Source organism: Pholis gunnellus (genome assembly GCF_910591455.1).
Source record: "Pholis gunnellus genome assembly, chromosome: 7".
NCBI classification, from domain to species: Eukaryota; Metazoa; Chordata; class Actinopteri; order Perciformes; family Pholidae; genus Pholis; species Pholis gunnellus.
In genome coordinates this window covers 27,271,617-27,332,564 of record NC_136533.1, presented here as the reverse complement: position 1 = coordinate 27,332,564, position 60,948 = coordinate 27,271,617, and the positions used below count along the sequence as shown (strand labels likewise).

Genomic DNA, 60,948 nt, shown 5'->3' with positions numbered 1-60,948 from the left:
GGACTTGGAGAAGGCTTTCGACCGGGTCCCTCGGGGGTTCTTGTATGGGGTGCGGGACCCGTCGCAACGGGCGATCCGGTCTCTGTACGACTGCAGTAGGAGCTGTGTCCGCATTCTCGGCAATAAGTCAGACACGTGCTGTTCACTTAAAGACAAATTCCATCCTTCTTTTTCGACAAAGAGTTTAATCTCATGGTTAAATCCCAACTCACAAATCCCTTTCTCCTCCTTCAGCCATTGAGTATTAAAAAAACAAAGCTAGGTAAAAAAAAATTAGAATCTACACCAAGCAAAATGCTAAAAATGCTCACCCACTGACCAATCACAGCACACGCTGCACCTCACTGCAGAGCTGCACTTGGAAAGTGAGCTGCACGTAATGCTGACGTAGTTATAGGCCAGCTAGAAGGCTCTGGCACGTCAAAGAATACGCCCAACATGTCAAACTAAAGATCTGATTGGTTGAAGTCTATGACAATCAACAATATCGTCCCCATTCACTTAAAATGCACATGGATTCACTTGTGAGTCTGCAGGCCTCGAGCCTCTCTTCTTACCTAGAGACACAGAGGTGAAATCTGATTGGATAAAAGCTCTACTTAAAACAAGCTGCACTGGAAGCAGAGCAACTGAGGAAGACAGTAGCTGTGCAATGAGAAAATAAGAAAATATTTTTATAAATTATAATATATGTAGTGTATTTAAGAAAAATTATTAAATTATAAAATAGCTATAACTTTGTGATTCTGTTTACGCCAGCAGAGAAGGCCTTGCTGGCCCTGACGGACCACCACTGGTAGTACGGAGACTTCTGGTTTCGTAAGCCTTACTCAATTAGCTTTTTAGCCTGACTTGTTGTTGTTGGCGAGCTAACGTTAGTTCAACACGGCGACTCTACAAAGGACCCTTAAAGAACATTAGCTATATACTGAAACATTTCCCACAATAACCGTTGTTTATAGTAGAGAGACAATCTCCATAAAATGTCCTTGAAAGCATACTGCATACAATGGAAGTTCATGGAAGTGCAGCTGGGGTCTGTGTCCCAGCTGATAGTAATCACTGATTCAGTTAGAGAGCAAACACACCTGTGTGAAATTACTGAAATACTAAAACTTTGTCTCACAACTAGGGGGAGTGTGACAGTGGAGCTTAGTGATTATAGTGTAATTTCCCCAAGTGGCCTCTTGTGAGTGGTATTTACCAAAGAAACCTTAAGATGAAAAGCACATTACACTTTTTCCACATCAGGAAATTCCAACGGTGATTGATTTTGATCTCAGTGGATTTTCCTGGCACCCGTGCAGGCTGGAGGACTTTTGTGCGAATCCTCTCTGGAATGGAGCATGTCTAAAGCCTGGACTGCTGCATGTGTAGAAGTATAGCATTTCCTTCTAGAGTCCACGTTCACAACATCATACAGTCTAAAACACAACAGTTGTAGTTCAAAATAGCAGCTACATTGCATGCATTTTACAGTACATGTGCATTATTTATGCTCCCTGTTTACATTATCGTAATTATATAGGTTTCTGATTGACCGCAGATGTGACATTCAATTCTGTGCTGACTGAGTTACCTCAGCAGGAGGATACACCCAATTTAAAGGAATTCTTCACCCCCCAAAATGACCATTTGTATATCAGTTTCTCACCCCGTGTAACCTTGAATTCTTGAAGAAAACGTTTTTCTCGAATGCCTCCACGGGTGAACGGAAAATGAAGAAAAGTCTTGGCGAATGTATGTAAATGGAGGCTGTGTTTAACAACAGCATAACTAAACATAGCACAAAAAGTAAGGGAATTTGTGTTTGGTAGATTATTTCTTTGTTGTAACAATGCTTCTTGGCAATAAATCTTATACCGTTGGAAAGCCTGTTTATTTCCCTTTTAAATGGTGCCACAATTGTAAGGAACATGCATTTGTGGGATGAGCAGCAGAGCTGAGTATGTGGGTTGCGCCGATGAAAAATGTTTATATCATGAGTCACTCTATGAAGGCCAGTATGGGCAATGATGACTCTCAACACAATAACATGCATATGGCCTTTAATGAACTCTAGGGTGCATACGTTTTACAATTATAAAAAGCCCTGGAGTGGTTGACACAGCGACTGCTACCAGGGGATTGTGTTGCCCTCCCAGTCCAGAAGCATCCCGCAGTCTTTGTTGCTGAGTGACGACATCATGGCGAGCATGCCCTGCACGCTATCCTGGGTGGATAAAGTGGCCTGTGGGGGACAAACAAACACAAAAAAGAGGGAAGTCAAAGGGAATGAAGGTTACTTAAAGAATCACGTGAAGCCGGGGCCTGAATACATGGATATCATAGTGGTGCGGATGGTGGAACTCACTACCAAGCGGGAAATCAAAAGGCTGGTGTTTACCTGCAATTGTACAATTTTACATATTTATCAGTATGGATACATATGATTATTTGTTGAATTATGGCTTGCCAATCTTTTGGTTTTTTTCTAAAACAATATTGTAACAGGAGATTGGGAAAAAAAACTGGATTTGTCTCTGGATGTGGTTATGGCACTGAATATTTGTTTAGAATGTGGTATAAAAAAGGTCAAAGGTGCACTTTGCAAACATTTCCAAAATATAAACAAAAGTAACTCCTCAGAACAGTCTGAAAATAATGGGGTTTTTTCTGGTTTGCGGCTTTGTTCTCACTAACGCTGCTCGCTCTCTTCATTCACTCTCTATTTAGCTTGAGGGGGATGGGCCAACTTTGAATCTTTGTTTTTATAAACAGTAAGCGAGAATTGCTGCATAGTATACCTTTAATTAGCGATTACTCTAACCTCTACAGATACATGTGTTTAGTTGTTGATGATTCAGATGCTTTCACATGTGTAGATACTGTAGCTGTATTAATAAAGGCGGGGGGGGGGCCCACTGGGATATGCACAGGGCCTTTATTTGTGCGCTACACCCTTCCCCGTCATAGTTCTTTCATTTCTAATTTGTTCACATTACTTTCTGTACTAGTGGTGGCTGTGTTTTTTTACTGTGACCTAGCACTGTTGACTGTAACTACAGGACATACTTGCCAAGTTTGTAACAGAGAAAAAGTGAATCATCACAGCAAACAATGCAGTTTATTAACCCTGTCTGCTCTCTGACTCCACTTTTCAGTGGGCTGGGGCGGCCGTGGCTCATTGGGTAGAGAGGGTCCTGCTACGAGTCCTGTGCCGAAGTGTCCCTAAGCAAGACACTAAACCTCTAACTGCTCCCCGGGGGCTTCTCAGCAGCCCACTGCTCCCAATATGCTAGGGATGGGTTAATTAAATGCAGAGGTCAAATTTCATGTATATGTAAAAAATGTATAATGACGACTCTAAGGAAGTTTAATAACGTTTTTAGAAAACACCTGTATGACTGGTTGTTAAGAGGGCAATCAGAGGACTTTCATGCTCCTAAAAACTACAAAGATTATCTAGCAAGATTAAGACTAAAGGCAAGCCCGAATTTAATGTCCGAAATTGTCAAAAATGTTTTTGAAATATCAATCCCTAAAGTAAATGCAAGCATCAGATCCATTTTGCGGAGTAAGAGTACCCTTGTACTTATTTAAGTGAATATACTTAGATTGATACAGGGAGCCACCATGTAAAGAGTTGGGCCAGTTCAACCAGTAAGCGTGTTCACATAAAGGAATCTCAAGCAGAGAACAGACGTAGTTTGTCAAAGCAAGTGTGCTTTTTTTTTTGGTTCATACAAACCTGCTGAAAGGATCATTATGTATTAAAAAGGTGTGCAGTGCCTCTCATTAAGCTCTCCATCGCCTCACCTCTTTTCCTCCCATCTCAGTGCGGACCCAGCCAGGGTGGATTGCTGTCACCAGTATGTTGTGTCTCTTGAAGTCCTCCGATTGACAGCGAGTCACCATGTTCAGTGCTGCCTGGCAACCAACAGCAGAGGACAGAAGCTTTGTTGTTGAAAATGACACTAAATACTTCACTCTTCAGGGTAATTTACACAAGGGTACAGGTTTGTGAAGACAGATTAAAATGTCTGGTCTGGATCAGGTCTCCCAACAGACACCAAGATACAGATTGCCTGTCATGTTTTCACTGTAGCCTCCCTCCTAACCACCCCAAGGATCTAGAGTTGGTCCCTGCTGGAAATTCCTGAGCTTCTTTTTTATTTTTTTAAAGAAACCATATTACCTATTGTGAGTTTCTTTTTAAAGATTTACGTCTTAAGAAGGACCCAATGGGCTTGGAGCTGAGTGACACAGACAAAGTAGGGAAGTCAGGAGGTTTTGAGAGATGGACTAACACGATTTGGGTTTTGCTCCTTTCATGAGATTTGTTGACAAAAAGAAATTTCAGTGTTACCATTTAAATTAATGAGAGCACACAAAGTAAATATATGAAACTATATGAGAGAAAGGTTGTAATATAGGGTCAATTGCCTCGGTTTTGGGGATGATCTTATCTCATGAAAAAGAAAAAAAGAATCTTCCAGATTAAAAAACAACAAAAACAAGTTAGGATAAAGTGCTATTATTTTGTATTGTTTTATTTAAAAAATCAAATTCAGATTTTGTGATAGTCAGCAGTACCTTGCTGGCCCTATAAGGGTACATCTGCGCCCTAGCAAAGTTCTCCGGACATATCTTTATGGATCCGGCGAGCGAGGAGATGTTGATGATGGCCGACCTCCTGCAGGACATTTCATCACCTGAGACACATTGAGAGACAAATAGACTAGCATCATGACATATGAATGATAATACTAATACTACTGCTAATAACAATAATCATTTTAATTTTAATAAAAATGTATTACTGGTAATTTGCAATGAGATATAATGCATGTCTCATATGTTTCCACTTCATTACCCTCGTCCTTTACAGTTGAGTCCATCTCTGCTGCTCTCTGGAGGAGTGGAAGAAACATCTGAAGAGAGAGACAGGTGATGTGGTGTGTGTGTCAGCACAATGCATTTCATGCTGTAACTACTACAACTACTTGTGTTAAAGGTGCAAGCAGTAAGATCTGGACACAAATTTTGTTCAAAACTTTAAAAAATCCACTAACATTATCCAAACAGAATGTGAAGAGGTCACAGTGTTGATGTTATGTCAAAGACGTCTGTGTGTTGTGTTGCAGAGATGTCTAAAGAAATTAGCATTCTAACCAGCTATCCCCGGCTCCTGTCTTGTAATACCACTTGTACCTGGAGAGCAAATAGTGAGTCGCTGCAGCGTCCAGTCTGTCCTCAGTCCAACATGACAGGACCAAGATATGTGCATAACACAGATTGGATTACATCCAATAAAGAAACTGAAACAACTTATATTTTTGCCTTGCCCTGAATTTACCGATTGAATTTTTAGACCATATGTATTAACTTTTCTATGATGCACACATGTACTTACTTCATATTTTGTGTATATTTTGTGTATTCCTTTTAAAACTTTGACGTTCTGGCAACTGGCTGTAGACCATCACCTTTTCCTGTCTTCATTTGTTTTGGCCTTGAATTGTTTTACATACTGTTGCTACAGTATGTAAAACAATTGTATGTAAATTAAAGAAAAAAACCTCAAACTCCACCATGACCTCATATTTGTCCCAAATTATGTTTTCATACTCCGCCATGTTGAGACGGAAGTGACACCTCACTCAGTGACACCTCAGCAGTGTCGTATACATGATGACTGCCAACACCAGACATGCGTGAGAGTGTTTTTCCATATTTAACAGTCAACCTTTGTGGTCAGATGTTGCAAGCGATGCTGATATTTGATTCTGTCTACGTCCCTGTGTCTGTGTGCTTCTGTGACTCATCTCTGGTGGGGATGACTCCACCTACAGGTTGGGAGATTGATACACTGATGACGTGATGCGGACAAAACAATTTAGCGCTCAAAGCTCTGACGACAGTGGAGATGGTTGTGGATTTCAGAAGGACCCAAAGCCCCACCCACCCCCATCACCCTGTGTGTGACATTCCACCAGTGTCCAGGACCCTATGGCGAGCAGGAAAGATCTTGACTTACCACTTCCACCCTGGACACAGACTCTTTGAATCATTCCCCCTCTGTCAGAAGCCTACAGGTCCATCAGTTCAAAAGCGTTACACCACAAAAACATTCAGGCTCAAAGCACGGAGTGGAGCAAGACGACACCAACCTTGGCAATGAGAAATGGTCCGACCACATTGATTTCGTACACCTCCATCATGTCCTTTTTCCCGCTGGCAGAGAGCGGTGCCGGTATGCCCGGTTTGTTAATGGCGGCGTTGTTGATGAGGAGGTTCAACCCACCGGCCCCGATCTGCTTGTTCACAGCCTGGACAGCAGCTGAGATGCTGTCCTCATCCGACGTGTCTGCAGAATGCAAAATGAATATTCAGTCCACAACAATCAGCATGGAGACAAATCATTTTCCATTTGAATTGTACCATAAATTACACATGTGATGTTTGCCAATTTAAAAGATAATGTGAAAGAAAGACTGTTAAAGAAAGTCACATTTTGTTGTAAAATTGTTGAAGTATAAGACATGAATACGTAAATACGTAACTAGAAAGACAAGATGCCCAAAAGTCGTGTAAGTGGTGTCTCTCTCTGAGACTACGATGAGTACCAGGATGTACTCACACCAACAACAGTATTTGCTCATTCGCTGGATGAAACACATCCGGTAACATAACATTATATTTGTGCATGGATATAGCTTACTTAGCAAGTGAGCTACTATGACAAATCTATGACACTCTTGCAACTTTTTGGATTCACCAAAGCCTCACAGAAAAAGTAAGAGGTTTAGGATAATGATTTACAAATGTTCTTGCATGAGGCCCAGCTTTGGTTGGTTGAGTCATGCAGTCGCATAGGCTACTTTACAAAAGGTGGACGTGCTGATATGCTGGGTAAACACAGGCGTGGCGATTCACAGGGTGTGCTGCAGAAGTGTAGACTTTTATGTCCATTTAACTGCTTTAATTTAACTGCATTTGGTACGACTGTCTAACTGAATTAGCAACAACAGTACATAACTGTCCATTTTTCTGTAGTTTTTCTGTATTCTATCCTTCATGTTTCTCTGCTGCCTTGATGGAAACCCATTTGTCGCATTTCAGTAATTGGATTAAAATTCATACAAAATGATTCTTGGATGCATTTACACTTACATTTTGAAATCAGATAGTAGGGTCTTAGTCACTTCATGTGTTTTGGGTGAATTGCATACATATCATATCGAAAAGTGTAAATGCAGCCAAGAAGCATTCAAGACAGACTGAAATCTGACTGTACCAATCAATTTCTTTGAAACACTTTGTTGGCAATGAGCGCGGGAAGTAAAATATTCACAGGATTTGTCCCCTTTGGTGATGGCAACTACCTACCAGAAAGAATGTTGGCATAGTAGCTACTTTTCTGCAAACCACAGTATACTTGAACGTCAACATTTCTGAACCCAAAATCTGTTTAATTTCATATCAGCCCCGTATTGTGCTAGCAGAAAAGTATAATGCCACACTGTTAATGTTGCAAAACCATTGGTTAGGTTTAAACAACAAAACTACTTGGTTAAAGTTTGAAAAAATATCATGGTTTGTGTTATAACGTTATAACAACATTAAATTAAATCAACCGTAGTTAAATAACAGCCATTCGTAGCTAACTTTCATACGTAACGTTACGCAACAAGTGTTGATGTGTTTGGTTTCTTGCTGGACACAAACTGCGATACCTTGGATGAAAGTCCGGTGTTTGTTTGACCTGGCCAGAGATAGTGGACATTCTGTTATAATCATCATTATACCACCCAATTTTCATACCAGGTAACTTCTACCAATGTTTTTCTACATCACTTGCTCTGACTGACTGCAAGAAACATAACCTATCCCTGGTTTGCAGAAATGTACAATGCAAAAATTTCTTCCTGAACATTTCTTCCTGGCTGCTAAAGTTATAATGAAATTACACAAGGGAACGTTTTCCCCAGTTTTTCCTTCTCAATGACACCTCCTGGGCTTTGTAATATATCAACTCTGTGTATGTACACAGATATATAAGGATGTGTTGTGTTTACCTAGTTGGATTATAGAGATCTTTCCAGGATATTGAGTTGTGAGGTCTCTCAGGGCCTGAAGGGAACACATATATGGAGGGAGACATGAAGAATGAAAGATAGATGAAAAGGCGAGATTGGCAGAGACAAAGAGAGTAAGTAGCCCAAACACAACATTGACAATCACTTGGTCTCGGATGAAAACACAACAGACATTTCCTTTTGCATTTTCTTTTAGAATATACTGATATAATGCAAGCAATGATATTCTGCACTCATACTGCACTATTACCCCATTCATACTGCACTATTACCCCATTCATACTGCACTATTACCTCCATTCTGCACTATCACCTTAATTCCATTGACACATAAGGCTATGTTCATATATTTATATATATATATACTTTTGGATTCATATTTATATTGTACATAGTACCTCTGTTTGACTTTCTTTTCTTTTTAGTTGCTGTCCTAGTTTTTTTTAAATATATATTTTTTTAAATTCCTGTTTATTTGCAAATTCTGTGTATGTACGTCGAGAGCAACGAAAAACCGGAGTGAAATTCCTTGTATGTGTACGCGTACATGGCCAATAAAGCTGATTCTGATTCTGATTCTGAGTTGCAGACAAGAAACATATGGCTATACAGAATACATACTACAGGAACAATTATATATAATACATACAACATGTATACAAATACACATATTACAGTAGAAAATTGTATAATACATATAATTTAAGTCCATGTTTCTTATGTGCAAGCTGTGGATATTTTGACCACTAGTGGCGCTATGGAGCAATGTTTGGTGAGTGGGTCCCTCTTTTGTTTGTATTTGCTGCTCTGCCACATTTCTGCCAATGGATTCACACTATTCTACATATCAACAATTGGTGTCAATAACACTGCAAGACAAAGAAACACAAAGAAAGGTGCACAATATGTTTTAGGGAAAAACAATAAATGTTAAACATATTATGTTTGTGTACAGAAATCACAGGGCACTTTTAGCTTTTTACAGACCAAGGCTTGCAGTTCACCCCTGCTTCCAGTCTTTAGCTAAGCTAGGTTAAACATGTCCTGGACCTAACTCTGTACTGAACGCACAGATGAAACTGGTAACTGCCAATCACCTGGATAAGATGTTGGACTGCTCCATTAAAGCTACAGTAAAGTTGCAGAGGTGAAAACATAGGCCGTATAAAAGAAGTGGACATATTCACCGTGACGTCACCCAATGGTTTGGGGACTACGGTTTTGAAGCCTCGAGGTTGCCATTTTAGCAGTCTCCATCTTGGATTTTAGCCATCACCATCTTGTTTTTTTGGAATCAAAAGTGACACGAGAAGGAAGAACTAAGTATAACCGAATTCTAATAAGGCATTTGAGGCGACCAAAAAGGTTACAATCGACATTCGTGAACGGAAGTTATAAGACGAATACTCTTTATTTTATTGTAAATGGGAGCATAATTTACTAAATGAACAGCATGCTGAATTAAAGAAGATTTGAAACTAGAGATTGAGACCATAAACTCATGTTTACAATGTTTACTGAGGGAATAAATCAAGAGAGAATTAGAGTCATTTTCTCATAGACTTTGTGTGACAGTGGTGGGCCGTCAGGGCCTGCAAAGCCTTCTCTGCTGGCCTAAACAGAATCACAAAGTTATAGCTATTTTATAATTTTATAATTTTTCATAAATACACTACATGTATTCTAAATATTTTTCCCATAATCTTATTTTCTCATTGCACAGCTACTGTCTTCCTCAGTTGCTCTGCTTCCAGTGCAGCTTGTTTTAAGTAGAGCTTTTATCCAATCAGATTTCACCTCTATTTCTCTAGGGAAGAAGAGAGGCCCGAGGCCCGCTAGGAAGCCTTTGCAGTTTAAGTAAATGGGGACGATATTGTTGATTGTCATAGTCTTCAACCAATCAGATTTTAAGTTTGACATGTTGGGTGTATTCTTTGACATGTCAGAGCTGTCTAGGTGGCCTACAAGTACGTCAGCATTAACGTGCGGCTCAGCATTAACGTGCGATGTGATTGGTCAGTGGGCTAGCGTCACTGTTGTGAAGCTGAAGCTAGCTTACAGAAGTTAGTAGTAGTAAGATTTCAAGTTGAAAGATATGGAAGAAGTTATGACATTGACATGACATTTTTTGCGTTTTGCTTGGTGTAGCTTTGTTTTTTTAACACTCAATGGCTGAAGGAGGAGAAACGGATTTGGGAGTTACTGGCAACGCCTTTCTGGAGAAGACATATCCAGAAAAGCCAGACATCGTAGGAAAGGGTCGGCCAACCCCACGGCTAGCAGCCCTGACCCAGCCAGGAAAAGGATTTGTATGAACGGTATTCCTGACTGACAGCGTTGGAGAAGCGTTGCACATTTTATGGCTAAGAATGCGTTTTATTTGCGACTGAGCGTCTTGGTGTTTGGAGCTACGCTAGATTTGCTACCAAGGCAGCAACAAGACATATAGCACGACAGGACACTTGCAAGCTACGGTGCTTTTGAAAACTTTTGCTGAGACCCGAGTGGATCTACAACTCAACGAACACGTTCACAGGAGGACCTCTGGCTGGAACTGAACTACAGCGATGTTCTGTACAACCGCGGTATTAAACTCTTTGTAATCAAAAGAAAGGAGGATGGACTTTGTCTTTAAGTGAACAGCAGCTTTGGTAAGTGAACTGCTTTGTTTGTACATCTGCAGTAGCGTTACTACTGTGTTCATTAGTCTATCGTGTCGTTTTTATGATATGCTTAATATTGATCCCTCTGATGTGAATAATATCTGAATGGCCTTTTGCTCTTCAGTGTGAGGTGGAATACATGTTTTAGCACCGCAGTTTTGCTGGATTGATGTGTCATGCTTTGTTGTCATATACATATATGTGACTGGTTCTTGTAAGTTTGTTCTTGTCATTGTGTTAATTACATTGATTTTGACAATATGCATTGTCCGTTAATGACGCAGCATCCCGTCATGCATGTATCTGTTTTCTTTTACAAAGCAAGAATTATGGTCTGGAGAAATGGGGATTGTGTGGCGATTGCTTTAGCCCTGTTTGAATCAGTAGGGAACAGCTGCTTAAACACCTGGGGAGTTTGTAGCGTGTGTGCTGCTGTTGTTTTCCTGCTAAGCTAGTTTAGCATAGCCTTCCAGAACACACGCGCCTCAGCAGAGTACAATGTTTTTCTTCCATGGTGGACGTGTCAGACAGCACGTTGGGTGGATTGCCATGTTGAGCACAGTGGCACCACCGAAAGAACATTATATTTCCCACAATTTAAGCTTCTGCATTTTCCAAATGCACTAGTATTATTCAAACGTATTGTTCGGTTCGTAAGCCTCATACCGAATGGTTTAAAACAAATATGTGTATTGTTACACCCCTAGAAACAAATAATAACCTGTAGCGTCATAATGAGGTTATTAGGAGGTGGTTCAACTGTAGATGGACAGCACTGAAGGCCCAGGTATAAAATGCACGGCCCGCTACTGTTCTATACAATCACACTTCTCTTTGCAACCAGAGGAGTTGGCCCCTGATGGCCATTGGAAAGAATCCAAATTTTGTTTTAAAAATAAAACGCGGTTTCTCAGAGTAAAATTTCACTAATCTACTTTTTACTTTTATTTAAGTATTTTTTCACTTTTACTTGAGAAAAATGTCTTTAATGTAACAACACTTTTAGTTCCTCCTCTGTTTGAAAACATGTCAAGTTGTTGGGGGTCACTGAGGGACCTCTTGTATTGTTTCTTACAGTTTTTAATATTCTTGAACCGTAAAACCATCCAAAACCACCCACAAGTTTAGTCTCTTGACTTGCTCAACAGGGACAATCAGGAGATTCAGATTTGGACTTCATTTGTTATCCCAACGACAGCATCAGTCACTTCAGCTCCAAAGCAATGTTTCTGTGACCTTAACAAAGTACTTATTTGAAACCAAATCATGATGATTCCCTAAACCTAACCAACCTTGTGTGGTTATTGACTCAAAGCACTTGGTTAAAAAAAATAAAAGTCAACAGTGTCTTGAAGAATGAGTTAGAGCTTGCTTACTTTGTCAATTATTAACCAAACCAGTGTGTTTTAACCGCGAACCCCTCCCTACAAGTTCTGTGCAGCTTAACAATGCAACCACTTTGTGGACAAAAAATAGCCCCTGATCACAAGCCACATAGAACTAACTTTGCCCCCAAAACATCCTAGTAAAATCATGTAGTAGTATAGAAACAGAATTTTGTGGAGAGAGGGTTCCCAGGGTAATTATTGGTACAGTTTGTCAATAATGATTATAACATAAGATTGACATAAGATGCAGCTGAAAACAAACACATTGATCAAACAAAGTCAATATACCTTTCAGAGTAAGCATCATACAGCCTTCAATATTTGGTGAAACAAAGAGAACTTTGTGTAGAATTTTATGTGATACAACTTTCGAACTTTGAGAAGCTTTGACACAATATTTTGGGGAAAAGTGTCTTACCACTTGGATAAGTTGTTTTTCCAAGTTGAGTCATTCCTATCCCTTCAACACCATAGAGATAGATTATGGTTATTAAATAATTGGGCGTATTAAAAAGTAATTTTCGTCTGTGTGGGTCCAGGGTCAATACCTCAAGGAGAAGATATAAATCAATTCCAATGCTCTTCTGTCAGTAGCAGCATGTGTGTGTGTGTGTGTGTGAGTGTCTTAACAGTGAATCCGAGCACTATGACAAGCATTTATATGTAAATGTCTCACCTCAGCCCCGCTTCCCTCAGGCGCTCTGCAGCAGGCATAGATGTGAGCCTCCTCTCCTGTCCTCTCTGCCAGCTGTTTAACCAGCTCCAAACCAATGCCTCTGTTGGCCCCGGTCACTAAAATGTTGCCCTTCAGCTTCTCTGACATGTTTGCCGATTAACTGTCACACCAGAGCTGTCTGACTCTCTCTCTCTCTGCTCTCTCTGCTCTCTCTCTCTGCTCTCTCTCTCTGCTCTCTCTCTCTGCTCTCTCTCTCTCTGCTCTCTCTCTCTGCTCTCTCTCTCTGCTCTCTCTCTCTCTGCTCTCTCTCTCTGCTCTCTCTCTCTCTGCTCTCTCTCTCTGCTCTCTCTCTCTCTGCTCTCTCTCTCTCTGCTCTCTCTCTCTCTCTCTCTCTGCTCTCTCTCTGCTCTCTCTCTGCTCTCTCTCTCTCTCTCTCTGCTCTCTCTCTCTCTCTCTCTCTCTCTCTCTCTCTCTCTCCACAGTAACTGAACATGTGTGAGAGCACAGTGCTGCTGTAATGCTAGTGCGTCATGTACTTCATATAGGTGTGTCCTGCACCAGGAGACAGGACTCTTACCCTTGTGTATACACACGTGCATTTTGTCACCTTTTTAAAAAGCTGCCAGCCTCTTCCACAACGTTGGTTTTGGCTTGGCCTTTCGACAGTGCCTGTTTAGTTAAGCAATCATTTAAAAAATGTGGTCATTCAAGTTGAGCACCTTGAAATTACCACATTTTTGTGGTCACCAGCGAGAGAGAATTGGATGATGTCAAGACGGAGAATATGTGAACAGTGTGGGGTTCACAGCAGCTGCAGAAACATGAAGTTACCACACTGCCAGAAGCTAAAGAATTCTGCCTCTTCCTGTCTAACTTAGGACAGACAGATGGACAGAATGACGCTTCCTCACACAACAATCCAGCAGAGGAAAGAGCAGCGATCTTATCAAACTAAATGCTTTGTTGTTGCAATTCATTTTTGACCTAGATCAGAAAATGAGTTGCATCTAAATGGACTATTATTTAAGCAGTTAAGCAGGCTGTAATTCACTTGTATTACTTTAATTTACTTTAATATACTTACTAAAGTTATTTAAAGCTGTAACTTTTTTCATTTCAACAACAGACAAATGAGTGTGTGGTAATGTTATTGCTCATAGTGACGAACCCAAAGAGAATCATCTCCAACTCTGCAGCTCCCCTCAACCCTATGGTGCCCTTTAGCCTCTTTTAGCTTGTTGGTTTGGTTTTACAGACCACAACAAAAAGCTTGAAAGCTCTGATAAACCCACTGTACACTACCTGCTTGGCAGCAGACAGCAGACAGATAAAGTTAGAGACCAGCTGGTGGACATAAGGGAGTATTTAGCTGCTAAAGAGACGGAGATGGTGGAGACCAAAAACAGAGCTAAAAGAGAGTGAATATTGGACTTATATTTGACAGGTGGACACAAACATGACTCTCTATAATGCTAGTGTCTGCTGGATGTGTAAAACAACAGCAACAGGTTGCAGTCTTATCAACTTTATGCGTTCAATCAAAATCTCAAGTTTTTCAAAAGCAATGACTCTGTTTCCCTTTTAAAAGAGGGTTTGATAACAATCATTATCACCCCAGGTTATTTTGCAATGGAAACGTTGTTCACTACTCCTGTAAAAGGGCCGAACCTTAGATACAACTTGGCAACGGGAGATATTTCTAGTCTGCTCAGCACATAGAACCCTTCGACTTGGAGCCAGAAAGAAGCCTGAAGCAGCGAATTGGATTTTAGATAACCGCTTATGTGATACAAAGTATCAGTAAGCTCAGAGGGACAGTGTACAGCTTGTGTGTTACATGTATTTGGTCATAACCTGTTACCACTCCTGTAAAATTAGCCTAACACGCCTATCCAAGGCATACCCAAAGTAAATTGAAAGCTGTTCTTGAACCATGTGGAGTACATGCATGGTTTTGGTCTCTTTTGAAAGGTAACACTCTGAAGTTTTTTCCCCAACAGTCAGAATCACTGTAAGTGCTACTGGCATTGAGTAACAGAAGTTGGAACACACTGAAATAGAAGGTTTTTATTTCCGCCTGGATGTTTTTTGCAAGCAGATGCCTGCAGATGACTATAGCTGGGACTTATTAGTTGGAAAACACAATGGGACCGCAGCATGAAGCCTTACCTAGTCCAATATAAAATTTTATAACAATACCACAGAAAATGAATATTTTACACATGTTTTACTAAGGGTATGTCTAGGCACTTTCCAAAAAAGGACGTTTGGAGACCCATGGTAACCATGGCAGCATACCTAGGCTGTGTAAAAATGTGTATTCATAATTAAAACTGAAGTTAATTTATGTCGATATATGGTTATCTATAAGTTATTTGACCATTATTTACTTTCACAAATTCTTCACAAAACAGTCACTTCCACATACTGACTCTACATCCACCCCCTGAATCTGCATATCGTTATTTTCATAATTTCATTGGCTATACGAAGCTTGAGTCAGCAGAACGATTGGTTGCAATTGGCTCGAGCTGTACACGAAAGACGAGGGTTGAGATATTTTAACTTTTTCCATCCCGTTTTCCATCTAAACATAATATAATTATTTTAAGACATTTATCTTGTTTGTAGTAAAGATAAGCATTCTAATAGCAATTCACTATCAAGGACCACGCCAATAATAGTATGAGTTTCGAGAGGTTTATTGCATAATGGAATGATTGTTAGATTTAGGAAGCGGACGGGGTCGAGGGATGAAGGGATGTAGGGTAGGGGTAGAGGGATGAAGGGATGTAGGGTAGGGGTAGAGGGATGAAGGGATGTAAGGTAGAGGTAGAGGGATGTAGGGTAGGGGTCGAGGGATGAAGGGATGTAGGGTAGGGGTAGAGGGATGAAGGGATGTAGGGTAGAGGTATAGGGATGTAGAGTAGGGGTAGAGGGATGAAGGGATGTAGGGTAGAGGTAGAGGGATGTAGAGTAGGGGTAGAGGGATGAAGGGATGTAAGGTAGAGGTAGAGGGATGTAGGGTAGGGGTCGAGGGATGAAGGGATGTAGGGTAGGGGTAGAGGGATGAAGGGATCTAGGGGTCGAGGTAGAGGGATGTAGGTTTAGGGATGAAGAAATGAAGGGATGCAAGGAAGAAGAAACAAGGGGGGTTGTAGAAAGGAGGTTAGGCGAGTGATCGGGAACCATTGATGTCCGGCGGCTGGCGGGAATGGAGACTGTAGGGTGTGGGCCGTCTCTTCGGAAGCTCTGGTGGTGCAGAGTCCCCCGTTGTTCCTGCAATCCTGCAAGAGTGAGAGAGATAGATAGAGAGAGAGAGAGAAAAAAACAGAAAGACAAAAACGGGGTTGGGGGAGGGATGTGAAAACAGAGTCGAAGAGGAAAGGGTTCGTTGTGCTTAAATACTTTGTGCAGAGGAAATGAGCTGTGTTCGGAGCGTGGTCCCTGTTCCTGAACTAAGTTTATAAAACTCAATTTAACAGTGCAAAGACAGCAGGTGTGTCCATATAATGCTTCTGTCTGCTCTCAAAGGCTATTCACATAATTTGATGAGACTGTCTAATGGTATCATATTTATCAGCTTGCTCTACCTCTTAATTGAAACTATCAAATGTTTATACCAAGGGAAATATTCAAACCCAAAACGGGATGTTTTTATGGCTGCACCATCTCATCAAATGGAAGTATCGTGCATCATTTTATACACATTTCCCCGAAATGTTGGTATTCGGAAAATAAATTGCTATCTTTGGCAACAGGGCTCTCCTCGAAATTTCCCCATCTTCCCATATCTCCCAAGGTTTGTCTGCAGAATGTGTGACTCAGCAGCAGTAGTATATGGGGTACCCCTATACTTATCTATATAGGTATTTACAATGATAGAAATGAATATTCTGTTCTAATTAAACTAGTCTTTAATGAGTACATACCTTTTGGTTTTTTGCCTTTTTTTCGCCTCAGCTTGTTTTTCAGTCCTCTTCTACTTTACCGATAATCGTCTGGGGCGCGGTGAATTGATATCTATAGGCATTTACAATGATAGAAATGAATATTCTCTAGGGGTAAAAAACAACAAGAGGATCTACACACAAGATGCAATGCTTACCAGTTTTCAATCGCTTGGCCTGCAGTACATATGGATTTTTATTATTATTTTATTTTAATTATTATTTTATATATTTTATTATATTAATATTAAATATTATTAGAATTTGCATAATTAAAATCTGAAAACTGAACTTTTTTGCGCATGCATGAGAATGCATGTGTCCATGGAGGTGTGAATAGGGGCTATGTATAGGGGTGTGAGTGTGTGTGTGGTGCTGAACTCATTTACGCATACGTGTTGTGACGTGATCGATAGGTGTTATATGAAGGAGGGTTTATTTGAATGGTACTGTATATAAAGGGCATTTGATCCCTTCATTAGTCCTTTTCCTGCTGAATATCTGTTCATGTATGCTCTGGCCGTACTCACCATCCCAACACCTGGCTGTTTTAGAACGAAACCCCTGTTCATTTCTTCCACATTTGTTGTTTTGCCCTACCATAGTCATGGTTCACGAACAAAGGTGAGTACTTCTTCTTCTTCTTCTATTTTATTTTCGGCGACATATGTTTGTTTTAAAATCAGGATTGTTTTCAAAGTTTCTCATCATCAGTTAGTATTCTGGGTATTATCAGCGATGACGATACTGAAAATCAAGCACCTAGTATGGTTAGTATTTTAGTTTTGGGTTTAAATACTTTTTACTCTATTTTATGACAGTATATTTATTTCAATACCTATACTTCCAGATTTCCAGTCGCCACAGAAACAAGGACATAGTTGTTGGGCATTGACCACTCCTAAAAATACATATGTACTGCAGGTCAAGTGATTGAAAACTGGTAAGCATGACATCTTGTGTGTAGATCCTCTTGTTGTTTTTTACCCCTTGAGAATATTCATTTCTATCATTGTAAATGCCTATAGATATCAATTCACCGCGCCCCGGACGATTGTCGGTAAAGTATAAGAGGACTGAAAAACTAGCTGAGGCGAAAAAAAGGCAAAAAACCAAAAGGTATGTACTCATTAAAGACTAGTTTAATTAGTAGAGATGTTTTATATATATATAAAAAAGGTGATTTATATATATTTTTTAAAAAAAATGCACGAGCCTCATGCACACTTTTCTCGCGGGTACGCGCAAACTTGTTCACCTAACGTGAACGCGCCGAGGGGTACCCATATACTACTAGGAGCACAATCAGTGAGGCTTTAGTAGTTAAAGTGTTAAAGTTCAACCAAGTTTTAAGAGTTCATTCAAGTCAATGTCACCATGTGTTTCCAATGTGATAAATACATTATCAGAATGTTGCGATAATGTTTCAACTTTCGAGACCAACCAGTTGATATGTTACATTACAATAGTCTTCGTGGTTTACAATCAATATTTTAATTATAATTAATTTATGAGAAGACATTTCTTTATGACAGTGTCATGCAGGTGTCTTGACAGTTTGACTTATTTCCCAGATAACTGCAGCCAGTGATTCAGAACTGTCCTTTCACAACTCACCACATACACCATGTCAGTCATTTCATTCATCTACAGTGTTTTACACTACTTTGACTTCACAATGAAAGTCAGACGGATCGCTTTTATTTACTACCACAGAATTCCAGACAGCTGAGATGTAAACTCTTTTTCTTTAAAGTGAAAAACAAACCTTGATTTCTATTTCTATTCTCTCTGACAAGAAGGAACAAAGTCCCTGTTTGTTCAAGGTTAGTGGCTATTGGTGAGTTGCGTCGTACCACTGTTTGCGTCATAAGCTAAAACAGTGCCTTGCTATCAGATTCTGAACAAAGACACAAATCAGAAGCCAAACATTCTTAATTCTAGCTTTTGATGAGACAACATCATATGATTGCTACGGTTATTATTGTTTTTCTATGATATTAGTACCTTGATGTCATTGTGACAGTGTGACTTGTTGCTTTCTTTGTTCGTCATTTCATTATGTGATGGAATAAAGTGTACTTCCAGTGTGTTGTCTAACCAGGTTTAGGTTTAATCCGTGTGTATTTTCTATTTCTGGTCTGGTGAAGATTCTATGAGGTCAAAACTAGTTATTCTTTTATATTCATTTGGGAAACAGCCACTTTATTTGTCTAAGTTAGACTGTGGATTACTTCTGCCATCTCTTTACTCAGTTTGAGTGATAGATCCAGTAGTTGGAATGTTTATCAGACAACAAAACACTGCAACAAGTCAAAATTTTGAGACTGTTCTCCCAAGAAAAAAGTCCAACCATTACGTCAAGGTTTAACAAAGATCTGTAATGACGTGGGAATCCTGCTAATTGGGGTGTCAGATACGCCTTATATGTGTAGTTCTAGAAGGCAGGAAAGTTGTAACAGTGATGATCAGTTTATCCTGTCCCCATGAGCACCAGTTTAACAAGAGAAATATTGTTTTAACGATACAAAGTAATCTGCCAGGGATGTCATCTGCACAAATTTGATTGCCCAAGACACTTTACTGGATGACAGCAGATTGCGTTGCAGCTAAAGTTACAAAAGTTGAGCCAGGTTTTTGTCAGATAACCCTGCATTTATTTTTATTTTTTTGCACAAATTGATATTTCTAGTCATGCATTAAGCTCTGAAATTGAATTTCATTGAACTTGGATTTCTGTTCCATCACCTGATTTTTCACCAAATTCCAATTGCAGTGTACAGGACTACATTATACTGCAAAGTATTACAATATTGATGAGAATATATTACTAATAGTTTAGCTTAGCCTTTGCTAACTGTAGCCATCAGCGCTGCTGCACCTCAACTGTGACCTTAATGGCAGTTCAATCAGGAGAGACAAGTGAATGATATGAAGCTAGCGTAAATTCATGCAGGACACGGAAGTTATACGCCCCAGCTGTAACCAGCTGTCAGCCAGCCGTTTGATCATAGCTTCCAATCAGCCACGCACCAATCACAGCCCACTCTCACTTCACGGAGGTTTATTTAAATATGGCTTCCTTCTCACTGATTCATTCTACATCTACGCTGCTACAGACCACTCTGCTGGTGAAGCTTCGCCTCCTCCACCCCAGCCTCCACCTCTTTGTTAGTTCATCTTCTGGCAAATGTTTGAAATGTATTTAAAAAATGCACCTCTGTCCTGTAAACCCAGGGGGGTTATTGCTCGTGCTCCCGGTCTTAGCTCAGTAGCCGCTGGCTAATCCGGGGAGCATTCAAAGAGCGGAGCCATTATCGCCAAGTTTAACTGTATTCCATTTGTTGCAATAAATGGTTAAAATCTATAACGAGAGTGTTCCTGACTGAATAGTAGTTAACATTTATTATGACAGATGCTGCGTTAATGAGTTACACAGAAATTCTTTGGCGCTTGAACTCAACGAGGAGATTTGTGATCGAGTTGTGATTGCCCTGAGCGGCAACAGTATAAACCCCCCTGTGGAGTCCAGACACTGGTGATGATGGTGGCTGATGAGGTTGATAGAATGATGAGTTGATGAAGCTGATGAATCTGCGAAGATTGGGCGGAGATGGGGAGCAGCAGCAACTTGAACGAACTGAAGGTAGAGAGACAATCATATTTAAAGAAAGACAGCAGCAAGATGATAGGCTAACGATGTCCTTGTGTCGTTGTGCTATTGGCTGGACAGACCAGCTGATCTAGACAGCTGATATGATTGACAGCCCCAAACAATAACAGAAAGGAAATAATGAGTGTGCCTGCATGAGGAGTGATGGCAGATGTATGGTAAATAAGCTATGGGTTTAGGCATGCAACAGTATAGTCTTCCTGTCTGAACTTACGCTAGAGCTTCATATGGCTAAACTATTACAGCGATGGAGAGGAAATGTTGCTAATAGTTTAGCTTAGCCTCTGTTAAACTGTAGCCGTCAGGGCTGCTGCACCACCGCTGTGAACTCACCGCTCACACGGAAGGCTAAACTATAAGAGAGATGGAGAGAAAAAGTTGCTATTAGTTTAGCCTTCTGCTAGCCATGAGCTTTTGGCTGCGGTTATCAAAAAGCTTAACTATTAGAAACACTTTCTCTCAGTCTCTGAAATGCTTTGCTGTTATTGCAAGACTCTTTTGAATAAGTCCGTCTTTGCAGTGTAGGCATTCAAAAACTGATAGGCCCCGAGTTTCTCTTTGCTATGCATGCATGGTTTCTTTACACATCAGGTGTGTAAATGTCTGGCCATTAAGTACTTATTCATAGAAACTCTTCAGCCATCGTTAAAAAACAAGCCAAGATAACTTGCTAGCCAGCGATGGCCGACGTGTCCACAAAAATTAAATTAAATGTATTTTGTATCGCCCAAAATCACACATTTCACTCTATTTATAGGGATTATAAATAATTGATATCTTTGGGTTGGTGAAATCATGTAAATATTTCTTGTACATATATTGTTGATATATATATATATATATATATATATATATACATACACATATACACACACACACATTTACCTGTAGACAGAGATGGGCAAAAATACATCAAAATGTATTTTGATACAAAATACCCCTCAAATAAATGTGTTAAAATAAAATACTGGTGCCAGAAAATGTAACAAAATACAATACATGTATTTTGTATTTAAAATATAGGAAATACTTTTTTCTGGATTTTCCGTTTTCTCACAATTTGGTATAGCAGAGCATTCAGGTTTGGGCTATAATGCACATATGTGAGGTCTATTGGGTAAAAATCACTGATATTAAGAAGTATGTTTTCTTAAGTGTATAATTCACTGAAAACAAATTGTGTTTTGTAACCTTCAGAGTGAAATTATAGAAACATCACCAACAGGTTGTGTCAGAGTGATCAGTTTTCCTTTAATTCATCTTTACACCAACAAAGCACCAACATGGGGCTTAACCTGATACAAGCTTTTCGTGAGCTTGCCCTTAATAAAAAAAAACTAAATAAATTCATCATACCATTATGTAGGAAAATCAATTAGTTGAGGCTTCCCTATTCAAGAATCAGAATATTTGTACCTTTAAGTAAATAAAGCAGCTGAATCCATAAACAGATTTTCTCTTTCAGAACAACTCAGCCTTTGCAGAGGCCAAGTGATATGTAATAATAAATAAAACAGCTGATCTCTTATTTTACAAAATGCAGATAGCTTTATCCTTTGAGCACAAAGACTTGTTTTGCATGGTTGAAAAATGTTGAGTTCTTTATTTTTTAAACCGGCGGTAACAATACACAGCTAAAAGATAGGAAAAAGCATTGCGTTTTTCCAACTTTTGCTGTGGGTGAAAAAGCACCTAGTTTGCTTCTGATGCACACGGTGAATGCAACGTGAAGTGTTGACATAAGCCCAATTATTATTGACATCAGACGGTCTTGCTCTTGGCCAGAAGATACTGCAGTTGGATGCCCCTTCGCTCCATTGACAACCCAAAAACAGAATATGATGTTTGGTGGCTACTGCATCCCAAATACCAGACTTCCCTCTAGTGGTGTAACATGTGCACTACATTGCATCCCATCTGAAGAGTGGTTTCAGTTTGGCAGTTTACAAACACTTTGTGCCAGATGATGTTATGCGATTTCTTACTTTACATGTTGACCGGAGCCAGTGTTAATCAAACTGCTAAAAGTGAAATGTACAAATACAAGCTATTTTTCAGTTAAAAATGCCCTGAGCCAATCTAAGAGACCGTTTGTGATTCGAGCCTCTTATGAGGCAATAACATGACTGTAGAATGCAGTAGAGGTATAACATGTCATGCAAAGGAAAGCATACAAAGAATAGTTTTAAACTGCTGCTTTTCAGTGATCGGTCCAAATGCACATTTAATAGGATGTTACACCATGTTCTGTTTCCATTTGATTTGATGCTCTTAAAGTGTGCTCCAACACTTAAGTAGAAGTGGTTCGCTGGATAAAATGTCATATTTTTCCACTTTAGCAAATTACTTTTTAAATTTGTACATGCAATTCTTTGATAAATACGGGCCAAGGAACATCTAAACGCACCAAGAAGTTTCAGTCTCAGATGCGTGGGGTTCAGGCAGGCCCTCTAGGCCCTGAACCAACCCCCTGGTTGCTTCTTACCCATTGCCCACAGGTAAGAAGCAACACTTAACAGACAGTATTCCTCTTTCAGCTGTTCTTTCGTTGTCGGCTGAATGCCAGTCTTAAGGTTGTCAATGTCCTGGACGCGCAATGGTGTCCGCATTTACTGGTCGCCACAGTTTACTCTGGACTTCATATGAACAGTTTCTGATACACTGTCGAGTCCAGTTACTTGTGAGCGCTCCAAGTTACGCAGCCCATCGTGTAAAAACACAGCCACGTGTGTATTTGTCAAAGGACGACCGTCCACTCTGTCCGTTCGCCCTGCGGCACTCAATCAGATGTTGATGTCCCGGACATCTGTGGGTGTAGTTGAGAGATCCTGCCCCTCGCTGATGTTCTTAGTTTCCATGGTAACCGAATGTTGCGGTTGTTGTGCCTGTCGGAGACTGGTTTCCAGCAGCGACTCGATTTGCTCCTGACATGCCCTGAGACAGTCCTGAAAGAACGAGACACAGAGAGGGTTCAGGTAAGTTTGTAAATCAGAGATTATGTATCCATGTGCAGCAACCATGGACAGGCACACCTACCGGGTCACTCCGGATGGTCTGTGCCAGCTGCTCCGTCAGCTTCTGAGACGTCGCGGCATTGCCCGCCATTCTGGTCTGCAGGCCCTCCACTGCTGCCACCATGCTGCCTGCTGCTACCATGGACGGAGGGCTTGCAATAAATTTCACATCTGCAGAGCATCGAGACGGAACACAATGTTAATATGGCGCACTATGAAAAGCAAGTGACTTTGCACATGTGTTACATGTTTCATTGCCACTTCAGGATGTCTTCCTGCCTTAACAGGTGACTCAGTTTAAGAGGCGCCGTCTTTATAAACAAACCTAGTGCGCGCACACACACACACACACACACACACACACACACACACACACACACACACACGCATACGCACGCGCACGCACACGCGCTTACCTGTGGCACACAGAGCCACGAAGGTCTGAGCGTGCTTCCTGAGTATGGGCCTGTTCTCTCTCCTGACAGGCAGCCGAGACAGAAAGTGGTCGATGAAGTCGAGGGGGGTCACCGAGGCCAGGTCCCACTTCAGCTTGTTCAAAACCAGCAGCTCCATTTGCTGCATGGACATAGAGAGGGGGGGGGGGGGACAGAAGAACAGGTTCATGTGTGATTGAACAGACAGATGCAGGGATTAAGATGGGGCTGGAGGGGTGTGTTTTTATCTATTTGTGGGGATTTGGGGCTTTAAACTGGCACTGCAGGAAAGGTCAGGGGGGTCATCAAAACCCATTAGGAAGCCTCCTCTTTTCAAGATACTTATAGCCCCAAACGCACTGAAACCGGAAAACAACATGCCTCAATTGATGCACGTAGGGTGCCCTGAAGGCATCAGATTTGAAGTCGTGGCGGAAATGGTCCAGAGATTACAAAAACTATTAAAAGGACTCCTCTGAGGACCATAAAATCCATACCATTACAGCCACTAACCAGAGATACCTTGATCCGAACAAAGGAGTCTCCTACTTATGAGCTCAGAATTGTTGCATCCCCGCTAAGACGACGCGACCTACCAGCAGCTGGGCGGGTGTGACGGAGTTGTCCGTGTAGATGCAGAGCTTCTCCGCGGTGAGTGGGATTGTCTCCTTCAGCTTGGACGCCAGGAACATGCAGGCGGCTCCCAGTACCTGCAGGTGGCTCTTCTTGGTGGGCTCCACGGACAGGAAGCGGTCCATGTAGTTCATGGCCAGGGGGAAGACCTCCTCCTCGCATTTCTGCTCCTCGCACACCTGCACGCACACAAACCAGATACCGATATGAAAATGCTGACTTTGCTTTTGAGACTAAGAAAAGACACACGCATAGCAAGATGGACAAGATGGATCAAGTATTTGTCAGAACAAGAAACTTGGCTGGTTTTTTGACTCCGTTTAGTGTTGATGCTCATTATCTCTTTAGAACAGGATGCTACTTCATCTGTGTAAATCTAGATCCAAGCATGAATAATGCTGTATAGAGAATCCTTCCAATATAATCTGATGTTGGGCTGAAATTATGGTTGACACAAGTGACGGACAACATTGTTGGCGTGTTGCATGGTTGTTTTGATGTATTTTTTTTCTCTTATTTATCTATTTATGTTTAATTTGTTTTTCTTCCTGGTCTTTCTTTGCCAGGTGCATGATTTATTTTTCTACTTGTTTGGGATTTGTTTTTCCTTTGCTGTAAAAAAAAAGAAAAAAAACTTTAGTTTAGCTTAAGTCACAGAGGGCGCCACAGATCTCTGGCCTTGGGTTACCCCATTTATAATGATGCCAATGAGTGAGCTGTACAGGTTTTAAATCTAGAGATTAGAGCACTAGTTTTGGCACATACCAAGAGTTCGGAATTGAGAGGGGGAAAAGAATTCATGCTATTAAATACATTTTTTGTTTTACTGCACATGAGGTCACAAGTCAGTGTGAACTCGGTTAAATATTTAAGGAATCCTGTTTTAAGGAGTTTTCATTAGTAGGCTATACTGCAAAAAACAAAGTCAGCTTTACAACCACGCCAAATGTGTAGGTAGAGCAAGGGTCATGAATCATGACAAATGGTGTGAGCAGTAAATACCGTGATGTCGACTGGGCAGAATATGGCAGACTATTTAAGTCATGACAATAAGAAATGTACATACAATATGTACTAACTAAATAACAGACACAATTTCATTGACATAATTAACAATTTGAGTCAATTACCAACTCAAATCGCTGGTTGCAGCTGCACTACTATCTGTTTTTATTAGTTTTGTGCCACTAACTGAAAACCTCTCAGCAAAAGAAAAAACAAGGCACAAGTCAAGATAGTTCCATTACATTTGATTTTATTCTATGCATTCCTTGTAGATAAATCCAGAAACCTAAAAAGGTGACATAGCCATTGTTCAGTAGTAGGAAGCAACATTACAGAAGCAGTCAGTCAGGAAAGCGTGTCACTCTCAGATTAGTGGTGTGGTTTTGTCATTACATCACTAACCTCTAGGCTGAACGGCCTCGTGCTAAAAAAGAACGCTCATAAACAGTAGATGTCCCAGTTATATGATATACAGTCTAAGAACATGTTTAATGCAGTTTAATTGGAAAGACACAGAGCCTTAATGGAGGTCTTTAAAAGTTCCTCAGTTTCAGTCCAGACACAAAGGCATCGCGTGGTCTGCATGCACTGCCAGCTGGCAACATTACAAATAATTGTTTAAAATATTGTCGTTAATATTGTATGTGGATGTTTTTCCTTCACATACAAGTTAAACTGGCACGTGGAAACAGGTATTTAATTGCAACGTAAAGTAAAAGAACGAGTTTGTTAAAGCCATTAGTACTTTTTTAACTCCATGAACTTCTTAAAAGCAGCGGCATTGTGCCACTCTAACAGGCTACACGTACTTAAACATACAGTATGGACCAGCATCATGCCATGGTGAACCTGTATAACGTTAATGTATTTCATAGCAACTCCAATACGTTACTCCAACGGACAACAGAAGTGAACACTGTTGTTTTTAGGCAAGACTACATTACATAACTTGTCGAGGCACTATTTCGAAATTAAATTCGACATCATTTTAAGTCACCTTTGGACAAAAAAAAAAGTATATACACTTTTCCTTTCTCTTCTTTTCCCTTCCACAGTATCTACAGTGGTGCTAGAGAGCAGTCTGAATGTACTCCTTTAGTTGATAATTGTTAGTAAAGTTACATTGTAGCATGAATGCCGAATTTGCCACAGTCCCTCAATGACTCACGAGAAAGAGCTTCCTGTACCAAGCAACATAGAACTTTACACTTAATCAGAGGAACTTTGAAATCTCCGTATTGTGGACGTGGTTCTCTCCGCACAACACGTAACATTATATCAGCGTTTAACTCACCTCCAACATCCAGGTAGCCACTATCCTCCTCATGTACGGAGCTATTTCTCTCTGGACACATTTGAAGTAGTTGGCAGCGGGGAGGTACTTGTCCTCTGCCCGCAACAGCGCATACAGGACTCGGTCATTCAACAGGTTGGAGTCCCGGTAGGCCCTCCGGATGACGGGCCTGTCCCCCTCGCAGCACAACAATCGGGGATCCATTTAGCCTGCCTGCAGCACTTTGTGTCTGTTTTCTAGCTATTTCCTTTGTGTCACAGTGGTGACGAACCTTAAAACTAGCTTATACTTAGCTAACAACAACGTATTGTTAGCCGCTCCACATTTTGCAGACAAAATCGTCTTACAACTGGCTTTTTAACTCGTGGGAGAATAATAGACTTTAGTTACAGGTTGGAATAGCTATTTATGTAAAATGTTGTCAATAAAAGGAGTCCTTATTTGTCTCCCTCGTCTCCGTTTATTCCTTTCCCGTCGGGCTTTGAGATACTTTCTTTTGTTTCACAGGACAGAACTACGGGACAGTACGGCGGTACAGCTCTCTTCCCACCGGCCATGTGGAACGAGTTTACCTGCTGCGCTGCTTTATTGCTGGACCTCGTCAAGTCAATTTGCATAAAAGGACGACATTTCCGGTCGAAAATGTCACAATAAAAGAACACAACATTTTCAGTTTTTCACCAATCGTTGAAGATCACATCATTCATACACCATATTTAAAAGGTCAGCTAACCCACCACACTAGTCCACAAAAACACATTCATTTCCAGTTACATTTCTTGTGAAATTTAGCCATGCAGAAGATTAATGTGCATTGAGATGATCCTTATAAAATATCCACTGTTAGAAATTACATTGAACAAGTTTGGACTATGTCATAAGGATCATACTGGTGACTGTCGATGATTAGATGTACCTGTTTACACTCACCTTGGTTTGATGAAGTTCAGTAGTATCATACTACTGTATGTGTGGCAAATGTGGATAAATAAGACGTGGATATGATATGAAGTAGGTTTGTCAAGAGTTAAACTATGGAATTTTTGAAATTATTATTGTAAACTAGCGAATGTTGTACTTTTAATTTAAAGCATTAATTTACCTCCGGTGTCAGAGTTAAGACTGGCTAGCTTGATTCTGAAACACACGCACAAACACGGAGAGAGAGAGAGAGAGAGAGGGGGGGGGGCAAAATACCAAAAGATGAAAATGAAAGCTCCAACAAACAAAAACCTTCTGAGATCAAAAAGGTTTAGGGGCAGAAAACAGCCTTTTTATTAATGGAGAACTCTCCGAATGGAATCTTTGACTGATACTCAAATATTCCATTATATAAGGCTTGACTATTTTAGCTATATGAATAAGTATAGTGTGGATGTACACTACTACACCCAGAGGTAGCATTACAAAAATCTTACATAAATAAAACATACAAGGTAGATCACTGATTTTACGGTTTCATTTAGTAAAAAAATGTTTTAACCCTTAAACATTGAGGTTGGTGAGACAATGTTGGTAAGTGAGCTTGTGTAAAGACAAATAATAATAAGGCCATGAAAGCTCTTTTGAGGAACTTCACCATCTGTGAACTTGGCTGCTGATGAAAGAATGAAATATATGTATAAAATATATATACAGATATTTCATTATTCATATATTTCATTATTCATATATATATTTGACTGCATGTGTCATTTAGCCGAGAAGCTCCTGGCCAGCTCTTTCAGTGTGTTTGCATGTTCTTCTTGTCTCTGTGTGGGTTTCCTCTGGTTATCTCCACAGTCCAAAGACTGAAAATAGTCTCAAGCAAATGCACAAAAACTACAAGTTTCTGAGCCAATCTAAAATGGAGCTGGGTAGTGTGAGGAGCCACTGTCTCTTGGGAGAGTGTTTCTCCATTCTGTCCGCCCGTTTCAATGTTTTCTCTAAAATATATCCTCAGTGTCAGTTAACATGAAAACACAGGACTCTCCCGGGTCCAATAAGTTACAGTATCATCATACTTTTTAATTCTGTCAAAGTCGTTTCTGAGAAATAATGTTTTGCCCATCATTTTGGCATGGGGGACAGGTCTACAAGACAAACTAGTTCGAGTCCTATGTATTCACAGTTGTTCTTGAGTAGAAGTACATAAGTAGTACCAGCAAACTGTGCTTGAAGTATAGTGTAGTAGAAGTATAACGTTGCATCAGTTGGAAATACTGCGGCCCCTGTGGACAAAAGCACCAGTCACTTTTAAAAAAGTCTAATTTTACTCCAGCAGGGGTCTGACAGTCTGCCCTCCTCAGTCCTGGTTCTGGTTCTCCAGGGCCTCCCTTCTCTCCATTGGGCCCAGCAATACGGCCAGCGTGGTGTCTGTGTTGGCGGAGCAGCGAGGCGAAGCTCTGTTCCTGGCTGGAGGATGAGCTTGGGCATTGAATGGTTCTTTCCAAAAGTTATTCTCGTTTTTACATACATAAGCTTGTACCTTTAACATTTTATCATCCAAGCTGTATGGTCATTGTCTACGGGACATTTAAATAACAAAATAATTTCTCCTACTTTTCAACTCCATTGGAACCAATAGGACTTAGAGGAGCTAGTTAGGGGAGTCAGTATGGAGAGATGGACTAACCCATTGTTGGTTATGGTCTTTTTATGGGATTTGTTGATAATAAATGAAAAAAATAATAATATCACAAGCCTTATCATGTAAACATTGGGTACACTAGGCAACGAAACAGTCAGGGGTGAAATTCTCTCAACCACGCAAGACAAATAATTATTTTTTGTGTTAAAACAGAACGCACCTCAAAAACGTGTTGAAATATATTGTCTGTCTGCGTCTGTTAGACTGGCAACCTCCCCAGGATGGACAATTCCTCTCACACAATGCATGCTGGGATATGCTCCAGCAACCCATGAGCCTAACACCGGTAGAAAAGGATAGAAAATTCACAGACTACTAGAAACAAGTGCAAACAAAATTTCACATGTCCTGTCTTGCACAGGTAGCTACAGTCTGAAGATCACAATCCAATCGAGGAGCAGCGTGTTGCTGGTCTTGCTAGACAGACGGAGACAGAATTCTACGTAGCCATGTTTCTCCCTGTGTGTGTGGCCTCTAACCTCAGTTCCTCAGGGTGGCCGAGTCCAGGGTCATACTCTGGACACCGCACACAATGGTGGCCTATAGGTTCTATTGATTCATCGTGATTGATCCCTCTTACAATGGAGACTGATCCGTGGTGATCAGCTTCGCTAGCCTTCTGGTACGTCGTCCACTAACGCTGCAGGACGGGCCTTTGGCCTGCAGAGCGTCAGAACAGGGCTCAGTGAAAATATTACAATGGTATCAATAGTTCTCGCTTCAGGCAATAAGCATCCAGGAATACACAGGTTTTAGTTTCTACCACACCGTGTATGCACACTTGCTGACAAGATTTGTATGAGTTAATGGTTATATTTACCATGCAAAATGCTTATTTGTTTCTTTGATCCAAAATATATAAATGTTCTGTATTCCTGTGTTCTTGCATTCCACTTATCATCCAAATAAACATGCATTCACAGCTTTACAAAGATGCAAACTAAGATCAGAGCAGGTGTGGAATGAAAGAGACAGGGCTGATGAATGTGGTGGCAGCTATAGAGAGCACACAGAGGTCTCCATGCTGAGGAATCTAACCTTACCATCCTTCACTGGAGATAAATGAAAAGAAATGGACCTGACAGAATTACTTCACAGAGGCAGAAAGGGAGAGTAATGGACGAAAATAGCAGCTCACTGGTGCTGGATCTTTTAAATTATAGCTGTTGACTAACAAATGAGCATTGCCATTAAATTGACATGAGTTACATGCAAACAAAGACAAGTATTAATTCTTCCTCCAACCTAGTTACTTAAATGAACACTAAAAGTCTTTTCAGCAAGGTGACCTGCCAAAACTATGTTGTGTCTGGAAACCTGGATATAGTCAGGCAGCAATCTCTAAAAAGTAAAGCCAATGCAGAAGTGCCTTCAATTTGCATTCTATCTAATGGCCACTCCTCTGGTTGCAAAAAGGAGTCTGGTTGTATAGAAGTCTATGAGAAAATGACTCTACTTCTCTCTTGATTTATTACCTCAGTAAACATTGTAAACATGAGTTTATGGTCTCAATCTCTAGTTTCAAGTCTTCTTCAATATAAGTAAATGATGGTCCATTTAGAGTCAAACAGACCATAAAGCAGAGTATGCTTTAGGGGCGGGGCTACATTGTGATTGACAGCTCACTACCATAGTGTTGTCCTGTCTGGGAGTTGTGTGCCTTATAATGTTATTGCCAGTGTTTGGTTGCACTGAGCTCCAACCTCTCCTGTCACTTCTGGTTCCAAAAAACCAAGATGGTGACCGACAAAAATGCTGAACTCGAGACGTCAAAATAGTAGTCCACAAACCAAATAGGTGACGTCACGGTGACTACGTCCACTTACACTTACGTATACAGTATATAGATATAATATATACATTGACAAATACATTTACAGTTATTAATTCTGGTAAAAATTAAACAGGTGACTGGAGTAAAACTGTAAAATGTCATTGTTATTGCTGGGAAAATGGAAGTCTCATGTTTCCTTCATGATAATTGTTTTGCTGGAGCATATCAAAGCAGATTAGAGCAAGGAAAATAATAGAAAACTGGAACATAATGCAAAAGGAGACAGTCCTCCTAAAAATGATAGAATCAGTCATTTCAGCAAGTGCCTCAAAATTACAAAAAATGTTGCAATCTAGTTGCAATTTTAATCATGACTCTTGTCCATCTGGAGCAAAGGAGGAAGTCAAGTGACTGATAGAGTCGGTAGAAGGAGGACGCTGGGTTGGATGAATTGGTCAACAAAACATTGTTCTTTTCAATTTGATTCTAGTTTCAGCGTTTCGTGTCAGCTTGGGCTTCTGTTAATTATGACCATGGTCTTTCCCTAAATCCTGATCAAACCTTAATAGCGTTGGCCAAATGGCTAAGCACAAAAGATTAGATCTGATAGTAGAATCAGCTGCTAATGAAGTAGAAGTGCTACACAACAGACAGCGTCCCACACCCCCTGTAATATATGTGTGTGTGTGTCAAGGGAAGGAAGGACGCTCCCAGTGGGTCCTCAAGTGCGTCAGCGCCTTTTAAGTCCATGAATGGTCTGGTATCACGGCTATCAATTCTGGACACCAGCACAGAGAACAGACCAGGGCTTCTCTCTCATTCATCCCCCACCACCAGCCCCCAACTCAATCCCTAACGAGGGGGGTGGGGGGGCTGTGCTGTGTTTCCACAGGGGGTTTAAAACCAAAGAATGTACTGCAACATGTTAGGGAGCAATTGATAGCACTAACATTCTCTCTTTTTTTTAAAGGGTGCTTTTTCAAGTGTGTCATGATTTAATTTGAAATAGGCAGTGTGATAGCTGTATTCTTATTGGTAGTAAAAATGTGTGTTGTAAAACCTTGTACAAAACCGTTTTTTCTTAATCTAAAAGTGTAAGACAATATGAGGAGAAACATTCTTAAGAATCTAAATCCATGGTGCCTTGGACCTATTTACCATGATGTTTATGCAGAGCCGTTCCCGATCCATTTGGTGCACTCTGCAAGATTTTAGCTGGTGCACCTTGAGTGGCAGCCGGATCCACCACCAATCATTGTGTTCACACACTCACACTGAAACTGCACGGCTTTATGTCTTTGAGATTAAGCTATGCAGATCACACCTAAAAGAAAACCTCTACTTCTCATAATTATATTGTAAGTTATCCCCCAAAAAACTGAGTAGGCTTTCCTACTTGCCCTAATGAATTTAAGGTGGGAGTTACTGACGTTAACTCTAGCCATTTATTAGCTATTAGGATGATGCTGTGGGAAACCCATAATATAGTCACTATTCAAAAGGGTACAAAGTTATGTTGTTGTGGGATTTTTTTGTAGTATTTCAAAATAAGAGTATTTAAATAGTATTAGTGAAAAATAGTAAAATCTGCATCATAGACTCATTCAGTCATTTCAGATTTTAAAAATGTTCAGGCTTGTTTTATGTATTTCAAGCTAGGAGGTAGATATACGTTTCTAAAACGTTATGTTTCTACTTGTACAAGTGCACAGTGGTTTCAAGGACACGCTCAAACAATGCTTTAATAATATGCTTTATTAAAAGTCAGTTGTTATTTTATTAGCATTTAGCATGTGTGTAGCCAGAAATTCCCAGTTTTTCACACTGATTTTAAACAATAGACTTGCAGTAGATACATTAACGCATTGTATCTTGATAGCAAGCTTTTTGTTGAGATGAAGCAGGAAGTCATTGCACCCTGATAAAGTGCAAACTCTAGCGCTAACTATGCCTAAAAACATTATATCAATTTTTTTTCATTTCTACATAACAAGAGATTGTTTAAAGTAGAACTCAAACTGCTTTGGAGTTTGTGGGAGATCCCTTTACCTTTAGCTAACACAGCATTTTGCCCTCTCTCCCACAGTCCTCAGTTTCAGTTTGCTCTGTTTTTAAGCTAAGCTTGTTAGCATGTTCTTAGCTGCAGCAACTGCTTTACTAAAGAAATGCTAACAATATATGGAAGATAAGAGTATACAATATTCATTTTGTCTCATATAAGGGTATAAAACTAGTACTTTCAAATCATTAAAGCCATGCCTTTAACACACTTCTAAATCTTGACAAGTCTGCTACTGACCCTGAACCTAAAGCAGTAGCATCACTGTTATACATGGGACAATGTGAATGTAGCCAAGAAGAAAGAGTTGAAAGAAGAGAAAGAGATGGTTTCCCCATAAAAGCTTTCTAAACCGAGGGTACAAACACAATGGACCACGATGAAAAGATGGATAGAGTAATTGTCCTGTTAAGTGATCCGAAAAGACAGGGCAGGGAGGGGGTGGAGTGGACGGCGGGGTGTGTGCAAGTGTATGTGTGTGTGTGTTTGTGTGACACAGCACACTGAGAGGCCAAGGGTGCTAACAAGAGGAAAACCCCAAGACAATACACCCCTCAGTGGGTGCCCCTCACTCTGTCTCTACCCACCCAAAAGACATAGAGAAGGAGGGTTTGGATACCAGGAAACCAGGATCTGTACTTATTCCTCATCTGCAGTCAGTGTGGTCTACCAAGTATACTGTGATCAGTTTCACTGATTAGCCTATGTTCAAGGAAAGATCAGCACTACATGTATTTCCTTTTTTGGTTGGACGGAATTTTGTCTCAATTGATTCTACACTCAGTGACCAGTTTATAAGGTACACATGCTGAGTCTAATGTGATCCAATACGACAGCTCAGCCATAAATTCTGCTTGAAGATGTTAATGTTCAATTTAATTGACACAGTTCAGGAAGGTATTGATTTACCAAATGTTATCAATATGTTTGTGGAGTTCTGCATGAATCAGGTCCTAAACCCGGATAATACGTTAATAGACATCTTGGAACATGGAAACCTCACTACAAAGTAGTCTGACAGGCCATACGCAGTCAGACAATCAGACAAAACAAATCCTCAGGTTAGTCTAACACACGAGTACAATGCAATGGCCGCAGTAACTGCAGTGAGGGAGACTCTATAGGGAGAGGAATGCTTGAGAGAACAACTTGTTCAACTTTAATGGTCTTCGACCTCATTTTGCTTCTTTCCACGGTTTCAGGATTCCTTCTTATGTCAAACAAAAAGTACTTCCTGCTGTCCTCACCGTGTGTGTGTGTGTGTGTGTGTGTGTGTGTGTGTGTGTGTGTAACGGATGATGACACCAGTGTGAACCACCATCAGGGCTTTTGAAGAAGGAAAGATACTATCACTGGATTCTCAGGAACGTCAACCACTCACATTCCTGTTAGATTCCGTCTTTCCTCACCTCGTTGTTCCTCAGGGACTAAATACTGAAAAAACATTGGACACAAGTGTAGCCCCCCTTCTCAATTCCTCTTTTAGTTCAGGATCTTCAGATTATACCCCTGTTGCATGGGAGGTGAATTGGAGAGGGTCTACGAGAAATATAGAATTTAGGACTGTGCCATAAGTTTGTCACGATACCAAAATTATGACTTCGATACGATACCTGCCATAATATACCGATACCCGATACTTACGATATGATACCAGAATTCGATACAATACCACAAATACGATATGATACCACAAATACGATACGATACTGATATATTTATCTATAATAGTAATAAATAAAACATCTGTATGGTTCCCTTTTTTACCAGCTTGTTCCTGACCAGCTTTTTGAACACTGAACAAATGGCATTAATATTAGTATTAGCCTACAGCAAGATATTAATGAAAAGTTCGGGGTGTCTGTCTGAAAGGTGCTTTGTTTGACGTGTTGCCTCTCTTGGTCTGTGTGGCTTTGAAACAAGTTTTGCAGACGGGTCTCTGTATGTGTTGTGAATTGTTTTGATTGCATAACATAACTAATATAGTTCATGTTGCTTGTGTAACACTGTTTATGTTGTTAAGCTGTAGATGTGAGAAGCTTATTTGACCTGATTTACTTTTATTGTGAATAGCATGAAACAGGAAGTACTTTTACTTTGAAGAGCTAGGAAGTAGCATGATACGTGCTTACGATGAGAATGATAGTATGAAGAAATCCACATGTCAAGTGCGAGAGCACGACCTGTTCACTTTAACAGTTTGTTATACGCAGTTCAAAAGTAAAGTGATTCCGTTCAAAGCTAGACGTGTCTTGGTCCTCATTAGAAGCTCCACTTCACAACAGTATGTCAGTGGGCTTTCCTTCACTGTCTGCAATGTAGCCAAAGTACTTCCAGATTTCACTTCTGGCATCTTTTTTCCCCAACAAGCTGAGGACGATCGGCAAAAGCTCCTGCACTTGATGCCATGTCTCCCCTGCGATCACTCGCTGTGAGTGAGCGCTGCCTGTTGCGTGTGTGAGCGCTGGGCAGCCCCGTTGCAGTCAATGCTCGCTGGCAGCATGACAGGAAGTGGAACAGTGAGTGCGCTCTGATCGCGCGCTATTTTAATGAAGTATCGATACTAAAAATATGCAAAATCGTATTGTTTTTAACTGTACCTACAATAGCTCAATTTAAACGAATATACTCTGACTAAGGTGCAGAGAGGCCTGGTTAGCTTAATACAGCTATACTGTTCTGTGAGTTAAACTCCCATGCATTCCTATGTAGCCCTGACATACATTACTTCAACACATGAATATTTAACAGTCAACATTTATTACAACATCAACATTGTGACCCACATGAACATATAATATAACACACAATAATACCCAAAGAGGTGATAGTCAGTGTGACGGTACCAGGACGTTGGCGCGCTTGTTGGAGCTCATTTCAAATCCTTGGGGAACATCTGTGGTGTACTCACTGCTCCTCGGTTACTAAGAGAGCAGCATGTCTTGCCTCCACAGATCCAACACCTTTGCTAGTAGCCTCAACAAATCCGCCAGTTGAAAATCACGGGCAGAAAGTACCCTGAAAACAGCCCACTTTATTCTTCTTCATGAGCCGCACCGTTACTCCACGAACCTCCATGTTGATCCTCGACGGACTGTCCTGTCCGGCTTTTCGTCTCCCCGAAAGGAAACCTCACCTCTTATAGTTAGAGCTTCCTGTTAAACACTTCTATACTATTCCTTTCAGTTATCTTCTATATATTAACATTGTCCAGTGTCCGTGTTTCTGAAGTTAAAAACAACAGTGCCTTCGTCATTCCTCTCGGCTCTTTCTTTGTTTACTTTCCGCTTCTCGGTCATTAGTCCCGCCTGAGAACCCGGTAGGTTACCAGAAAGTCTCATTAGATTCTCCTGATTGGCTGGCAACAGATTGACACCTGACCAACCAATACGATAAGGACAGGAGAGGTTCAAGTGCGATTTAAACACTTTGAGTGGTTTTTAAGTGTTTTAGCGTCGAGACGTTTAGCTAAAGCTAACGTTTTGAGCTAGCTAAGATAACGTTTAGCTAGCTTAAAATATTTTTTTTAAGCTAGCTAAACTTCTATCGGCTCTGCCATGAACACTCCCTCACTGAAACATAAAACTAATTCATATCATCATAAATATGATTCATATCATTATTATAAACATTGTAGAAGATGCTGTTTTTTACTGTAATGATACACACTGGCTAATGGATCAGGTAGACTACAGTACTGTACTGACTCAGCTCATCTTGTCATAAATACATTAAAATCACTGCCTGACTTACTATAATGTTTTATCATATTATTATTTGTCTTTTATCAAATAATTCTTATCACAAATTCATGTCAACCAGCTCCAAACAATTAATTATATATAGATGTGACTGAAAACAAAATGGACGCGAAAGATTCCATCGTTGCTAGGTTACATCTCAGCGCATCATTAATATACGATGATAATTTAAACATAAACAACGCCTCAGATGGTCAAGAACAGTGTTTTCTCAACTTTCTCCCGACGATTTGTTGCAAAGTTTCACTTCTACAGACGATTTGGTACATCAACAACTACAGACTCACAGAGACTGAAGGAAGAAACACAACTGACACTATGGAAAACGTGAGATTTAAACACTTTGAGACATATAGGTAGTTCCCTCAGGTTGTTGGTTGAGACCAAAAACAGAGTTAGAAGAGATTGAATATTGAATTTACATTCATCCGGTGGACACAACGCAACTCCAAATGAATGCCTATGTTGTTTTGAGGTTGTTTTATGCTGTTCATATTCATAATTGGGATATATACAACATTACAACATAAATATTATAATATAATAATATATCATTTAAATGTTGTTTTTTTTCATTACCACTACTTTTACTATTACTATTGCTGATAGTATCATTACTGCTTCTCGTCGTGATACTGTAAAAATTGATGTAGCAAGAAGGGGAGGAAGGAAAAAACGCTAAATGCTTCATTTAAGTCGAGGTTACTCTGCACACGCAAGTCTATTGATATTAAAATGAATTAGTTATATGTGTGTTGGTGTGGTACTTCAGGAAGTCTAAAGTTTAGATCATATGTTGGGTGAAAAATGTTCAGCAAATGTGAAACCTGGAGTTTTTCTTTAGTCAGTGTCTGTTTTATTTTGTTCCCTCTGGGTTTAATATTTTTTGATAAAGTGTGTGAAGGAGCCTCTCTCCTCCCAAGCTGCAGTTCACCAGCAGCAAATGGTAGGTCAGGACAGGAGAGGGGGGGTGACCTCTGAACTTTTGTCTCTCTCTGTTTAATCCTTGACAGCCATGAATCTAGGAGCAGAGAGAGATGCATGGCTGGAAACCCCCTTCTACCAGCCCTCCGCTGCACTCTTTACTCCTCTCCTTCCTCTTTCTGCTCCCCCCCACACCCCTCCCATGACCCATTACTCACCCCTCTTTCTCCCCTGCCATAACCTCCTAACAACCCCCCTGCCCCTCTCCTTCTCTTTTCCCAGTTAGAGCATCTGGTTGAGTTTGCCTGCACTGGGTTTTGAATTAATGAGATTTTGATTTCGCCGTGGAACAGTGGACCAGCTCTTTACCCTCGCAAGACTATTGGAGGGGTTCTGGGAGTTTGCCCAAACAGTCTACATGTGCTTTGTGGACTTGGAGAAGGCTTTCAACCGGGTCCCTCGGGGGGTGCTGCGGGAGTATGGGGTGCCGGACCCGTTACAACGGGCGATCCGGTCTCTGTACGACCGCAGTAGGAGCTGTGTCCGCATTCTCTGCAATAAGTCAGACACGTTCCCGGTGGGTGTTGGCCTCCGCCAGGGCTACCTTTTGTCACCGGTCCTGTTTGTGACTTTCATGGACAGGATATCTAGGTGCAGCCGGGGGGTGGAGAACGTCAGGTTCGGGGTCTCGGGATCACCTCTCTGCTGTTTGCAGATGATGTGGTCCTGTTGGCCTTCTCGGATCGTGACCTCCAGCATTCACTGGGGCGGTTTACAGCTGAGTGTGAAGCGGCGGGGATGAGAGTCAGCACCTCCAAATCTGAGGACATGGTGCTCTGCCGGAAACCGGTGGATTGCTCCCTCCAGGTGGGGACTGAGTGCCTACCTCAAGCGAAGGAGTTCAAGTATCTCGGGGTCTTGTTGAGTGAGGGTAAGATGGAGCGGGAGATCGACAGGCGGATCGGTGCGGCTGCAGCAGTAAAGCAGGCGCTGCATTGCATTAATTAATTGCATACATTAAAACTCAGTGTTAACAGCTGTTTCAGGCACAGGGACCACTGAGATCTTGATTTGACTCCTTTAAATCAAGAGTACACTTGAAGAAAAGGCTGATTCATTAGTGTTTTGGTGACTAATACTTGAAAAAGATAGAACAAGTAAAAAAGAGGCTTTGGAATTGCTGGATGTTGCAATTTTCCGCTTTCTACAAAGCTAGCCTATAGCAGCTACACCGACTTCCTGTCTTTGTGCTAAGCTAGGCTAACCAATTCTTGGACCGATTGTGTCTCTGTTCAGGATGCACAGAAACCGATATAAATCTGATATCAATAATCTCATCTGACTTTGGTATGGAAGGCAGACCAAACCAAAACGATTGTGCAATGTAGTATTTTACTATCGGTTGATGATTGGAGAATGTGTCCAGTAGCTTCACGCTCTCTTGATTTGCTAACTAACAAACTCAGTATTGCTATATTTGTGAATTTACACACCACACTAATGTTCATCAAGCAGAGCTCTGTAATTCTTGTCCGAGAGGTCCTTGGGTTGTTAGCGACGTCCCTGAGCAGCACATTCTCACTCCCAAAAATACGGCAGTGTGGTCAGCAGCCCTAGGCGCCAAAATCTGGACGTAGTTATAGTGGGAGTAAAGGAGGAAGCCAGGTGATGCAGTATAAAAAAAAATCAAGTCCGTGTAGGCACGAGAATTGTGGTGGATGGGTCAAAAAACACAGGACTTTTTTCCCACGTGAAACCATAAATCAACTTTAATTCATTTTAACTTACGTAGTGCACTTAACTTAACCCGTGGACGTAAGGTACTCAGCGTAACGTAGTTAACTACGTAACAAACAAACTTCTTTTTAACCCATCCAAAATGTTTTCCCAAACCTAACCATTTACTTTAGTTGCTGCTATTTGAAAAGGCAGAGTTCAAATTGACACACGCAAAAACGTTTGAAAAGACAAACAATTGTAAGCAACAATTGATATCCCATTGATTGAACCAACTGCACTCATGAACTAACAATATGTGTGTATTTTGCATGGTGCATATGACAATAAACAATTTGAACTTAAATACATCTATAATTTCAGCACTCTCTCTCTCTCTCTCTCTCTCTCTCTCTATCTCACCCACCCTCTCTGTGTTTGTTCTCGCCTCCTGTGTGTGAATGGTGTGTCATCGTTCAGGTCTCCATGGGAGGGGAGGCTGTGCGGCTCAGGTCCTACCAGTTTGGCAACACCTGAAGTTACTCAATGTCGTCTTGGATCCATTCTTCATACATGTTTACAATCTCTCTATAATTCTGTCTATTGCATGTCTGTTCATCCTGTGAGAGGCATCCCTCAGTTGCTCTGGGTTTCTTCCATTATTTCCCCGTTTAAGTTTTTTTGGGGGGGGACACTTTCTTGCATTCTGTTTTTTTCCTTTGGAGTCCAGCTATATCCTGCTTTTGTCTTTCTTTCTTTTTTTTCAGTTTGAGTGCTGGTTGCTGCCAGATAGTGCTACAGGGATGCCAGAGAGTTGGCCTCTATTCAGTATAAGTTGTGCTAATAAAACATATTAAAACTAATTAATTAAAACTAAGACAATATTGCCAAAGCGTCAAGTCAATACAAGACCACTGACAGTTTCAATGAAACGCATAAAAGATCTACACTTGACATCAATGTGAAAGTGACCTCAGTTTGTTCAGTGACACTTACTCAAGACAGCGGATGTCAAAATAAAAGTGGTTGGAGAAATGATGACACCAGCACAATGCGTCAAAATCACCATTTTATCAGACAGGAGATTAGTGTGTAGTTATGTCATTACATATGTCATTATGCAACAGTCCACATGCATATGCTCCTTATCCATAATCCTTAAATAAACAATAGAATATCCTCATGGGATTAACACTGAACAACATATGGTTAATATCCTAAACACACACACACACACACACACACACACACAGTCCATAACCGGCGTTAAGCACGTCCCCCATTTTCCTAAACACTGGTTCAATAAGCAGATGACTGGTTCCTCTTGGCCCACTTATAGAACAATAGGCAGACTAAAGGTCACATACACAAGACTGTGGGAAGAGAGAGCGAAGGCTGGAGGGATGGGTGAAGGGAGCTGGGAGGTAGATGAAGGGCAGAGATGGGGGGTGGGTGATTTAGAAGCTCAGGCGAGGGAGGAAGAAATAATGATGCTGATGTCAATCACAATTGTCTGGACATATCAATGGTCCTAATCTTTCAGTGACCCTTTGACCTTTCCTCTGCTCCTGTGTTTCTTGATCCGTCAGACGTCGCTTTCTGCTATGTTGTCGTGTTCCCAGATGTAAAGTGGAGTCATCCATCAATATATTTTTAGATAGTGCTTTCGTTTGTCTCGGGCGCTAGTAGCTTTTGTTAGTTAGCTAACGTAGTTCTGTTCGACGAAGCTAACTGTGCAATTTGAGTACAAAGCAATCCTTCCATTTAAAGAGATCATCTGCTGTTGTTGTAGATGTGTCTATGTCCCTGTCTCTGGTGTATGCTTCAGCCTGTTTTTCTTAATTTCATTTTATGAAATGGATTTATATGTGGCCTGTTATGCACTGCAAATCATTGCTGATCGAGTTGCAGAGATAAAAGCAAGTTGGAGAGGGATGCATGGGTATAAGTGGGAGAGAGAATGAGTACAGTATATGCATCACACAGGGAAAAACCGTCGGCGTGTATCCTCTGAACTTTTGTTATCTCATGTTATCAGTCCACTGTAAATACCCTATTCATAAAACAGCACTGTTTTACATAGAGTAGAAGAGCTAGGGTGTGTCATTGTGAAAGACACACTGACACTGTAAACCTACTGGTTCCTTAAGACCAAGCAGGAAGCCCATATATGGAGTTCCTTTACGTTTTTTTTTAACTTTCTTCTGCTTTTTAATGCACACAAATCATCATCATCTTGTCTGTAAACTTAGAGAACTTGTTTAAGATGGGAAACAGCCATTTTAGCCTAACCCAGTCGCCAGAAAATGTTTGCATTGTACGTTTCTGCAAAACACGAGATATATTGAATGAACCTAAAATACATTTCATAAATATGTTTCATATCTGCCTCGTATCACGCTTGCATAAATGCACAATGTCACAGGGTTAACGTTCTGAGACAATTTGTTAAGTTTAGGCAACAAAACTGCTTAAACAGGCAAATGTAACAGGCATTAGGTAAACATTTACTTGTGGTTTCACATGTGACACAAACAGCAGTCTCCTGGGTAAAAGTCCTGTCATTGTTTAAACCGCCCGCCTGCCCTTAGTGGACTTTTTTACATGTTACACTTATTATACCACATGACATTCATACCCCGTAAGTGACGCTCAAAATACTACGCCACTTTCTCTGACTGAATGCAAAAAATGTTGACATTCAACATATACAGGGTTCGCATAAATGTACAGTGCCAACATTTTTTCTGGTGACTGGATTGTTTTAGCCCATACTGCAAATGCTCGTTTATTTAAAAGTTTCTCTTACATATAAAAGTATTTTATTTAAAAGTGTTAGTAAATCCATCAAATTCCTAAGAGCCAAACAATATGATATGTCCAAGTTTATTGCAAGATATGTTGGTAAAAATAGCTCTTAGTCTGGGCCTCAAACATTCAACCGTCCAGTCACAAGCTAATTTTTTATGGGATTTTTTGAAATAGGAAATTACATGAAGGCAAAAAGACATGTAATCTGTGACGGTGAATGATAAAACCATGCTGTATATTTTTTGTATTTTATGTTGAATTTATTGACAAATGTTTCTCACCCTGCATCATGTCTTACAATTAGACATATACATAACATGCTGCAGGAGTTTTTCGATGCGTACACAATCAGGTGCACAGATATGCTAATACTTTGTACACAGTGTGACAAAGCAAGGGAAGATTTGAGAAGTGCGTGGGTGTGGAAGTATGTGTTCTGGAAAAGTGGGCCTCACCTACAGTCACAAGGTTATAGAGGCAGTCAGTTCAGTAACCTGTGTGCACAGTAAATGTTCTGTAAAAAGTGTGAGTATATTGCAGTAAAACCATACTCAGCTTATGACTTAAATCTGTAATATATTGGTCACTGTAAATGGAATCCTCTTGCTTCTTTCACTTTCATATTCGTCATCTGTAAAGCCTTTATGCTTTATGTATGCACAGTTAAGTCGACGAATATAGTGTTGTAATTTAACCTCAAACAGCTTTGGCATTTCAGACAAGTGACAAATTTAAGTGTCACCACCAGGTCTGAGCTGAAGTCCACCCAAGGCATCATTTTGAAAAAGAAGTGAGGAAGAAGCTTCGACGCAGGGTCAACAACTATGTAGGCAACAGCAGCTTGGAAAATAGCGAAATGGCATGGTGCGCTGAATTCGATAAATGTATCAGACCACGAATGAGACAAGAATTACAACCCTGCGGCCCCGCTGCTGGGAGACTACTTTGCTGTGAGGAGAGTGGGCGCCAGCTTCGGAGACCGTCGGTGCGGCCGTCTGCTCTCCTCCCGTCTGTAGTCGCCTAGCAGCGGAGAGTGAGGTAGAAGGACATTGATGGGGAAATTCTTGCCTCATTTGCGGGACCCAGTGGTCAGCAACATCTGAATAAATGAGTGTAGAAACATACTGAATGCAGATGATAATATACCATAAAGCAGGGTATCGACAGGTCGCTACCACCGTGTTGTTCAGCGTTTGATTGTACTAAAAAACAATCTAGAGTCAGCTGTTCATTTGTTCCAATAAGTAGCTACTAACTACGAACAAGCCTGTTTTTTGCTAGCCACGATTAGCATCCTAATTAATATCACAGTTAATGAGAATACGGATGCAACTTGGTAACCAAGCTAGCTAACTTCGAGCTAGCGTTAATTGCTAATGGAACCTGGCCCTCCTGGGTGTCGCTCTTCCCTAGCTCCACTTTCTCATCCAAAATGGTCACTTCTGGTTACAAAAAAAAAAGTCCTGTTGTGAAAATGCCAAAACTCGAGACCACAAACCAGTGGGTGGCATCACAGTGACTACTTCCACTTCTTCTATACAATCTATGGTTTATTCTCAATCAAGACTAGCTAAATATGTATAAAAGGTAGGCACATGATGTCATTGTATTGCCAGAATTGTCCTTGAAGCAAGTCCCTCGTCTCTTGTGGAGCAGCTCAGTAGCTAATGAATGTAGTGGGTTTTTTTCAAACTAACTGTTCCCCTGTGTGTGCCCCACCATCTTCTCTTTGTCGTGTTAACACAGAAGTGTGGGCTCGTGGAGCAGCTGAACGCTGAGAGGACAGGAAAGAATGAGCCTATTAAGCCTTGGCCTCTCACCACAATCAAAGACAATCATGCCAGCTGATGCCAGCTGCCCGCCTGGCAATGAGCCTGGCTTGTGGCATGTAATTCGGAGGAGGCAAAGTTTTATAGTTGTCCAGTGAACCATAGACAGGTTGGCCTTGCTGAACAGCGAAGGCTCACCGCCTGTTTAATAATGTGTGTGTGTTTATTTTGGTTTTCTGAACAACCTGTTTGGTTGGATTAAAAAGTGTCAGACTCGACAGAATGAAATCTTACAACATAGTGTACAATGTAAACGAATTTCTCCCTGGGGATGAATAAAATATCTATCTATCTATCTATATAATACAGGAAGCTCTGCTTGTGTGTGTCATGTTTTTAAGATCTCAATGGTCTTTGATTATTTTTTTTTACTACACGTTGCTGCCAATGAAAAGCAGACCATAAAGCAGAAAAAAACAAACAGCTAGCCCGCCTCTGTCCGAGGTTCTACCAACACCTCTAAAGCTCACTAATGTTGCATTACAGAAATGTAAAAACAACACAGTAATTTTATGGTGGGACTATTTCTTGATGAACAAGAGTACGTCTGTGCACCATCTCCAGCTATAGTGCAGTTGTACAACTTCAATGTGACGAGAATCTCGAAAGCTGCACAGTCACCAAGAGACAGTACCAGCACTTAACTCCCCATTAAACTACAAGTTGCATTCTTGTTTTTGTACCAAATAAATACACAAGACACAATATTTGAACTTTGGACAGAGCCAGAGCTAAGCTAGCTGTTTCCTCCAGCTTTCAGCTAGTCTTTATGCTAAGCAAAGCTAACCACGTCCTAAGCCCAGCTTTTAAAGTCTGAGTGAAACGGAAGGAGACAGAGCATCTTTAGCTTCTGTACTGTGACGTAAAGGTGTACAGTTACAGGAGGAATTTGTCATCTAAAAAGGGAGTGGGCCTAGAAAATAGCGCGATACGGACCCACAGAGGATAAAAGTTGTCGCTAAAAGTTGCAGATTGATTGATGGATAGATTGTATGGTATTATTGCTTGAAGATGGTTGGCACTAGCTCACATCATATTTTGTTTTGTTTTTGATTGGATTTGGATTTTGAGGATTAAGGATTTTAAAATTAAAATACAAAGAATTTGATTTAAAAAAAGAAACGTATTCACGTATATATTTTTAAATAGGTGCACGATATGACTTTGATGTGATCTAAAATGGTTCAAAGGGTATTTTATGTTTTATCTCGACTTAGAAGGAGAACAAATTGATGTATCCCAAAATGCTGAACCATTCTTTTACGTAATAACACATAACCCAACAAAAGAAGAGACAGACAAAGACATCAATGCTGGTTATGAGAGTACAGATACAATAAATACGTTTTAGAACACAGAGGGCAAACTTTTCTCCGGGCAGATAAACAGTGTTCACCAGTGATGTACACCAACTGGGTGTCCACTCAGTGCTGCCCCACAGCAGGTGGTGCCTTTGTCTCTCTCACCAAAGATCCCATACAGTAGACCCCATGGCCTTAGCAACCTCACTACGAGTGTTTGTCCATGCCTGTATCTATGAATATAACTATGGCCGTCTGTTCAATTATGTTCCGCCTGTTTCTGTGTAATGATGTACAGCTCATTTGAGTCGGGCCATATGCTGAACTCTGTAGGGTCAGCCCTTCACAGTCACTGAGCACAGAAACAACGCAGATCTGAGGGACAGGGTCTGCATTCACCGGAGCCGGTCAACTCCCCCACACACTACTACAATCTCTGCGGGACAGACAATGTCAAGAAGTTAATACTCCCAAGATAGATTAAAACATTGATCCTTTGAGTTACCTGGGAGTGCAGTACAAACGTGAAGCCAATGGGGAAGTGTCTTAAACTCAAACATTCTCTCTCTAATGGCCAACAGGGGGCGACTCCTCTGGTTGCAAAAATAAGTCAGATTGTATAGAAGTCTCTAAGAAAATAAGAGTTTATGGTCTCCATCGCTAGTTTCAAGTTTTTTTCAATACAGTATGATGTTCATTCAGTAAATTATGGTCCCATTTAGATTAAAACAGACCGTAAAAAATGGTATGATTTAGGGTGGGGCTACCTTGTGATAGACAGATCGCTACCACGGCATTGTCCGGTCCAGGAATTGTTCGTGTTTTCGTCTTACAACTGGGATCCTTTCAACATGTGTTTTCAGTTCATGAACGTTACCCACTTAAGCACTCCGGATAAAATCATTGACCAGCGCAGGTAATGTTGAAATTTCCCTACATAAATCAAATCCGAGAAGGGCTTTACATTTAAGGTAGTGCAAGTATTGCGGTCTGGACGCTGCCAACTCTGCAAAGACCCAGGTCCAGATCGGCAAAAGAAAATGCTAATAAATGTGCGTTACGAGTTACCACACTTTTGGATGGACATGAAGACATCTATGGAAGATCAGTTTGTTTTATCAGTTTATGTTGGCTTCAGTGGGCAGTTTTAATGGGATTGTCTAAATACTATAATACAGACTGGTGAAAGGAATGGGGGGTGGGGGGCACTGAAGACGCTACTAAAGTAGCATCAGATTCAGTCCTTTTTTGTCAATTTCAGAGGAGGACTTTCTCTCTGTGTGTGTGTGTGTGTGTGTGTGTGTGTGTGTGTGTGTGTGTGTGTGTGTGTGACGACATGGGAAAAACAATTCTGTAGTCCATCACAATGCTGAAGAACATGCTTGATAAGACACATTCACTTTATTTGACATTATTCAGCTGACTATGAAGCAGGTCATGTCACCCGCTGAGGCCCAACAAGCCACAGCATCATCTGACACCAAGCTCTCCCTTCTCCCTCTTATAGACACTTCTCACAACCTTCCTCTGCCATCAGCAACATCATTTAAATTAAACTTGTACATCAAAATCATTTTTTTGCTCTCATAACCATCATCATGTTCTGGAGACACCTACTGTTGCAGGAACAACCACAAAAAAAGAGTTTTTTACCAGGTGTTTTTGTGATTGGTTGTGATTTTGTCAGAGCCTCATAACCAGGCGGCAACCTCCGGTTCTACCGCGTGAAGCCGATGTGGAAGTCTATGAGAAAATGACTCTACTTCTCTCTTGATTTATTACCTCAGTAAACATTGTAAACATGAGTTTATGGTCTCAATCTCTAGTTCCAAGTCTTCTTCAATACAGCATGATGTTCATTTAGTAAATTATGGTCCATTTAGAATGAAATAGATCAGTGATTCTCAACTGGTGGGTCGTGACCCAAAAGTGGGCTGCGGACCCGTTTTCAGTGGGCCTTTGCCTGAAAAAGAAAAAAAGAAACAATCCTGCGCTTTTATTTTGAAGGAGTTATTCACACTCCTTAACAGTATTTGGCGTCAATGCCTTGTAATGCTAATAGACACCCGCCATTTCACAGTATAGAAGAACACCCGCAAAGTTGTTTTCATGCTAATTGAGTGAAACGCAAGTACGACACCGACTACGTGAGATATGGATTTTCTTACATTGAGGACAAAAGAGGTCAAAAATCTCAGTGTGTTTTGTGCAGTGAGGTTCTGGCACAAAATAGCATGAAGCCGTCAAAACTGAAGCAGCATTTGGAACATCACAAAAGTGTCTTACTTACCTGCAGCCACATTGAAACATTTTATTCCTGTTGCACAGCAGTGGAACACGTTTCACATACAGTCAGCACACTGAGCACAGACAGTGCAAGAAATATAACTGCTACTGTGTAAAGGGAACACTGCTGTTAAAAAGCACCTTATTTGTTTAAAGTGTGCAAACCAAATGTTATTGTTCATATAGCAGTACTTTAAAATAAAAGTGCGCAGTACACTACTTTTGAATTCATTATTGAACTTTGCCATAACAATGCGATTAATCGCAAAACATCCATGCGATTAATCGAGATTACAAATGTTAATCGTTGCCCAGCACTACTAATAATTACATAAATAAAGGAAGAAAACACTTTATTTATAACCTATTAAGTGCTGCAGAATAGATTTTTTTTGTGTGTCTTTTTTGGCTGCACAACTGGGAAAAGTTTTTTATATATATTTTGGATATAGAATATACTGTTACTGTATATTGGCATTTTAGCAGAACGTTTTTTATTCATTTATTTAATTATTTATTATTATTATTATTTATTTGCTGCAGAATACTGTTTTGTATTTAAACTAAGGTTTTATTACTGTTATTATGTTTAAATCAGTTCCAAGTTACACAAATGTTAATATATTTTATTAATAAAGTTCTATTCAACATAATATCAACTCATTTTTTTTTATATGGCGGGGGGGGGGGGGGCAGTGTCCCTACCAATGCTGAGACCAAACCTACGCCCTTGGAACACAGTGCAATCCAGTTTATGTCTTTATTTTATTATCACTACTACACACCAGTCTACCACAATATTGTATTTTATATTATGTTGTATTTCATTCTATTCTCTATATATACTATTTTTGTCCATTGTATAACTGCACTATTTCATGTTTTATGTCTCGATTTAATTTATTTGCATGTCGATTTCTTTTCTTTTTCACATTTTGTCGATTCCATGGCCATAAAAATCTCCTCTGTAATTGTTGTACACTATCACAAATAAAGACTTGAAATGAAATCCAGTGTGGAAGATTTGCACACTCCTACTCACAGATAAAACTTTTGAAAACATTTGTTTCAACCGAAAAATCTTTATAAAATTAACAAAAGTGTGTTTGACCCAGTGGCGTCAGATCAGCATAAGGATCGTGTTATAATGCACTGACGAATGATCGATTTCATCATTTAGGTATGAGGACCTTTTGCTTCTACGTAAACTTACATTTTCCCTTTTCACTACAGTCCAAGTCATCATGCTTAAAACCATTTACCTCCATTCATTGTCAGTATCTCATTTTAAAAATCTCTTATTTAAGTATTTAGTCTTATTTAAAGTCCTTCTACATGGACTTTATCATGCTGATAGCGTGTCTTTGTGTTCCCCAGCACACTCTTCCTGTGTCCCTTCTCACCCATATGATGCCTCTACCCATGCAGCTTAAGCATTCTGGTTTTCTCATACCCATCATCTTTCTTTTTGTTTTTTCTTCCCTTTTTTTCTCAGCCCATTACCCCATGCTTCAAGCCAAGCTGTGCTGTCTCTTTGTTTCCCCTACGCTTCGATCGATCTGACATGGCTCCGGCCTCCAGCGGCATAATGGTCGTCGAGATGCACAGGAACTCGGCACAAACTGACTGGCTCAAACAATACCAGCAACAATACCATCACATAAGGACAATACAGGCCAGACAGATTTCACTGAACAATGGAGTATGCGATGTATGTGTACACACTCACACACACACACACACACACCCACACACACACACACAGCATTTACACAGAGCGCAGCCCGCAGACTCTGCCATAAAGTAGGCCAAATTATGCTTTGTTCATCACATTATGGTTATTTGCATTTCACACATCATGGATCTAATTGATTTACAGCTGGATGTCAAAGTTGCAAGTTTCGTAAAAGTTTTGAGGAATTAGAAGAATTTTTTGATTACATTACATTGGACTTTTTTACATTTTGATGAATTTGAAACAGTTGGATGAAGCCTCACAAGTGAGGGTGTTGTACCCACAAAGAATGGTGAATATCAGTTTAAACTTGTCCCACTGACACAGTAGTTAGCTGGTGATGGATGGATGCATTTAAATTTGATTATATGCCATGAACTCAACGGAACAGTTTCAGTTTGCCTTCTTTCTTAGATGGTGAAACAGTTCAACTGAAAGCAATTTAAAGCACCATCGTTGTGTAGTCACGCCAGAGTCATTATCGAGAGTACAGTATTTACATTCCTCAGACTTGCAGAATATCCTTCCAAGATCTGAAATTGAAATTGAGTCAGTGCAACAAAAATCCCCCCAGAAGCATGTTGACCGGCCACTGTTTGAGACTGACACAGCCTATCGAGAATTGGTTTGGAGTAAAGGCTGTCTGGAATGAACAAATACCTTAGACTGTCAAGTTCGGCACTTTGGCCCTCGCCATATTGTTTTTTTTACAACCAGATGTGACATGAGAGGGTGGAGCTAAGAACAACCGAACGCTAAGTAAGACATTTTTATGCGACCAAAGTGTTAGAATCAACTTTCATGAACTAAGATATACACTTTGAAAGGGTTAAAGTGTTAAGTCGAAATCCCAGACAACTCCCAGACCGGACAACGCTGTGGTAGCAACCTGTCAACCACAAGGTTGCCAAGCCCGAAAGCATACCCTGTTGAATGAGACCATAAACTGTTTACAATGTTTACTGAGGTAATAAATCAAGTGAGAAGTAGAGTCATTTTCTCATAGACGTCTATACAATCAGATGTCTTTTTGCAACCAGAGGAGTCGCCCCCTGCTGGCCATTAGAGATAATACAATTTTGAGGCACTTCTGCATTCTCTTCATTATTCAGAACCAGAGGTTACCGTCCAGACCAGTTGCTGTGCTGAATCATTATTGTAGACATTAGAAGTAAGGGGACTGTTTAACCCAACAACCAAAGATTGTACATTTTACCCCATCCACCCATGATGTAGGATTGTCTACTTCCTGATTTCCAACCCCCTAGTTCTCTTTACTGAGAGCAAGGGCAAAATATTTTATGGAAAAGACCAAAGTTGGCAAATTATGGCCTCGTTATTTTTTTTTATTGGCATATTTAGAGACAATAAACTCATACTGATACTGACTTTTGAAAGGTTTAAATAAAAGCATGATTAGATGTGGACATCAAAGTCCTATCTGAGTTAAAGAGTAACAGCGGCGTTTTTGAACAAACCAGACCTGGACTGTAAGAACTTGTAAGATAAGAAAATACTTTTACTTTCAGTATCAGCAATCACAACATGTTATCTGACCCCTCTCGTCCCTGTTCCATCAGACAGCTATCTGGTGAATTTAGCACTGCAGCACCTCGTGGCCAAGAATGAATTGTACTGCTTGTAACATATCAGAATCAGCTTTATAGGCATGTATGTGTGTATGTAAGTATATGTGCACATATGAGCAATTTGACTCAGATTTAAAAAAATGTAAACAGACAGCTAAGAACAAGGACAACAAAGCTGGACAAAATAAAGTATGGAGCATTATATGTGTAACAAATGACTGCTATGATAGAAGCTAGAGGAAACCTCACCAAAATGTCCACATAATGAAATATAAGACACTGATACATTCATGCTTCCAATCATATAAATGCCCCCCCCCCCCCTGATTGTGATGACACCGTGACACTTCCTCTAGTGCCACCCTCAGGACAATCTTCACACTTACTACTTACATGCCAGTAAGGCTGTAACTATAGCAACATCATCAGTATGTTTCGGTCCAAAACATTTGTATTGTATCCCTGCTTTGTCATCTAATCCATGGGGGAAGAGGAACACATGCAGCCGCTTTATTTATTTTAGATACAGAAAGATGACACACTTCCAGTCTCGGCGAAGCACCTGCTGCTCTAATGTGCACCACGGGGGACATCTGGTCCATTCAGTAAACCAGGACAGCTTATTGTGGGATGTATTGGGGAAATCTTTCCCTGCTTTACATCTCAATGGAGATCTATCTTGTGCTATTTTTTTTCCGCCCATCTGCTCTTATGATAAAGCTTGGTAATACTGTATCCGTGTTGAATTCCATAGCCTTCTAGTCCATTTTAAAGACAGTAAATGGTTCACCGTTGAAGTTGATGACTGGCCATAAATGACTGACAACAGTCTTGTGACAAAGTTTGTAGGACAGCTTTTTGATCATCCCTGGAATCTATTTTATTCATGTTCATCTCTAAAATATTCACCACACAAGAAAGTAAAAATTATAATGCAACTATTCACAAAAAGAAAGTGTACGGTCAACTTACCTGCTTCTTTAGCAAACCCTGACCGTGATCTGTAAAATGTGGTCGAAGGTTCCGGAAAAAGCCAGTAAGTGGACTTTGAGTTCATTTTTTTCCTTCTGTTTGTTATATGTTTGTTTTATTCATTAACTACTACTTCCAAGGTTGACAATTCGCTTTAAAACAGAAAAGAATAGATTTTAATGCATTTTTTGCATTTAAATGAAAACATCTTATTCATATCAATTCTGGTAAAAAGAAAAAAGAGGCGGTTAGTGTTGGCCCTAAATATCTCTGAGAGCCTAACATGCAGAATCAATTTCTGTGTGTCTCTCCCACCCTCAACATATTAGGAGACAGTTGCTTGCCGTCTTATCCACAACCACACACAATTAGGATCAACATCAGTGTGTGTGTGGGGGGGGGGGGGGGCTAGCTCTATCAGAATTTAAAGTCAGCTAGTAGTCAACATTTTGCATTATTTCATTTCTCATGTCTTTGTGCTTAAGATATGCTAAACACACATCCAGTATGGATCTATATTTGTACTTGAGACAGAAATAACACTAATATCTGACTCGGATTAAGACAACAACAAGACATTAGCAACACAACAAGACTTTAAGCAGTAATCGTTCGTCAGGTTACAGTGTTATTCTTAACTTGTGTGTTGTGTACACATGCAGTTCATGTGTTCACTAAGTTTACATATGTCTACATGTCTACACTACACAGTTCAATAAAAGGTGTTCAATTTGAAATTCAGTGCATATCTAGGGTTGAGGGATTGCACACGGCTCTCAACATGGTGACAGCTGAGCCGGTGGCTAGAAGCTAACAGTGCTAACTGAGTGAACAGTGCAAATAGCAGCAAACGGCCTGACAGAGCTAGCAGTGTTTAGCTGTAGGGGGGACCGGAGGACCACCTCTGTCCGCTGTGAAACACCAAAAATAAAATCAGTTAAATCTTTTCTTCTACGTCCTCTAGCAACAAAACGGCATCACAGCTAACATCTGGTGAAGAGCTGGACGGACAGCCCCAAAGACCAAACCGTTATTTTATGTTTGTACTTCGTTGCTTGACAGAATCACCTCCACTTTCCCTCATTCACACTGAAACTTTAACATTGATGAACTCTGGTAACTATTTTAGAAAAGCTCAGTTTGTTAAGAGAAACACCCTTTTTGTCTTTACCAGACATATAGACAACTTGTAAGTTTGAAACCTTGTTTTAAGCGTAACATTTAGACTTTTTGTATGTTTTTATTAATTTAATGGCATCTGAACATAATGCATTGACATGAACATATTTAATTGAATAAAGGCTTCATTAGGATTTTGGTAGCTTTTGGTGTGTTTTGATGTGTTTCGTGATCCAGGCTGCCGAGTGAAGTCTTAAAACGTACATTCTCTACTGACCAGCAGGGGGCGACACAAAGAAGTCAGATTGTATAGAAGTCTATGAGAAAATGACTCTACTTCTCTCTTGATTTATTCTCTCAGTAAACATTGTAAACATGAGTTTATGGTCTCAATCTCTAGTTTCAAGTCTTCTTCAATACAGCATGATGTTCATTTAGTAAATGATGGTCCATTTAGAGTCAGACAGACCATAAAGCAGAGTATGCTTTAGGGGGGGCTTACTGTGATTGACAGGTCTCTGCTGCTACCAGAGACGTATACGGCGTCTCTATATTACTCTTCATCGGCATTCCAAATATGGTAACTTCTTCTAACTATGGTAAAATTTTATTTTATTTTTTACTCAATTTCATTATCCTATACCAGGGGTCGGCAACCCGCGGCTCCGGAGCTGCATGCGGCTCTTCGGCCCCTCTGTTGCGGCTCCCCGAGTCCTCCGTCCACACGGCGTTTACCTCTTCCACTCCCCCCCTATTTTGGAGCAACAACGCCTAAAGTGACATACCCAAATTAAATTGTCAGTATCTTCTGAACCACTCTGACTATATGCATAAATGAGGTCTGTCTTGAAAGAAAACCCCCTAAGGTACCTCGTGAAAGGGTCTGTAGACCTGTAGGTCATACAGAAACAGAGCAGTGGGCCTTAGAAGTCAGTAAAAATTAAGATTTGTGTCTGCCTAAAATAAAAAAGTAACTTTCAGTATAAATAACTGCCTTTGGCTGAATCTGTACCGGTAAAGGACAGCATAGGGCTGTAACTACACTATCAGTAAACATCTGCCTCAAATTTGAAGAAGATTGAACAAAGTATGACCGTTCTACAGTGTTCCTCCATGAAGAGATCCAGGCGGAGCTCTAAAGGATATTTGGAGATCCAAATGGACACATGATAACCAAATGATGACTAAAGGTGTTTTTTCCTTTACATTTTGCTATTATATTATTTCCCTTTTATTTTTAGCCATAGCAAATTACAAAAACTAAGTATATATGGTGGAAGACGTGGTATGTAAGTAGCAGACTTGCTGTGCGTGATAGCCACGACCGAGCGCACGACCGAGTGCGGGCAGCTCCGTTACGCGAGACTGTTTACACCCCCAGGAAAGCTCAATGTGCACATGCAATACATCGTTAGAAAGCCTGAAGTCTCCTCTAGACGAAGGGCTTGACAAGCCTAAACGTATCGCTAGCTGTTACTCATAAAATGCAGTCAAACAAAAACGGAGCAAATCCACGTTTTCAGGGCAGGTGAAGATAGCTCGGTCTCCTGGCTTCAATACATTACTGTCAGTGAACAAACAATGCTGAGCCAGATGCTAACATAGTGCAGTGTTGAAAACTCATTATGATCGCCAAAGTCATTTTTAGACACAGACACACCATAATGAATCGGGTCTGTACTGTATCTTTAGCCGTCGAAATGCTGCAAGACCCGACTTGCAGCGGTCATGGCAACTTTGGACAGTGTGTGTTTGGGCTCCTTTTGTGAAAAATCCATCAGCAATAAAAGAAAATCGATGCTTTCTTCACAAAGATGAGAATTTTTTGCATTCTGGGATATTTAACACGGCCATGTTTTGTGACGTAATTTTCGTAAGCAAGCCGTAAGAACGGAAAGGGAAGGGATCGCGGACGCCGGCGTCCTCGCGGAGTTGAAGATCATTTGAGATGATCTCCATCCAGACTTAAACGCCTGAAAACGAATATCACGTGTTATTGTTATAACACGTAAAATAGCAATAAAATATCAACAAGTCTCTTTATTCTTGTTCTATTCTTAATTGACAACCTCCTCTCGCCCCTGACTTCAGTCATCAACACTGAAGTAGTGAAGTGACGACTGCCGTCACAGCTTTGTGTCCACAGACGGTGTGAAGGAGGAGCGCTGTCACACACAGCAGGTTCAAGTGTCCTTCATGCCTGACATGAAGAGGATGGCTTTCTGTTTTCATACAGTACAAAACACATTTTACACATCCTGTTATACAGTAATACAAGTGAGAAATTCACACTGTAATAATTAATATTGTCACATTTGTTTGCCATAAATACTATAATAGTGATATGGATTAAAGAAAGAATCTTTCATGACCTGCTGCATCCTCACATTGTCACCAGCAGCTTCATAAGCCAAAGGGGAGGTCTGTGGATGGCAGATACTGGTGAGTATCGACTCAAAATCTCAGTGCAGAGTGGACTACCAGATGTCAACATCAGTGTCTCAACACAAGCGCCACTTAATAGCTTTTACTGGCGCTTTCAACTGCATCTCATGGTCATCCTCCGCAGATGGTGTTTGTATGTACGGTAAGTATAGGAAATTACATCAACCACAAGTAAGACCAGAACATGCAGTCTGTTAGTAAGTTGTTTTTCCAGCCATAGACTGTATGTAAGAAGTGGACGTAATCATCGTGACATCACCCATTGGTAGGTGGACTACTGTTTTGAAGCCTTTTGAATGGACAATGCCGCAGTAACGACTTGTCAATCACAAAGTAGTTATGCCAGTGGGCCAGTACTCACCGGCAGTGGCGGGCCGTGTATTTTATACCTGGGCCTTCAGTGCTGTCCATCTACAGTTGAACCACCTCCTAATAACTTCATTATGACGCCACAGCTACAGCTTATTATTTGTTTCTAGGGGTGTAACAATACACGTATTCATATTAAACAGTTCGGTACGAGGTTTACGAACCGAACAATACGTTTGAATAATACTAGTGCATTTGGAAAATGCAGAAGCTTAAGTTGTGGGAAATATAATGTTCATTCGGTGGAGCCACTGCACTCAACCTGGCAACCCACCCAACATGCTGTCTGACAAGCCCACCACGGAAGAAAAACATTGTACTCTGCTGAGGCACGTGTGTTCTGGGACGCACACTATGCTAAATTAGCTTAGCAGGAAAACCAACAGCAGCACACATGCTGAAAACCTTCCCCGCAGCATTTAAGCAGCTGATCCCTACTGATTCAAACAGGGCTAAAGCCATCGCCACACAATCCCCATTTCTCCAGACCATAATTCTTGCTTTGTAAAAGAAAACATATACATGAATACACGCATGACGGGATGCTGCTTCATTAACGGACAATGCATATTGTCAAAATCAATGTAATTAACACAATGACAAGAACAAACTCACAAGCAAAAGTTTTCAAAAGCACCGTAGCTTGCAAGTGTCCTGTCGTGCTATATGTCTTGTTGCTGCCTTGGTAGCAAATCTAGCGTAGCTCCAAACACCAAGACGCTCAGTTGCAAATAAAACGCATTCTTAGCCATAAAATGTGCAACGCTTCTCCGATTCTGTCAGCCAGGAATACCGTTCATACAAATCCTTTTCCTGGCTGGGTCAGGGCTGCTAGCCGTGGGGTTGGCCGACCCTTTCTTACGATGTCTGTCTTTTCTGGATATGTCAGAAAGGCGTTGCCAGTAACTCCCAAATCCGTTTCTCCTCCTTCAGCCATTGCGTGTTAAAAAAACAAAGCTACACCAAGCAAAACGCTAAAAATGTCATGTCAATGTCATAACTTCTTCCATATCTTTCAACTTGAACTCTTACTACTACTAACTTCTGCTAGCTAGCTTCAGCTTCACAACAGTGACGCCAGCCCACTGAAGCTAATGTGGAAAATAATTATAATACGTGTAGTGTATTTATGAACAATTATTAAATTATAAAATAGCTATAACTTTGTGATTCTGTTTAGGCCAGCAGAGAAGGCTTTGCAGGCCCTGACGGCCCACCACTGCTCACCGGTGAGATTCTTCGACGCACTTCTGACAAGGTGTTCATAACGGCGCAGCAACAGCATTTTTGCGCCTCTCCTCATAACCTGTATGAACATATAAACAATGTGGAGAGCATCTGGACGAGCCAACGCACACCAAAAATATAATGAATGAAACATTATTCAAAAGTTTTTTGGATTTGCTCTTTTGATTTACAGAATATGATTTTACAGGGCAAACATTTCCACAATAATTAAATGTTTGTGCTGTGATTTGTGTACATTTAAAAGTATTATTCAACGATATCAAGTTTGGTCTTTTAGCTTTTGGGGTACTATCTAGAGAAATGAAAATGGTCCTAAATAATGTAAAATTGTATTTTTTTTTTGTTGTTGTCAAAAACGTTTCTTAGGAATTCATAATGTTTATCTTTATGACTGGGACCCTGCTCCTAAAACCTGAATGAATAGCTCACACGCCTCAGCTCTACATGCATACTTGCCTGTCTGTCTGTCTGGCTGGTGTAGACTGTAAGCAGCCTATAATATGTTATAGAATGATACTTTAGGCTACAATTAACACAGCGAAGCCCTTTAAGTAAGTATTAACACTATGAGTAAAGATACATACACACCACCTTAACTCTATAATGTTTCAGTTGGAATATCATTGGAGCATTGAAGCCCTACAAGAGAAGATACATAGCACAAGTATAATAATAACATAGTGTAACATGCCTAAAGAAATACTGAATAGAAATATGTAGTAAAATATGAATAAGAGTACTGGCACTTATTTTTCTCCACTTCAAGTACTGAGCCCCGCCCTAAAGCATACTCTGCTTTATGGTCTGTTTGACTCTAAATGGACCATCATTTACTAAATGAACATCATGTTGTATTGAAGAAGACTTGAAACTAGAGATTGAGACCATAAACTCATGTTTACAATGTTTACTGAGGTAATAAATCAAGAGAGAAGTAGAGTCATTTTCTCATAGACTTCTATACAATCTTCTATATATTCAGACTTCTTTTTGCTGCCAGAGAAGTCGCCCCCTGATGGCCATTCGAGAGAATGCAAGTCTGGAGCAGTCGGCCTGATGATCTGAAGGACTCCACTTCAGTTTACATTTATAAAAGAAACCGGAAGACGTATCTTTTTTGCTTGGCTTTTACTTAAGGTGCCTCATCAATTATTGCCATAGTTTTTAAGTCGTAATCACTGTGTTACTGCTCAAGAAGGATACATTCAAGAATAATAAAGCAATGTCGATTCTTTTATTAATTGTCTTTTTTTTCTCACAAAATAATAAAAAAGAAACAATAAGAGTATCGATAAGGAACCGAGCAAATAAGCAGTATCCATAAAAGTACTAGTATTGATAATATCCTAATGATACCCATCACTACTGGTGACTGTGAAGGCCTTAGCACATGAGTGACATCATCCTCATCAAACCATTCACTGAGCCCTCTGACCTGGGGAAGCATCTGCATTCAGTATGTTTCTACACTGAGTCATCCAGGCTTTACTACTTAAAGGTTCTCTATACAACAATCAGACCATTCAAAAAGCACTTCACCATTTCAGCTCTTCCACCTCCATGTCTGCTTGTGACTTCAGAGGTGAGAGCCGTGTGCAGGCGACCCCGACGCGGAATCTGGATTTTGTTCATAGCTTCTTTAAAGTTGTTAAGCGTATGCATTTATCGCTTACTACAAAGGAGTAACCTACTTTTAACTGAAGGTCATATATTTTCCCTGGTGTTCTTCCCCATTGAAACATTCCTTTTAGGAAACATGAGCACATCGTCTGTAAATGACCTGGTCTGCTTAACTGCTGTCCTTCAGAAGGGAAACATGAGAGTGATGTAAACTCCTGCTGCCCTCTGTCCCATCGACTTTGCAAAGTCCTAATGATGAGTTTCAGATAGTTCCCACCATATGTCCCGCTTCTGTGGGAAACATGTGATCTGCCTTCATCCTCCCTCTCTGCTTTGACAGGATAAAAGTCAGGCCCTCCCTCCCTCCCTGACACCATACAAGTTCCAGGTAAGGCACTCTTCAGTGGCATATATGCCAACAATAGACTTCTGGGGAGAAATTTTCATCGGCGTAGGCGTGTGAACGGATAGCGGAAACACATCAAAGGAAAAAAATATCAATGGAACAATTTAGGGAATTTATTTCCTTGCTGTTACAAAATGTATGTGTGAAAAGGCCTTTACTTAAAGGAATATTCTGTCTAATTACAACTTGGATCGTATTTTTGCCTATTATTTCTATTGGTTATAACATTGTACAGGTAAGGGATAAAACACATACACATTTTTTATTTCAAAAAGGTGGCAACTGTGGCTCAGTGGTACAGCGGTTCGATCCCCGGCTCCGTTAGTCCATGTCGATGTGTCCTTGGGCAAGATCCTTAACCCCAAAATCATCAATAGGTGTGAATGTGTATGAATGTTAGTTAGTCCTGATGGGCAGGTGGTACCTTGCATGTTAGCACCTGTCATCAGTTTATGAATGGGTGTGAATGAGTGAATGATAACATGTAGTGTTAAAACGCTTTGAGTGGTCGGACGATTAAAAGCGCTATACACAAGTACAAGTACATTTTACCATTTAATGGAAGACCCATAGACTGTACATATAAAGGGAACATGTGTCTCCACTTCCTCCCATTGTACAAAAGTACTTACATCCGCAAAGCGAGCATGGCCGCAGCTTGTTAGCATGAGAGCCACCTAGCTGCTGCGGTAGCTGATTGGCTAGAAAGACACAATTAACCATAATATCTCTATAAAGGAATGTATGATCAAATTGAGGAATGTTCTATTACTTGAGATTTGAGTTTCAGCAATGTTATCTGCGTCTGGATATGAAATGCGCACAGCAGTTTGACTGCGCAGGCTTAATATAGTCAGTGGGTCAGTGGAGATGTTTTTAAGACATAGCGACACGGTCAGTGATCGTATGGACTATAGACTGTATATTAACATCTTTATGTACAGTTTATGGTTGACACAGACAATCACGGTTATGGAAAGTTGAATTCACATCTCCTGTCTTCATTTCTCCTCCATGTACAATTCCCGACCCATCAGTTCCGCAACTACTTCCCTCAGAGCAGCCGTCAATCTTGTTTTTTGCAACCATTAGAAATGACCATATTTGGACTGCGGAGGAGTCACGTAGAGATGCCGCATACGGCCCTGGTCAGTCACAAGGTAGCCCCGCCCTCCAGCATCCCCTGCTTTATGGTCTATTTGACTCTAAATGAACATCATGCTGTTGAAGAAGACTTGAAACTAGAGATTGAGACCATAAACCAATGTTTACAATGTTTACTGAGGTAATAAATCAAGAGAGAAGTAGAGTCATTTTCTCATAGACTTCTATACAACCAGACTTCTTTTAACAACCAGACTGATGACCATTAGATAGAATGCAACCCTGCAGCAACTGAGAGAAGAAGCTGAGAAGAAAAGGAATTCAGCCATTGATTTCAAGATTTGACTTATATGGGTTTTTGAGAGCCAATACTGATAGCGATGTACAGGGGACTTACCTGAGCGCACACATCGAAGATATCACATTCAAGTCCAGCTGCA

General features: G+C 40.5%; 2 protein-coding genes across 2 annotated transcripts; both read right to left on the bottom strand.

The window, feature by feature from the left end:
• Positions 1–2,034: 2,034 nt before the first annotated feature.
• LOC306699261 (C-signal-like) lies at positions 2,035–13,251 on the bottom strand. Its single transcript, XM_079163822.1, has 7 exons — positions 12,809–13,251; positions 8,061–8,115; positions 6,153–6,349; positions 4,856–4,913; positions 4,576–4,694; positions 3,799–3,909; positions 2,035–2,230 (listed from the first exon to the last, which is right to left on the bottom strand). The coding sequence occupies exons 1-7, from the start codon at positions 12,953–12,955 to the stop codon at positions 2,117–2,119; spliced, it is 801 nt and encodes a 266-aa protein (XP_079019948.1). The 5' UTR covers positions 12,956–13,251; the 3' UTR covers positions 2,035–2,116.
• Positions 13,252–21,722: 8,471 nt separating this feature from the next.
• LOC306698636 (G1/S-specific cyclin-D1-like) lies at positions 21,723–27,346 on the bottom strand. Its single transcript, XM_079163033.1, has 5 exons — positions 26,812–27,346; positions 24,476–24,691; positions 23,862–24,021; positions 23,468–23,616; positions 21,723–23,376 (listed from the first exon to the last, which is right to left on the bottom strand). The coding sequence occupies exons 1-5, from the start codon at positions 27,013–27,015 to the stop codon at positions 23,215–23,217; spliced, it is 891 nt and encodes a 296-aa protein (XP_079019159.1). The 5' UTR covers positions 27,016–27,346; the 3' UTR covers positions 21,723–23,214.
• Between the last annotated feature and the right edge of the window lie 33,602 nt (positions 27,347–60,948).

Excerpts from the sequence above, each read along its gene's own strand:
- LOC306699261 (XM_079163822.1), bottom strand. The coding sequence starts at position 12,955 with ATGTCAGAGAAGCTGAAGGGCAACATTTTAGTGACCGGGGCCAACAGA. Across the intron at positions 4,914-6,152 it reads GACCATTTCTCATTGCCAAG|ATGTTTCTTCCACTCCTCCA; the intron begins GTTGGTGTCGTC and ends CTCTCTCTTCAG. Across the intron at positions 4,695-4,855 it reads CTCAACTGTAAAGGACGAGG|GTGATGAAATGTCCTGCAGG; the intron begins GTAATGAAGTGG and ends AATGTGTCTCAG.
- LOC306698636 (XM_079163033.1), bottom strand. The coding sequence starts at position 27,015 with ATGGATCCCCGATTGTTGTGCTGCGAGGGGGACAGGCCCGTCATCCGG. Across the intron at positions 24,692-26,811 it reads TGGCTACCTGGATGTTGGAG|GTGTGCGAGGAGCAGAAATG; the intron begins GTGAGTTAAACG and ends GTGTGCGTGCAG. Across the intron at positions 24,022-24,475 it reads TCACACCCGCCCAGCTGCTG|CAAATGGAGCTGCTGGTTTT; the intron begins GTAGGTCGCGTC and ends ATGTCCATGCAG.